This window comes from Conger conger, chromosome 7, assembly GCF_963514075.1.
Source record: "Conger conger chromosome 7, fConCon1.1, whole genome shotgun sequence".
Classification (NCBI taxonomy): domain Eukaryota; kingdom Metazoa; phylum Chordata; class Actinopteri; order Anguilliformes; family Congridae; genus Conger; species Conger conger.
In genome coordinates, this window is record NC_083766.1 from 62,721,242 (window position 1) to 62,788,741 (window position 67,500).

Below are 67,500 nucleotides of genomic sequence, written 5' to 3' on the forward strand. Positions count from 1 at the left end.
GGACCAGGCTGATGAATATACCACATGATGTTTTTTCCAGCTACGCAAAAAAAACTCAAAAAACTATTTGCATTACAATATCCTTTAAATGAACTTCATAGGAAACATCAATCTTGTCTTCCACTACTTAAGGAAATTGCAAGAGGTTCTGCAGGGGCCATTATAAGATGGATGTTTAATCAGATTTATTCAGAAAGAGGGGAGAATGCCAGGAGGAGCTTAGAGCATAAATTCAATCAGCCTGCCAAGACTGATGCCAGTGTAGGGGAAAGCTTCATATCCATGAAACTATTTAGAAAATAAATAAATCACATATGATTATAGTCTTCCAAATGGTCCCTTAAAAAGTTAAGGAATGTTTTTGGAATGCTTCAAGGGATGGTCACTGTTCTAAAATTCGATGTCAGTGTTCTAGAACTCCATTGCTTTCAATTCCTTTTGACATCAGCATTAGAATGTTCAGTTAAGAACATTCCAATCACATATTTGTGACCTCTTTAGAGCGTTAATGCACCCTCTCCGCCCCCTCAAACAAGCCCACAGTGACCAGATTAACACTTCTCAGTGGTTGCCATTGATAATTGTAAGTTTTACCATCATTTTTATTCCTGACAATGTGTTATATACTCAATAGATACACTCAGTCAAGAGAATATTTTGGATTCAGTACAAGCTTCAGACTGTATAAGTTTTCAGAGAAATAACTATCACTGGGAGATGAGCCAAACGTGAAACTCTTGACACAAATGTGACTTTTCTTGACGATCCCGTAGCATGCAGTTTTCATGAATTTAGGAACACAATCTCTCAGTCAGAAATGATAATCCTGTAATGGATTGTTTTGTTGTTAGCTAGGCTACGATAGGCTAGGCTACGACGTTAGCCATCCGGCTAGAGCCTGGCTGCATTTAGACGGCATCTAAAATGTCGGAAAGACCTTTTGAATGACGCTTATATCGGCCTGCCTTACTTGGACTTACTAACACGTTAGAATATAGAATCTAAACATTTTCTGCAATAAGAATGTATCTACTACTACCTCGTTTCAGAAGGAGAACTGGTCCTTTTCGCTATTTAGCACATTGCGGCCTAAATGTGACACGTGGAAGTAAAATTTTACATTAAAGTGAAATAGCTAAATGGGAAACACTTCCAAGACTTTGGTTTTTTCAATTTTGGTTGGCATTCATATTGCGCCTTTATCCAAAGGACGATACAATTGATGCTTCTCATTTACCCATTCATATACACACACACACCAACGGCTACTGGCTGCCATGCAAGGTGCCAACCTTGACACATAACCGAAAGAATACAGGACATGGTGAAGAATGTGTGTGTGGTACACTGGGCTGGTTACATACATGGATTTATTGAATATTCATATTTTATACAAACTAATAATGTGATAATAATGTGTATATGCCGCTGTGTGTGCAGTCATGCTGTACCTGGTTTAGGAGGCTTTCCTGGGTACTGACCCACTCCTCCTGGTCCAACTCCGCCCACTCCCCCAGGCCCGACTCCACCCACTCCTCCTGGTCTGACTCCGCCCACTCCTCCAACTCCGCCCACTCCTCCTGGTCCAGCTCCGCCCACTCCCCCAGGCCAAACTCCACCCACTCCTCCAGGTCCGACTCCACCCACTCCTCCAGGTCCGACTCCACCCACTCCTCCTGGTCTAACTCCACCCACTCCTCCTGGTCCGACTCCACCCACTCCCCCAGGCCAAACTCCGCCCACTCCTCCAGGTCCGACTCCACCCACTCCCCCAGGCCAAACTCCACCCACTCCTCCAGGTCCGACTCCACCCACTCCTCCAGGTCCGACTCCACCCACTCCTCCTGGTCTAACTCCGCCCACTCCCCCAGGTCCGACTCCACCCACTCCCCCAGGCCAGACTCCGCCCACACCTCCTGGTCTGACTCCACCCACTCCTCCAACTCCGCCCACTCCCCCTGGTCCGACTCCACCCACTCCTCCGTGACCTGAAATATACATAACACAAGACTAAGCACATTAGACTAAACAAAGTTATTTATTAAAACTTTAATGTTATTTAAAAACAATAATAAATTACTATTGATTATTAAATATTAACATGCTTCCACAGTGTAGCGCAGAGCAGCTATTTAAAGTCATACTATACCCGGTTTAGGAGGCTTTCCTGGGTACTTTAGACCTGAAAAACAATAATTACATTTTAATCAAGCAATCAAGCTCTTTTTCAAAATCAGGTGCACATACTGTGGTCCAGAGAGGTGTGTCTGCTCCTTTAAGGTTAAATGTTCTGCTATCTATTAATAGCTACCTATAAAAAAACTGCCAATCAGGCCCTCAAGAGTGCATTTCCCATTCCCTTGGACATTATGACATCATAATCATGGAAAGATTCCTTCCTTGTCATGTGATCGTCAGTCATATCAGAATTGTCCAATCACTGGAATTTACTCAGTAAACTGCATGTCATTACAGTGGAAGAGAGCAAAAACTGTAACATTTGGTTCAGTAAAGAATGACATCATTGGCAATGGCAGATCAAACTTAAAACGATGGAACTTTTTACCGTTAAACTCAACGGAACAACAAATACGGGTGTGGGGCAGCACAACAAAACATCACAGCATGGACACATAGATCAAAGAGCTATTCCAAACGCAATTCTGCTCTTCTTCTCTGTCTTGGAAGTGGCCTCTATTACAGGACACCTAGCGACATTACGTATATTAAATTTATTTTACTGAAGATACCCAACATTTCTCGACAGTCGGCGACGGTTGTTCAGAAAGCCGCCAAAAACGTCTCCTGTGTGTCAAAATGACTCATCATCTCAGCAGAGCTTTCAAACACTGCCAAAATGCTGCACAGCGTTCTCACACGTCCCCGTGCGTGAATGCAAAGTGAAATCTCTAAATGTTTTTGCAGCAGCTTGATCAGGAGGAGCAGGAACGCATCAGCCCCGCAAATGTGCAAACACTCTCAGAAATAGGTGTGTAAAATTGTACCCCTAGCCAGCAATATATAACTCAATTGTACCTTTTACTCATTTGTACCCAAACATTACGGTACTTTTAGGGTACACAAGACTGTACACACCTGAAAACCAACATCACAAACTAAAGGACCCCACCACATACACTGTTCATGAGCTCTGCTGTAATTAGCAGGATCTGCAGTAACAGACAGAAGGGGCTTGTAATTAAGATGAAATGCCAACGGTCTGGAAGTCCGCGCAGGTCGTGCCCCTGCTTAAAGGGGGTGACACCAGTGACCTAAACAATTATCGTCCCATCTCTAGACTGTGCTGCCTAGCTAAGGTTTTAGAAACCCTGGCAATTGAACAGCTGCGGGCTTTTTTAGACGCATACAATATCCTACATTCACACCAATCAGGATTCAGACCCGGTCATAGCACTGTTACTGCCACTTCCCTCGTCCTTAATGATATTGTGAATGGTCTTGATAATCGCCAACATTGTGCTGCCCTCTTTGTCGACCTGTCTAAGGCCTTCGACACTGTTGATCATGGTATTTTGTTAAGTATGTTAGCTTCCATTGGCCTGGATGACCTTTCTCTTAGTTGGTTCTCTAACTACTTGTCTGGGAGAAAGCAGTCAGTTGTTGCTGGCAATCTTAGATCCAGCTCTTTATCTGTTGTTAAGGGTGTCCCACAAGGGTCCATTACTGGTCCAATTTTATTCACTCTTTATATAAATAATATTCTTTTCCCTTCTGTACACACTAATGTCCATTATTATGCGGACGATACAATAATTTACTGCTTTGGTCCCACCCCAGCTCAGGCAGCTGCAAGCCTGCAGTCAGCCTTCGACACTTTCCAACGATCTCTGCATGATCTCAAATTAGTCTTAAACTCAAACAAAACTAAATGGATGTTTTTCTCTCGATCGTCAATTGTTAACAATAGCCTTTCTCTCCACTCTCTGCAGGGAGAACTAATTGATTTTGTCGACTCATTTAAATATCTGGGTATTTGGCTGGATACCAAGCTCTCTTTTCGCACACATATTGAACATCTTATAAAGAAGCTGAGGGTTAAAATTGGCTTTCTTTACAGGAATAAATCCTGTTTTTCTCTTCAAACCAGGAAATCCATTGTTCAGTCCCAAATTATGTCTGTTTTTGATTATGGTGATATTGTGTATATGCATGCTTCTCCAGCCATTTTGAAGCTGCTTGATGCTGTGTATCATAGTGCTCTGCGCTTTGTAACGGGTGATGGTTTTCTTACTCACCGATGTGTTTTGTACGAAAAATTGGGTTGGTCGTCCCTAACTGCACGAAGAGAGCTACATTCGCTTCTATTCATCTATAAAGCTCTAATTGGTAAACTCCCATCATATTTATCCTCGCTCCTCATTCACAACTCTATGAGTTGCCGAACACGCTCGCAGTCACACATCAGATTGCTCATTCCGCGCGTGAGGACAGAATATGGAAAGTCTGCTTTTTCTCACTATGCTCCGGACAAGTGGAATAGGCTCCAGGACACTCTAAAATGGGATCGTTTTGTTTCTCTAGACTCTTTTAGAGTGCTCCTCGTGGGTACCATGATTGAGAACTGCTCGTGTTTTACCTGATTTTTAGTGTCCTATCACTTATTATCTGTTTTTTTATAACTTATTTTTTGTCTGCTCTTATCTTGTCTGTTGCAACCTGTATCTTTTATATATGTTTTTTGTAAACAGGGCACCCTTGAAAATGAGAGCTTGCTCTCAAGGGACTTCCCTGTATAAATAAAGGTCAAATAAAAATAAAATTAAAAAAAAAAGATGGACGTATACTATACCTCCACCAGGAACTCCACCCACTCCTCCTGGACCAACACTGCCAACTCCTCCTGGTCCAACACCTCCAACTCCACCCACTCCCCCAGGCCAAACTCCGCCCACTCCTCCTGGTCCGACTCCGCCCACTCCTCCTGGTCCGACTCCGCCCACTCCCCCAGGCCAAACTCCGCCCACTCCTCCTGGTCCGACTCCGCCCACTCCTCCTGGTCTGACTCCGCCCACTCCTCCAACTCCACCTACTCCCCCAGGCCAAACTCCGCCCACTCCTCCTGGTCCGACTCCGCCCACTCCTCCTGGTCCGACTCCGCCCACTCCTCCTGGTCTGACTCCGCCCACTCCTCCAACTCCACCCACTCCCCCAGGCCAAACTCCGCCCACTCCTCCTGGTCCGACTCCGCCCACTCCTCCTGGTCTGACTCCGCCCACCCCTCCAACTCCACCCACTCCCCCAGGCCAAACTCCGCCCACTCCTCCTGGTCCGACTCCGCCCACTCCTCCTGGTCTGACACCGCCCACTCCTCCAACTCCACCCACTCCTCCATTTCCTGGCACATAACCTGGAGAAAACGGGACATGGTGAAGAATGTGTGTGAATTTATTTAATGTTCATACTGTATAAAAACTGAATGCTCAGATATAGTATGGTGTTAATATGCTGTCAGTGTAGAGCAGGGTCAGTGTCTCTTTGCAGTCATACTGTACCTGGTTTTGGAGGCTTTCCTGGATACTTTCGACCTGAAAAACAGCAGTGATTTAATTTCACTCAGACGTCAGTTATGAAGTAGGAAAAGTGCTAATATGACAAAGATGGAGGGATGGTACTATACCTCCACTGGGTAGGCCTCCAGCACCAGGGCCAGCCCCACCCACTCCACCAGGTCCAACTCCACCCACTCCTCCTGGCAAAACTCCGCCTACTCCCCCTGGTCCAACTCCGCCCACTCCCCCTGGCCAAACTCCACCCACTCCTCCAACTCCGCCCACTCCTCCTGGTCTAACTCCACCCACTCCTCCAACTCCGCCTACTCCACCTGGCCAAACTCCGCCCACTCCCCCAGGTCCAACTCCGCCCACTCCCCCTGGCCAAACTCCACCCACTCCTCCAACTCCGCCCACTCCTCCTGGTCTAACTCCACCCACTCCTCCAACTCCGCCTACTCCACCTGGCCAAACTCCGCCCACTCCCCCAGGTCCAACTCCGCCTACTCCCCCAGGCCAAACTCCGCCCACTCCTCCTGGTCCAACTCCGCCCACTCCTCCTGGTCTAACTCCACCCACTCCTCCAACTCCGCCTACTCCACCTGGCCAAACTCCGCCCACTCCCCCAGGTCCAACTCCGCCTACTCCCCCAGGCCAAACTCCGCCCACTCCCCCAGGTCCAACTCCGCCCACTCCTCCTGGTCTAACTCCACCCACTCCTCCTGGCAGAACTCCGCCCACTCCTCCTGGTCTAACTCCGCCCACTCCTCCAACTCCACCCACACCGTAACCTGAGGTAAACAGGACAGGAAGTTGAGATACAAATAATTGTACACAGCACTGTAGCATAATATTACAGTGAGGTGCATAAGTACATAATTCCCCCATTTCAGGGGCGCAAAAGTAATTGGCCAGTCTCAGATGTTTCTGATTAGTCAGGTGTATTCAATCACGTCTTGAGTCTTGGCTTTTGATTGCATTTGGAGACAGTTATTGGTATTTTGACAACATGATGACCAGAGTCGCCATAATGAGTCGCCTAATTCGTAATGAAAACCCAACCACCGGTCCAATATCTCAGAAACACTCTTCATGAGGTAGGCATGGATGTATCAGGACCAAGATTGACTTGTATCAGAGTGATGGCAAAAGTGTGGTGTATGTGTTATAGTTTGGGTATGTATGGCTACCACAGGTGCTGGCTCACATTGATAATGTAATTGCTGATATCAGCAACAGAAAGGATTCTGAAGTGTACAGAAGCATCATATCTGCTCGAGTACAATCAAATGCTTCCAAACTCATTGGACTCCAATAATAATAATCCAAACGCACCAGTGCTCTCCTTCTCCTTAAGCATGTTCCAAACGCACTGGTGCTCTCCTTCTCCTTAACCATGTTCCAAACGCACCAGTGCTCTCCTTCTCCTTAACCATGTTCCAAATGCACTGGTGCTCTCCTTCTCCTTAACCATGTTCCAAAGAGTTTGTACACCAATTGTTTGGCCTATTCTTTAACTGTTTATTTTATTTCTCAGCCACAAAAGCTTACAGCGTTCTTATACCTGCACTAAGGAAAAGACTGAATGCACCTGACTATCAGAAACAGCTGCCAACTGTCCAATAACTGTCCACAAAAATGGGGGGACTATATATAAAAGGGGACTTAATTCCAGCACTGATCAATTAATATCGATGTACATATCATGATATTGAAAGTGACAGTTTGCACTTTAACATCTATTCACTGTTTCATTTCAAATCCAGTGTGCTGGATTGCCGAACCAAAAACCGACCTTGTTCCACTGTTCAAATTCACCATATGTTAATATTTTAAACATGTTAATATTTAAACTGCTGTAGATAAACAGTATAGAGTGTTTGCTGTACCTGGTTTAGGAGGCTTTCCTGGATACTTCTGACCAACTCCTCCTGGTCCGACTCCACCCACTCCTCCAACTCCGCCCACTCCCCCTGGTCTTACTCCGCCCACTCCTCCTGGTCCAACTCCGCCAACTCCTCCTGGTCTGACTCCGCCCATTCCTCCAACTCCGCCCACTCCTCCTGGTCCAACTCCGCCCACTCCACCTGGCCAAACTCCGCCCACTCCTCCTGGTCCAACTCCGCCCACTCCTCCTGGTCCGACTCCACCAACTCCTCCTGGTCTGACTCCGCCCACTCCTCCAACTCCGCCCACTCCTCCTGGTCCAACTCCGCCCACTCCACCTGGCCAAACTCCGCCCACTCCTCCTGGTCCGACTCCGCCCACTCCTCCAGGTCCAACTCCGCCCACTCCACCTGGCCAAACTCCGCCCACTCCTCCTGGTCCGACTCCGCCCACTCCTCCTGGTCCAACTCCGCCCACTCCACCTGGCCAAACTCCGCCCACTCCCCCTGGTCCAACTCCGCCCACTCCTCCTTGTCCAACTCCGCCCACTCCTCCTGGTCTGACTCCGCCCACTCCTCCAACTCCGCCCACTCCTCCTGGTCTGACTCCGCCCACTCCTCCAACTCCGCCCACGCCGTAACCTGAGGTAAACAGGACATGAATTCGAGAGACAAATGAACAGTTGTACACAGCACTGTAGCATATTACAGAGAGGTCCATAAGTATTTGGACAGTGGTACAATTTTTGTTTTGGCTCGGTTAATTACAGTGGGATCTAAAAGTCTGAGACCACATTGACCAATCTGGGATTTGTTTTTCATGTAATCCTGGAAGTACACAGTAGAAGTTTCACTAGCGGTCTCAGATGTCTGGACCCCACTGTGCATCCCAATTTATACATGTTAGGTGGCCAAACATAATTGGTCAGTAGGTGTCTCTTCTGTTTCTGAATAGTCAGGTGTATTCAATCACTTCCTTAGTACAGGTATACGAAAGTTTTCAGTATCTAGTCATAATGCGTGGCTTTGTATTGCCTTTGGAGTCTGTTTTTGGTGTTTTGTTGACATGAGGACCAGTTGAAATACCCTCATATTATATAGGGTAGACCCTCATAAGTGACAGTCTGCACTTAAAGATCATATCCAGTGCTTCATTTCAAATCCAATGTGCTGGAGTACAGAGCCAAATGAACATAGCTGTCCAATTGCATTGTATTGTACATACACAAATTGACCTCATGTTACTTGTAAATGTAACATGTAAATAAACAGTGTAGAAGAGGGTGTGTGTTTGCAGTCATACTGTACCTGGTTTAGGAGGCTTTCCTGGATACTTTTGACCAACTCCCCCAGGCCCGACTCCGCCCACTCCTCCAACTCCGCCCACTCCTCCTGGCCAAACCCCGCCCACACCTCCAGGTCTGACTCCTCCCACTCCTCCAACTCCAGCCGCACCACCTGGTCCAACTCCGCCCACTCCTCCTGGCCAAACTCCACCAACTCCACCAGGTCCAACTCCGCCCACTCCTCCTGGCCAAACTCCACCAACTCCACCAGGTCCAACTCCACCCACTCCTCCTGGCCAAACTCCACCCACTCCTCCTGGTCCAACTCCGCCCACTCCTCCGACTCCGCCCACTCCTCCTGGTCTAACTCCGCCCACTCCGGCAGGTCCAACTCCGCCCACTCCTCCGACTCCACCCACTCCTTTTCACAGCAAAACATGAAAACAGAAATATTTCATGACTGTTTTTTGACATTTCATATGCACATATTAATATGGCGGTTAATACAGATTGAGGCTGAATGCAGATCTGGACCCGGCCATTTTCCCTCAAGGAACATGGTGGAAATGCACCTTTGAGCTTGTGAATTCATCCTTGATCATTTTAGATGTATGAAAGGACTGCATGAATGCAGTATTGGGTGTATTTTATTCACTGTCAAATCTATCATATTGTTCTTATTAAATATCCTTTAATTTCCTTGCTATTCGTTTCAGTGAGGTCACACAAATGAATCGGAGTGAATGGAAGCCTATCTATCCTATAACTATAACCATAACTGCAAGCGTAACAATGTGAGCATCCACAGTGATGAACGCTAACCTTCTGCAAATCATTTTTTAAGGCGACGCCCTGTAAATTTAGATTTAGATTGGCTGTCATTGTTTTATGAGTCATGCAGCTGGAGAAATCGCTCTGCAAGTGATGCCCAGCGATATCGTTTGATGCCCGGGACCCACCTGGAGTTTTCAGGGGCTTGGCTGCGGGTAGAGACCCCCCGGCCCCCACTGCTCCGACTGACGCCACCGCTCCAGAACCGGGCCCAGAACCGATCCCGCCGAGGCCCGTCCCGACCCCCGCCACCGCTCCAGAACCGGGCCCAGAACCGATCCCGCCGAGGCCCGTCCCAACCCCCACCCCGGCCCCGGAACCGGCTCCTCCATAGTACGGGCCTGCGGGACGGAGAGAGGTCCACATAGGACACCGTGTCTGCCACACACTACTACCACAGAGACCACAAAATACCTCGACCTCGGGCTATGACTGGGAGGCAGGAGGTTTGTAGTTGAAACCGCAGGGTAACCACAATGAGATCAGTGCAGCTGCTGGGCCCTTGAGCAAGGCCCGTAACCCCACATTGCTGCAGGGAGGGGTTGACCCCCAGCTAAGTTAAATCAACCGTAAGATATTTTAGTCTTATATTGAGACTTTTACTCTTTTGCTGAATAATATGCGACACTGCCTCTGAGGACAGAGTTGCTCCGGCCTCTTACCACCGTAGCCTGTGATTGGCAGCCCGCCTGCACCAGTAGGACCTGTGGGAGGAACGAACCAATCAGCAAACGACCACGGAATGGACCAATCAGCATGAGACTGAGAAACGGACCAATCAGCGTGGGACTGATGAATGGACCAATCTCTTATTATACACCATTATTGTATGTGAAGCAGACCCAGGAGGTAGCAATATGTTACAAATACTTCATTATTATTATTATTCTTATAATTAGTAGTAGTAGTAGTAGTAGTATTATCATTAGGGGAAATGCTAGCGCGGTCGTGGCGCTGGGTTTTGCCCACCTATTCCTGTCGGTCCGGGAGACAAGCCGCCGCCGCCGATTCCAATACCGAGCCCGACTCCACCAGTAGGCCCAACTCCAGTACCTATGCCAACACCAGCTCCAGCTCCAGAACCAGTACCAATGCCCACACCGGTCCCAGTTCCAGCACCAATGCCTACACCGACACCCAAACCCACACCTGCTGAATGAAGCAGAACCAGCCGTTAGCACCTCTTCCCCCTCTGTGTTCTGCATGGCTGATGAGGGGCTCCAGCACAGGTTAGATGTTAGAATAGAGGTGCCTTATCGTTAGAAAGTCTCACTGGTCATTCAGCAGTTAGGGAACCGTTGACTTACCTGTAGGACCTGGGGGGAGGGAGAGAGAGAGAGAGAGAGAGGGAGAGAGAGAGAGAGCGTTAGAGAGGGAGAGAGAGAGGGAGAGGGAGAGAGAGAGGGAGAGAAAATATTAAACCACTTTGTTTGTCTCTGTGCTGCTCATGTAGAATTGACATTAGTACACAGACGCTAGATAGCTCTGTTTGGAGATCAGTGACACATGAACAGCCTCCTCATGCTGAGCTCCGCGCTGGGAGATGGAGGGTCCAGGGCTGACTGGGCCCTCAGAGAGACCTGGTCCAGGGCTGACTGGGCCCTCAAAGAGACCTGGTCCAGGGCCATGGCTGACTGGGCCCTCAGAGAGACCTGGTCCAGGGCCATGGCTGACTGGGCCCTCAGAGAGACCTGGTCCAGGGCCATGGCTGACTGGGCCCTCAGAGAGACCTGGTCCAGGTCCATGGCTGACTGGGCCCTCAGAGAGACCTGGTCCAGGGCCATGGCTGACTGGGCCCTCAGAGAGACCTGGTCCAGGGCTGACTGGGCCCTCAGAGAGACCTGGTCCAGGGCTGACCGGGCCCTCAGAGAGACCTGGTCCAGGGCCATGGCTGACTGGGCCCTCAGAGAGACTTGGTCCAGGTCCAGGGCTGACTGGGCCCTCAGAGAGACCTGGTCCAGGGCCATGGCTGACTGGGCCCTCAGAGAGACCTGGTCCAGGGCCATGGCTGACTGGGCCCTCAGAGAGACCTGGTCCAGGTCCATGGCTGACTGGGCCCTCAGAGAGACCTGGTCCAGGGCCATGGCTGACTGGGCCCTCAGAGAGACCTGGTCCAGGGCTGACTGGGCCCTCAGAGAGACCTGGTCCAGGGCTGACCGGGCCCTCAGAGAGACCTGGTCCAGGGCTGACCGGGCCCTCAGAGAGACCTGGTCCAGGGCCATGGCTGACTGGGCCCTCAGAGAGACTTGGTCCAGGTCCAGGGCTGACTGGGCCCTCAGAGAGACCTGGTCCAGGGCCATGGCTGACTGGGCCCTCAGAGAGACCTGGTCCAGGGCCATGGCTGACTGGGCCCTCAGAGAGACCTGGTCCAGGTCCATGGCTGACTGGGCCCTCAGAGAGACCTGGTCCAGGGCCATGGCTGACTGGGCCCTCAGAGAGACCTGGTCCAGGGCTGACTGGGCCCTCAGAGAGACCTGGTCCAGGGCTGACCGGGCCCTCAGAGAGACTTGGTCCAGGTCCAGGGCTGACTGGGCCCTCAGAGAGACCTGGTCCAGGGCCATGGCTGACTGGGCCCTCAGAGAGACCTGGTCCAGGTCCAGGGCTGACTGGGCCCTCAGAGAGACCTGGTCCAGGGCCATGGCTGACTGGGCCCTCAGAGAGACCTGGTCCAGGGCTGACCGGGCCCTCAGAGAGACCTGGTCCAGGTCCAGGGGTGACTGGGCCCTCAGAGGGACCTGGTCCAGGGCCATGGCTGACTGAGCCCTCAGAGAGACCTGGTCCAGGTCCAGGGCTAACTGGGCCCTCAGAGAGACCTGGTCCAGGTCCAGGGCTGACTGGGCCCCCAGAGAGACCTGGTGCAGGGCTCTCAGACTCCAGTCCTGGAGGGCTGTGGCTTCCCTTCAGGTCTTGGGAACAAGGTGCATGTGGACTCTTTAATGGACAGGTGGCTTAAACGGAGCAGTCGAGCGTGGAATCAGAAACCAGCGGACACTAAGGCCCTCCAGCACCTCAGTCAGAGATCTGGGCTAAAATGTAAACTAGAAGAGCGTTTGAACACTCTGGGTTTTTCTTCTTCAGCTGCTTATCATCTGCTGCTATGGCAACCTTTCTCTTACTGCTGGGGCTCAGCTCCATCAGAAGATGGTAGGCGTGACATCATCAGTCAGCGCCAAGACCAGCTCAGAAGAACATTAGGGACAGGCAAGTGACATCATAAATCAGCACCATGATTAGCTCAGACAAACATTAGGAAAACATTGTGACATCATCAGTCAATGCTGTGACCAGCTAAGAACAGAAGGAAGAACTGTGTGACATCATCAGTCAGCGCTGTGACCAGCTAAGAACAGAAGGAACAACTATGTGACATCATCAGTCAGTGCTGTGATCAGCTAAGAAATAGAAGGAAGTACTATGTGTGACATCATCAGTCAGCGCCGTGAGCAGACCAGAGGAACAGTAGATAGGGGGATAGGGTTCAGGTTACGCTTAAATTGACACTCACCACCACTGGGCAGAGCTGGTCCGACACCAACTACAAACAGAGAACCAGTAAGACACCAGGAAACACTCATCAGCAGCGTTTAATACAAATACATACATTTATTATATTATCACAAAAAATATGGCATTGACCAATATCTGTATTGAATTACACTTTCTGTGTGTATGTGTGAGAGAGAGAGGGAGAGAGGGAGAGAGAGCGGGAGAGAGGGAGAGAGAGAGAGAGAGAGAGAGAGAGTGAGAGCACTCACTGCTGGTTGGGGCTGCCACAACTGCCCCTCCTGTAAAAAACAGGAAATAAAAGAAGATGAATGGCTTCAACACAGAACAGTGACATCATCATTCAGCGCCATGACCAACATGCCAGGATCAGGCTACTTAAGTCTGTGAAGTATTGAGGTTGCCAAACTGCATTCTCTTAACGACGGGTCTGTGCCCCAATGCTGAAAATAACGTATATGGGGGAGCAGATGAGTGGAGGAAAGGAGGATGCATTTTTTTCTCGATGCACCTGTCTTCTAAACATGCAAAACGCATCTGAAGGACTCCCTGCCAGCCTACACCCTCCTGCCACCACAGCTGATCCAGAACGCTGCGGCCCGATTCGCCTCTACCCGTCCTGAGTTCCGCTGCAGTCACTCCTCCCCTGGCTACCAGCTGGTGCAAGGATCAGATTCAAAGTCCCGACTCTGGCCTACGCTGCAGCCAACAAGACAAGCCCCTCCCTACCGACAGGACATAATTCATAACTCACGGACATAATTCAACCATAACTCAACTCGTAGTTAACTTGGCATGGTAGTTCCAGACTTGGCCTCTCCTACCCTGTGTGCTGGGCTTATGTCCAGGACCTTTCAACCAAGCCTCCATGAATTGTACCTTATCTGACCGGTTCTGTTGTTTCTTTATACGTCCTTGATATGCACGTTTTCTACGTCGCCTTGCATGAAAGAGTCTGCCAAATAAAATGTAATGTAATGTAATGTAAAGGGAAAACTAACACTGTCTATCTGCAGGTGTCCATCGAGGCTGTCTGAGAGCCTGATGAGTGTTTTTGCTGCCTGCCCTCACTTCAATGCGTAGGATTCCTCCTGTCCCTGTCCCATGTGTTTCCTTCCCATCCCTGTCCTCTCTCCTCTCCCTGTCCTCTCTCCTCTCCCTGTCCTCTCTCCTCTCCCCAGGTCCCAGTCAGGTAGGAGGCTTGCTTCCCGCCACCATGGGCAGAATATCTCAAACCTCATCTTCCCTCCCAGATCCACTGCTATTGATCTCTGTGTGGCTGGTGGCCTCTGGAACTGCCAGTCCGCCGTCCAGAAAGCAGACTTCCTATCTGCCTATGCCTCCCACCTCAACCTTGACTTTCTTGCTTTAACTGAAACGTGGCTCTCACCAGAGAACATGGCCACCCCGGCTGCCCTTTCTTCTTCTTTCTTTCTTCTCTTTTTCCCACACACCCAGAACCTCTGGCAGAGGAGGTGGCACAGGTCTCCTAATCTCATCCTCATGGAGATCTAGTGTCTTCTCCTCATCCTTCTCCTTCTCCTCTTTTGAATTTCATGCAGTTTCTGTTACTTTGCCGTGCAAACTCTTTATTATTGTTGTTCATGGCCCCCCAGGGTCCTCTGGGGAGCTTCTCGGATGAGATGGACATCCTCCTCAGCTCCTCACCAGTCAATGGCACCCCCCTGATCCTTCTGAGTGACTTCAACCTCAACTCAGAGACCACCCAGTCTACCTTTCTCTCCCTCCTTTCTTCTTTTGACCTTACCCTCACTTTTTCCCCTCCCACCCACAAAGCAGGCAACCTTCTTGACCTCATCTTCACTATGCACTTGTAAATCGCTGTGGATTAAAAGCGTCTGCCAAATGACAAAAATGCTAAATGTAAAATGTAACACTCACCCAGGCCCGTAGTAACTGTGAAAAAGAGGTAAATTGTGTATAATTAATTATAGCGGTCCAATAATTATCAATAATATCACATATCCATTGTTTTATAATATGTAGTGTTTTTGATGTGGATTATTGATCATAATATAAACCATTCCAAGTGGTGAAATTGATCTAATATTTGATTGCCAAACATAACATCATGTAAAAGAAAAGTTTCAGTCATATAAGAAAATGATAATAAATAAATAAATAAATAAATAAATAAATAAACAATATAAAACAAGCTTGTCTAAGAGTGAAAAGTACTTACGGCTGGGCTGAACAACCCCATTTCCCACTGAAAAAAAAAACAAGTATAATATCAGCATTTATAATATTAACAACACCATGGGGATAATGATAACAATGATAATTACTATCGTCATTTAAAAAACACTTAAACATACCATCAGGCAGCGGGGCCCCTGAAACCAGCGTGGGAAGAAGAGAAATAAAAGGAAATGTTAATTCTGAAAGTGATAAGGGTAGTGGAGACAGCAGGGGACAGTGTGAGGGTGGGGGCAGGCAATGGGACATTCCAGAGAGTTCCACAAACACCATACTCACCTGCGTCAGCCCTCGTACCATCTGCAGAGAGAGAGAGAGAGAGAGAGAGAGAGAGAAGGAGACAGGGGAGAGAGAAAGATAGAGATACAGAATTCAGAGAGATACAGAAAGACAGAAAGAAATAGAAAGTGACAGATAGACAGAGAGAGAGAGAGACAAGCAGAGGTCACACACATACAGATATCTGCAGAGGCGGGGTGATTGGGGGGATTGGGTTCTGCAGGGTTCTGCAGTTAACACTAAGGAGGGAAGGGTGTGGATTCTACTCTACCAGGTGTGCAGTTATTGGGTTTGTCAGGCAGGGGGGAGGCAGACGGTGAGCACAATGGTGCAGAAGGACACGGGTTCGAGGTGCAGAAGGACACGGGTTCGAGGTGCAGAAGGACACGGGTTCGAGGTGCAGAAGGACACGGGTTCGAGGTGCAGGAGGGGACAGAGGGACAGGGAGTCCACAGGACAGAGGACGCAGGGATGGGCAGCCTTTCAGAGTAAATACTGTACACAAACACACGCACTTCACCTGTAATGCAGCGCCTAATGTTAGCATTCATATTCAGGATCTGGCCACTGTTCTGCCTGGTTTGTACCTCCGCCATTTTAACTGTGGACTATAGCTACATTTACTTGGAGAGGTAGTCTTCCATTTTGTTCTGTGGAACACAGATATATTTTAGCGTGTTTTTGCCCATCCCTGTTCGGGGGTTTCTACTGCGGCAAATCCAGGGTGGCGTTGGGCCGCTTTTCACATGCAGGACCGCGTGTTAGCGGAATCGCGTGTTAGCGGAACCGCGGTACAGCAGATCTTACTGGGCTCGGGGGTGGAGATGTTTGCAGTAAAAGCCGTCGGTCCTGCCAAAAACACAACAGGTTAAAGCGCGACTGCCAGACGTGCAACGTGCAGCAATTCTGCACACACACACACACACACACACATACACACACACAAACACACACTCACATACACGCACACACACTCACACACACAGAAGGGTCACATGCTAAAGTATGAAATCAGTCATATATTCCATACAAAGCAGTCACGATTTCAAATATACGTAAACATAGACACTGCTCAAATAGACACAATAGTAAAAATAAACTGTTTTACTTCAACAGAGCAAAAGTATCACTTTATTTAACTTTGTTCATATCCTCATTGTTTTGTATGGCATAATCACAGGTATTCCAAACCCAGAACCCTGACCCCAACCCAGTAGTAGTAATTTGAACCACCCCAAACAACTACTGACTACTACTGGCCACTTATTTTGCTGTTTTCTCTCTAATTTGGAAACACCAATTATTCCTCTAGCACAGTTTCTGATTTCATGCTTCAACATGTAAACGCAGACATTAACATCAGCATCTTCACAAGAGTAGCAAAGCCTTAGAGCTGTCAGAATCGCGGCCGTTTCTCCAGTCACTGCTATGTACACTGCAAAAAAATTACAAGCATTTTAGTCTTGTACTAAAATCTTTTTTTTCCTCTCGGGTAGAAAATATTAGCTGTTTTATTAGTTTGCTTGACAAGCAAGATTTTCTTACCCCATTGGCAAATCTTGAAATGAGTCAAACTGTTTTACCTCATTGGCAATATTTCGGTCTTATTTAGCAAAAAAAGTAAAATAAATAACATTTCAGGTCTCAATGAAAAAGACTAAAATACTTGTTAAGATTGACGTATTTTTACAGTTTTGCAGGGAATGCTAACGGCGCCCTGCGGAGGTCTGAGCGAGCGGTCATCAGACGCCGTCGTTTGCCTCGCGCGACCCCGCTGTGCGAGCATTCCCCGGCGCGTTGCTTGTTTGTGTTTCGACCGCGCGCTTCTCGGACAGCAGCGCGCTCTGCCAAGTACGCTCCGCGGTTGTCAGCGGCTGCTTTGAGTCAGCAAATGAGCAGAAAGCAGCAGCAAGCTGATGAGAGAGGTCAGGACAGGAAGGGGACTAGTGATGGGGGACAGGGGGTTGGGTGCTAGCTGGGGGCTGAATGGGGGCTTATTGTCATAAGGAAGCAAGGTGGCATTAACAACCTATTGCACCAGGGTTAAGCATAATTCCATTTAGGTTCAGTGAAACCCCTCCACTCAAAAAAACGCGGTAACTCCACCTGCCCTAGGTTTCACGAACCGCCTCGCTCTCCTTTAACTGCAGCGAATGAATCCAACCGAATGCCCTCCTTCACGGACCGCGGGGGCTCGGTTGCGGTTACACTGTTTGACCACTAGAGGGTGAAAAAGCGCCCGGAATAGCCCGTTCTCGTGCTTGTCGTCATCACAGATAAATGAGATTCCCGCCTCAGTCAGGCCAATCAGCCGTCTCCATGGAAACCCCCCGATTGGACGACTCAGATTTAGAAACATGGTCCATATAAGGACTAAAGAGCATCTCAGCATCTCTTTTTGGTCCAGTGTTTTTTGGAGACAAATTTCCCACATTCCCAATTTACACAGTTCTTACCTGGGACTGTAACTCCTCCCGGAGCCAGAGTTGGCCCCTTTGCTGCAAAAGACAAAATAAAAGAATTACCCTGAGCTCTTTACTCTTAATAATACCATAAAACCAAGTCAAAATCCATGAACATAATGTGAGCTCCATAACGTTTGGGACAAAGTCATAGTTTTTCTCGATTTGGCTCTGTACACGCAACACACAATTTCCAATTTGCAGTCAAGTAATTCATATGTGGTTAAAGTACAGCTTTTATGAACAAGTATTTGTAAACATTTTGGTTCCACCTTGCACCTGCAAATGACAGCTTTTCATTCATTGCCCATTTCAGGGCACCATAACGTTTGGGTTCACAGGGCCTTTGTCCCAAACATTATCGAGCTGACTGCAATTCCCCCAAAATCGTATTTGACGATGAGAGGGAGGCGTGTTGCACCTGGTTTTCCGCTGGGGTCGATGGGCTGTCCTGTACCTGCACCTCCGGAGACAGCCCCCGTACCTGGGACCGGTGTGCCGCCAGGCCCATCTGGTACACCTGCGCAGCCAGGTAGAGCCGCAGGTGAGCCCCACAGACAGCATATCCTCACCACACAGAGGACCTAATGGCCTGACTGCCATCTCCACTTCCAACCGCACACAACCGTTTCAGATTCAAACACTTTCCTGTGTATCAATTCATCTTGCCTGGGGGGCAGTTAAGACAACCAAGAAGACCAGGAGACCAGGTTTGCACTTCTGACAAGCTCATTAAAGTGTAGAAAAATATCTCAATCCAAAACAAAACCAGTATTTGACCCAGGTCTGCCAACAACAACATACACAGAACTTAACCGAATGTGAAAAAGGTAACCACGGTGTCCTTACCTCTGGCCCCACCTGCAGGGACTGCCCCACCTTGAGTTCCTCCGGCTCCACCTGGGACTCCTACAGGGCCACACAAGAATGCAGGAATGAGAAACCTTTCAGCTAAAGTCTGTCATATTTCACTTAGCAGGTGAGAATAAGCAGGTGGGATGAAAGCGGGTGAAAGGTTGGATCCTTTTTGATGTACAGGTGGCCCAGGCAGGCTCAGTTTTGTGACAGTTGGGTTTCAGAGAACTCTCCTCAAGGACACCACAAAGAGCGAATCTTCATCATCACATCACAGTGCTCACGGCTACATATTATATTCATGATTCATGAGAGGCTCCAGCAACCACCACAACCCTGACCAGGAATAAGCGGGCTAGATAATGGATGGATGGATTTTGTTTTCACTGTATCCATGATGTAAAATTGAGTGATGCCAAAAGCAAGTGCCCAATATTAAATATCCCTACCATATTTTGGAGGTTTTGCGCCACCTCCATAACCTGCAATAAAGAAGTTTGAGGCAATGAAGATACACACTGACAGACCTCTCAAGTCCTCTCCAATACTAAAAGCACTTATTATATAACACACAAATAAACTACTGCAAGATCAAATTAGACCTTCCCAAACCTGACAATCCTGTGCAGCGCTTACACATTCTAGAACAACTGATTGACTTCAAAGCAGCTGGTTGAACCTCTGACTGAATCAATGCAGTATCCAGAAACCCTGACCCAAGCAAAACAGCTTTCAGAACTCTGGACTGAAGCAAAGCAGGTTCTAGAACCCCAGACTGAACAAAGTCTGTAAGGTAAAGTAAGGTAAAGCAGCTTCTAGAACATCTGACTGGGCAAAGAAGGTTCTAGAAACCCATACTGAAGCAAAGCAGCTTCTAGAAACCATGGCCAAAGCAAAGCAATCTATAATCCTTGACTAAACCAAAGCAGGTTCTAGGACCCCACTACTGCATGTAGAAGCCCACAATTCACCGAAACAACTGCTGCCATCACAGGAAACCGGTGTCCTTGCAATGGGTCAGCCATGTTAAGCCAGCTGATGCAATCTGCAGGGATTTCCTCTCCTAAAAAGGCCTCATCTCTGAAAGCACACAGGATGTGTCCGTCTCCAACTCACCACCACCGGCAGCACCTGGGACTCCACCAGCTCCACCCACAACTCCACCTGCACCACCCACAACTCCACCTGCACTACCCACAACTCCGCCTGCACCACCCACAACTCCACCTGCACCACCCACAACTCTGCCTGTTCCACCAGGTACTCCACCTGTTCCACCAGGTACTCCGCCTGTTCCACCAGGTACTCCGCCTGTTCCACCAGGTACTCCGCCGGGGACTTGACCAGCTCCACCTAACACTCCACCAGCACCTGAAGAGGAAAATTACATAATAATGATGTTTAACAATAATAAACTGTCATTCAGCTGAGATGTTTAGCCAAAGTTACTTATAGTTGATGAGGCTAAGCAGGGGACAGTCCTTAGACAGTGAGCAATGTGGGGTTAAGGGCCTTGCTGAATGGCCCAAAAGCTGTGCAGGTCTTATTGCAGCTACACCAGGGCTTGTCCCCTGTCATGTGACACTGTTCACACAACTACTGTCCCCTGTCATGTGACACTGTTCCCACAACTACTGTCCCCTGTCATGTGACACTATTCCCACAACTACTGTCCCCTGTCATGTGACACTGTCCCCATAACTACTGTCCTCTGTCATGTGACACTGTCCCCGTAACTACTGTCCCCTGTCATGTGACACTGTCCCCGTAACTACTGTCCCCTGTCATGTGACACTGTCCCCGTAACTACTGTTGCCTGTCATGGGGGACTGTTCCTGGCTAAAACAGGGAGTTTATTTGTGAAGAGAAGTGTTCATACCATATTTAGGTGGTTTACCCCCAGGTCCATACCCTGTAATAAAAAGAACACCACAGACGTTATCATAACATTGTTCAGCTTAGGCAGTGCAATTCAGCCCTCTTAGGGAATATGTCAGGACCCAGGCCTTGAAACGGCGAAAGCTGGAGCTGGTAACATAGCTTTACCTCCAGCCCCTCCTCCATATCCATATCCAGCACCGGGCACGCCCCAAGCCCCGCCTCCAACTCCAGCACCGGGCACGCCCCAAGCCCCGCCTCCAACTCCAGCACCGGGCACGCCCCCAGCCCCGCCTCCAACTCCAGCCACGCCCCCATATCCAGCACCGGGCACGCCCCAAGCCCCGCCTCCAACTCCAGCCCCTCCTCCATATCCATATCCAGCACCGGGCACGCCCCCAGCCCCGCCTCCAACTCCAGCCACGCCTCCAAATCCTGCACCGGGCACGCCCCCTGGCAGCCCAAATCTTCCCAGTACTCCTCCAGCCCCCCCTGGACCTACATGGAGTGCCACGGGTTGTAACACCTCAGTAAGATCTTTCAAACATCTGGTAACCGACAGATAATTACACTTTAATAATAACATATTTCCCAAGGGGCAAGTGTGCCCCTAAGTTTACATTACATTTACATTTTTGTCATTTGGCAGACGCTTTTAATCCAAAGCGACTTACAAGTGCATAGGTTCTACCACAAGTCAAAGCATCCCATCCAGAATGAGGAAAATACACATGGAATGCTGTTCTATAGTTGTCATCAGAAGTGCAATTTTTTTTTTTTTTTTTTTTTTGGGGGGGGGGGGGGGGGGGTTAGACAAGGATAGGGGTATCAGAAAGGGGGGGGGGAATCAGGAGGGAGGACTAAGGTAGAGTTTGAGTGTTTTGAGTCTGTGTCGAAATAGGGGGAGGGATTCTGCTGTCCTGACAGTGGTAGGCAAGTCATTCCACCACTGAGGAACCAGAACGGAAAACAGGCGTGAACGTGCAGCTCGACTGCCGGGTGCACGTAGAGAGGGAACCATAAGGCGACCAGAGCTGGCAGACCGGAGTGGTCTAGCTGGGGAGTAGGGAGTGATCAGGGATTGTATGTAAGGTGGGGCAGTCCCCTAAGCAGCCTGAAATGCTAACACTAGGGCCTTGAATCGGATGCGTGCGGCAATAGGAAGCCAGTGGAGGCCAATGAGAAGCGGGGTGACATGAGCCGACCTGGGCTGACTGGTGATCAGGCGGGCTGCAGCATTCTGGACCAGATGGAGGGGCTTGATGGCGCATGCTGGGAGACCAGCTAGGAGGGAGTTGCAGTAATCCAGAGAGGAGAAGGTTGAAAACAGTTTGCAGGGATTAGAGGCGGCCGCGTTAATTTTCGAGAGAAAGAAGGAAGATTTTGGGGGGGGGGGCCGAGCTAATTTGGTAGTGAGGGGACACAGAGAGTCAAAGGAAGATGAGAGGGAGGACATGAGAGTTGTAGCAGCATCATCGGGAGACAGTCGAGAGAAAGACTCCGCGGATGGTAGGGAGGAGAGGATTGTAGATGAGAGGGTGGAGGCAGACAGGTGGCGTAGGTTCCGCCGACAGGTGACAGTGGATGGTGGGAGAGATGGATGGGTGTTAGAGGAGAGTGGAAGAGAAAAAGATGAAGGAGTGGTCAGATATATGGAGGGGTGTTACAGAGAGGTTGGTTGTTGTGCAGCTCCTTGTGAAGATGAGGTCAAGAAGGTTGCCTGCTTTGTGGGTGGGAGGGGAAAGAGTGAGGGTAAGGTCAAAAGAAGAAAGGAGGGAGAGAAAGGTAGACTGGGTGGACTCCGAGTTGAGGTTGAAGTCACCCAGGAGGATCAGGGGGGTGTCATTGACTGGTGAGGAGCTAAGGAGGATGTCCATCTCATCCAAGAAGCTCCCCAGAGGACCCGGGGGGCGATAAACAACAATAATAAACAGTTTGCACGGCAAAGTAACAGAAACTGCATGAAATTCAAAAGAGGAGAAGGAGAAGGATGAGGAGAAGACACTAGATCTCCATGAGGATGAGATTAGGAGACCTGTGCCACCTCCTCTGCCAGAGGTTCTGGGTGTGTGGGAAAAAGAGAAGAAAGAAAGAAGAAGAAAGGGCAGCCGGGGTGGCCATGTTCTCTGGTGAGAGCCATGTTTCAGTTAAAGCAAGAAAGTCAAGGTTGAGGTGGGAGGCATAGGCAGATATGAAGTCTGCTTTCTGGACGGCGGACTGGCAGTTCCAGAGGCCACCAGCCACACAGAGATCAATACCAGGGGATCTGGGAGGGAAGATGAGGTTAGAGATATTCTGCCCATGTTGGCGGGAGGCGAACCTCCTACCTGACTGGGACCTGGGGAGAGGAGAGAGGACAGGGATGGGAAGGAAACACATGGAGGGAACTAGGGAGGACAAGGGGAATACTACACAGTGAAATGAGGGCAGGCAGCGAAAACAAAAACACTCATCTGGCTCTCAGACAGCCTGGATGGACACCCGTAGATAGACACCCCCGACTTTGTACACCTGCGACTTCGTACGCCGAGGCAAGTAGCCGAGGCTGCCGCACACAGCTGCCGCTGGTGCGCTACACAACTGCTTAAATAACACTGACGCTGAATACAGAAAATGCTACCAACCCACTGCAGAACACTAATGCACACTGAAGTGAGTTCAGCTGTGCCAGTAATTATACCCTGAGCAGGGTGCAAACTAAAGCTGTGGCCTGCCAGCCAGTGAAAACAATAGCCTAACTCAATAGCCTAGCTCACCTGAGAGAAACAAACACACAACCCAGTTTCACTGTAATCTAAATAAACACCACTTCTAACAAACAAACAAACAAATACACAGCAGAACACTATAATGACAACTAAACTGAATTAGAAACAGCAAACAAACAAAATGACTTAACTAATCCAGGAGAAAATGCTACCATGCACACTGTTGAATCATTTAGCACGCTAACGCATTCCAATTAGTAGATGTGCCCCAAAATGATTTGTACAGGTAGCACGTACAGATAGGAGTATTTTCAGGAACAAATGCTACTAAAATGGGAACACTGTTGAGCCCTGTTACTGGACATCCAACATGAATTTAACATGTATTAGGCCGTGCTAAACAGGCATTAAAATGTCATGAAAACAGTGTTTGGCTTACCGTATTTAAAAGGTTTCGACCCGGCTGGATAACCTGTCATGTGGAAGAGTGAATATCTGCTTATATAGAGCAGTTGGCACACAATATGTCTCCCAAAAAGCAAGAATTGTGACAAAAAGATGCAATGATATGCAATATTATGAACAACAATCAAATGTATTTGCTTATTCATTGTTTTATTTCTTCAGGTCACTGAATGTACCTCCAGCCCCCGGTACCCGTCCTGCCCCGCCCCCAAATACAGCTCCGCCTCCAGGTCCAGCACCTCCAGGCGCTACACACACACACACACACACAAACACACACAAACACACACACAAACACACAGACACAGACACACACACACGCACACAAACACACAGACACACACACAGACACACACACACACAGACACACACACACGCACACAAACACACACACACACACACACACACAGACACACACACAGACACACACACACACACAAACACACACACACAGACACACACACACACACAAACACACACACACACAGACACACAGACACAGACACACACACAAACACACACACACACACACACAGACACACACACATACAAACACACACACACACACACAGACACGCACACACAAACACACACACACAAACACACACACACACACACAAACACACACACACAAACACACACTCACACAAACACACACAGACACACACAAACACACAAATACACATACACACACACACACAAACACACATACATACATACACACACAGGCACACACACACAAACACACACACTTAAACGTGGCATACACAGACATATCTGTGTAATCCACACTGCACCACAGCTACATTAAATTCAACATTATATTACTGAAGCCAAACAGGAAGGAGATGGAACAGGGAGATATTAGCTCTAGGCCTTGAGTACCATGCAGAGGTGCAGGAAGGTCACACACTCTTACCGTATTTAGCAGGCTTAGCACCACCACCGTATCCTAAACAAAGCAGGATATGCTGTACATTACAATCCTGGGAAAAGCACTGGGGCAGTACAGATTGGCAGTACAGATTAAGTGAAAAACAAAAGAGTCATGCAATACGCAAACAAGTATGCTCTTAGTTACGCTGCACTCAGAGGGCACTGTATAGTTTACCCAGATTGACCTTTACAGTGGAACAGAAGACACAGTTATGGCCAGATGCACAGTGCAGCACTGTGTGCTCTAAACTCCACATGTTTGTGGAAACAAATACTGCATAAGTGGGTGTCCTCCTGTCTGCTTTAACTTAATACATTTTATACTGCACTTGATTCTAGGTCAAGCGATGCAGTTTAATGCAGTGTTTATGCAGTGTAGTGCAGTGGAGGGAGGGGCGCACTGCTTACTCACCCCCAGGGTACACACCTCCAGTTCCAGGGATCAGTCCACCTCCAGGAATGCCACCAGCACCCGGAACGCCACCAAAGCCGGGAACACCACCGGCACCTGGAACGCCACCGGCACCCGGAACGCCACCATAGCCAGGAACACCACCGGCACCCGGAACGCCACCAGCACCCGGAACGCCACCAAATCCAGGAACGCCACCGGCACCCGGAACGCCACCATAGCCAGGAACACCACCAGCACCAGGAACGCCACCAGCACCCGGAACGCCACCAAATCCAGGAACGCCACCGGCACCCGGAACGCCACCATAGCCAGGAACACCACCAGCACCAGGAACGCCACCAGCACCTGGAACGCCACCAAATCCAGGAACGCCACCGGCACCCGGAACGCCACCGGAACCTGGAACACCACCAAAGCCGGGAACACCACCAGCACCCGGAACGCCACCAAATCCAGGAACGCCACCAAAGCCGGGAACGCCACCGGCACCCGGAACGCCACCATAGCCAGGAACACCACCAGCACCCGGAACGCCACCGGCACCTGGAACGCCACCAAAACCGGGAACACCACCGGCACCCGGAACGCCACCGGCACCCGGAACACCACCAAAGCCGGGAATACCGCCAGCTCCAGCCACACCCGTGGCTGCACCTGAAAGCGACATCACAGCCATCAATCACAAAACATCCCTGACAATGGACACCAGGGGAAACTCAATAAGGTCACAATCCAATGAACACAATTCCCAAATCAATCGCAAAATATAGCACTTCCGGGTGATAATACCACTCTGTCAGCTGAATTACAGTAACCTGCTCCGAGCCCTGTCGGGAAGATGACCCTCAGGACTCAATATCCCAGAGGTCACAAAATGGCAGTTAAGAAGGACCACCGAACCAATTCCAAGGGCCCAGTTCTGAATATAACAGAAAACTGTGAATGTTGTGTGTCATGCATCCACAAGGGGGCGATATATCATTACCGTATTTTGCTGCTTTAGCTAGAGCCTTGGCTGCACCTCCTGGGAAGAGAGGGGAGGGAGAGAGGGGAAGCATATAAGTCTTCTTATGTCCTGAGCCTGAAAGGGTGCAGGGTTTTGTAAATCTGTTTTTATTTGTATACCTTGGGATTTGGGTGCAATGATTGGATACCCCCGGAATACACCTGGCTGACGTGGATCAAATCCCCCACGTCCACCTGCAAAGTAACACACACACATATACACACAAATATGCACACATACACATACACAAACACAGACACACACGTATTCAAGTCTTTCTAGTCAGCCTCAATCTAAAATAAAGTACTGTATATATATATATATTAGACAGATATGGAATACAGTTTGCCATACTATAGTTTTAATAATAATAGTAGCTCCTCTCACACATACTCACCGTTAGTTCCTATAGCAACCGGGCCCAGGTGACCTGTCCACCACACAAACATGGAGAGGGAGGGTCAGAGTTCATTTGTGCAAGACATTACCATAGTAACCATGTGCTCCTGTGTAACAACCACTCAGAGTAACATGCTTACACGTTAGCATATCACATTAGCATGCCTTACATTGCATGGGTTTTTTCCTTTTCCCCTGAGGTGAAAGGCCACTGTAATTTTCCTGTTTTTCTTCTCAAATTGACAATTCAAACTAAATCAGCGAGTCAATTGAACAATCAATCAATCAATCAAACCAACTAACCAATGAATACATTCAATATGATTTGTATAGAGCTGGTGACAGAGCATCAGTTCCCCTCACAGGTACAGGTATCGCAGGTGAGAGGCGGAGGTGGGTCTCCTGTTCTCAGGTAAAGACCAGAGTCTGCAGAGCTCTCACCTGACTGCTGCAGTCCGTTTCCAACGGCGACACCGGGCAGGACCCCACGACCCCCAAATCCTTTACAGGGAGAAAGAGAGGTTAAAAATCGCTTAAAAATTGCTTAAAAATCGTTTAAAAATCGTTTAAAAATGACTGAGCCGAGAGCCCTACCTTGTCCAGGTACAAGTCCACCTTGATAGAGCCCGGGCATTCCCACACCTGTATGGAGGTGGGAGAGGAACGACATGCATTCAAATCAACCTGCGCCCAAGACACTAAACACCTGTAATGCTATTTGGGTTCTTACTGTACCTATGAGACAATACTGTGTTGGGGTTCTCTGTCATAGCTATGGGAAATCACTGTGTTGGGGTTCTTCATCATAGCTATGGGGCAGAACTGTGTTGGGGTTCTCTGTCATAGCTGTGGGACAGTACTGTGTTGGGGTTCTGTGTCATATCTATGGGACAGTACTGTGTTGGGGTTATGTGTCATAGCCATGGGACAGTACTGTGTTGGGGTTCTCCGTCATAGCTATGGGACAGTACTGTGTTGGGGTTCTCTGTCATAGCTATGGGACAGCACTGTGTTGGGGTTCTCTGTCATAGCTATGGGACAGTACTGTGTTGGGGTTCTCTGTCATAGCTATGGGACAGTACTGTGTTCGGGTTCTCCGTCATAGGTATGGGACAGTACTGTGTTGGGGTTCTCTGTCATAGCTATGGGACAGTACTGTGTTCGGGTTCTCTGTCATAGCTATGGGACAGTACTGTGTTGGGGTTATCTGTCATAGCTATGGGACAGTACTGTGTTTGGGTTCTCCGTCATAGCTATGGGACAGTACTGTGTTGGGGTTCTCCGTCATAGCTACGGGACAGTGCTGTGTTGGGGTTCTCCGTCATAGCTACGGGACAGTACTGTGTTGGGGTTCTCTGTCATAGCTATGGGACAGCACTGTGTTGGGGTTCTCTGTCATAGCTATGGGACAGTACTGCGTTGGGGTTCTCTGTCATAGCTATGGGACAGTACTGTGTTCGGGTTCTCCGTCATAGGTATGGGACAGTACTGTGTTGGGGTTCTCTGTCATAGCTATGGGACAGTACTGTGTTGGGGTTCTCTGTCATAGCTATGGGACAGTACTGTGTTGGGGTTCTCTGTCATAGCCATGGGACAGTACTGTGTTGGGGTTCTCCGTCATAGCTATGGGACAGTACTGTATTGGGGTTCTCTGTCACAGCTATGGGACAGTACTGTGTTCGGGTTCTCCGTCATAGCTATGGCACAGTACTGTGTTGGGGTTCTCTGTCATAGCTATGGGACAGTACTGTGTTCGGGTTCTCCGTCATAGCTATGGGACAGTACTGTGTTGGGGTTCTCTGTCATAGCTATGGGACAGCACTGTGTTGGGGTTCTCCGTCATAGCTATGGGACAATACTGTGTTGGGGTTCTCTGTCATAGCTATGGGACAGTACTGTGTTGGGGTTCTCTGTCATAGCTATGGGACAGTACTGTGTTGGGGTTCTCTGTCATAGCTATGGGACAGTACTGTGTTGGGGTTCTCTGTCATAGCTATGGGACAGTACTGTGTTGGGTTTCTCTGTCGTACCTATGGGAAATCACTGTATGGGCACTATGGTAACAATAGGACACTGAGAACTTTGACCTGGAACTTTGGAAGCCTTTCCGCCAGTCTTCCCACCTGGGAGGCCAGTCTGAGGAAAACCAGGCCCTGGGGGGGAGAGTAAAGCTGTTGATCACTAAAATACTGCACATATGTAGCCAGCTCATTAAATCTTTAGAGATCAAACCACTGTGTGAGTCACCAATGAGTGTTAGCCATGGTTCTTGGTATTTTAATTGAAAAAAACATGAAACTTATTTGGAATTTCAGCTCCACCAGCTCCACCTCCAGGCCCACCTCCAACGCCCCCGGTCCCACCTCCAACGCCCCCGGTCCCGCCTCCAACTCCCCCGGTCCCGCCTCCAACTCCCCCGGTCCCGCCTCCAACGCCCCCGGTCCCGCCTCCTCCTAGCACAGTCCCCCTGCCTCCGGGACCTGATAGGACACACACACACACACGCACACACACAGACACATACAGACACACACACACAGGAGACAAGTGTGAGAATAATACCTGGCATCTCACTGGACGCCACAAAGTGAGGCTCCAGCTCCCCCGCCCACCTGTTTTGGAGGGTTTCAGCCCCGCCCCTCCAGCTCCTGGAAAGAAGCGGCCAGCGCCAGGTCCATACCCGCCATAGCCACCCTGACCGCCTGGAGAGAGAGAGAGAGAGTAATAGAGAGAGATACACCCTGCTGAAAAAATGGCTCAAGCTAGGTTTTGAAACAGCTAGTAATTTCAAGCTGGATCTCACACCGGGGTAGACAAACAGGAAGTCACACACTTGGCTTCACAATGAGTGGTCTTCATAAACAACAGAAAGCCATTCGATTTCAATGTGGGAAAAACTTCAAAACCATTCCCAGACCTGCCCAAAGGTGAAGATTAGATCTTTCTGAGAGGTAGCTGGGGCCAACTGACCTCTTGATGAAAACAATCTGAAAGTCTTTGGCCTCAGATAGTACGGCCTTCAGCTTTTAACGGAGCATGTTAACTCTAAGTTCGAGAAGTATAAACACATACAGAGACTAAAAATCCGTGGACCAGAAACTCCTTTAGATGATCAGAGCCTGCTTTTCTCAGAGTAAATGTTCTGATTTCCCCTGTGAAGCCAGGTGGAAATGCCCTGTGGATTATTTCCTGTCCACGGCCAGGGTAAACTTCCACCTGGATATTCAAAAACTAAGGCCTTCAAAATTGGTTTCAAATAAAAAATATTAATCATTTAGATTTAGAAGCAAGAAACAAAACCTGAAAAAAGTGACTTGGATTCTTGGGGTTGTTCCAAAATTCCTAAATCTTCTCAAGGGTTTTCTGGGTTTAAGTCCGATCACATAAGCACAGCCGTGATCGAATTGCCACCGCGGCATTTTTAGGAAATTGGATAACGGGGGGGAATTAGCGCAACGCCGCTACACTGCAATAATATTTACACTGCGGTACTGGCACTCTGGACCGACGAGGCCAGTTTCCAGAGCGGCGGTTTCCAGCTATTGTACAGCCCTGATGCGGCGATGAGCGCCAACAGCGGAGCCGAAATGGCCGCTTCACACCGCGTCAGCCATCATCTGTGCGGACAACAGGAAGTGATTCGATCCTATATCCATCCTGACATAGGCGCCAAACCTGGCCAACCACAAACCAGAAAACATTGGTGATGTGTGTGTGTGTATGTCAGGTGCACCGCTTTTATGCAACCTGCAACAGTCCAACAACTCCCTGTGAAGCCAACGCTAGGGACGAGAGGAAATTAAATTATGCACAAAATTTGTTCAAATATTGAGCAAAAGCAGGTTGTTCATACAAACGACAAGTTTGCTCAAATTATTAAGTGAAAGTGAAATTGGAACAACTCTGAACAGAGAAAACAGCCCACACAGAGTCTGCAATGGTAAGAGTCACCAGACGAGGGCAGTGTTCAGACATAAACACCGGACTGCTTTATCTACCTCTCTCTCTTTCTCTTTCTCTAAATATTTTATATTAGTGATAACCCACAAAAAATGTTTCCTACCTGGCCCAAAGCCCCCAGCTCCAGCACCTGGTCCAACTCCACCTGGTCCAACTCCACCTGGACCAACTCCACCTGGTCCATAACCGCCTGGCCGGACTCCACCAGCCCCTACACCGAGAGTACCGTACCCATATCCACCTGCAGGTGAACACAGCACACCTGAGGCTCTATGACCACAGCACAGGAGATGGTCTATGACCACATGCCCTGTACACTCATACACATGTGCTTTAACACCAGTTACCATGGTCTCCAAGCACATCACACATGCATCAGAAATCCGTTCGCCTGATACAGTCCTTCATTCAGCATGGTAAATTCTGTACGTCAGTTTTTTTTCCAAGTGAGCCCCTACTCATGCTTGTAATGCTGGCAGTCACCTGAAGGGGGCAGTGTTCAGACACCATCAGTTACCTGGCTTTGAAGGTTTTCCACCAGCTCCTGTGCAGAGAAACAATGACTGACTTGAGCTTGTATGGTGGACGTGGCCTTTAACCCATCAGTGTGCTGAGTACTGACTGTGACACTCATCTTGCTCTCTGGGCTCATTCCAATCGCTTAATTTATCCATCCTCATCTCCCTGGTCCTTGACTGACCTGGAAATCAATCGATGTCCACCATCTTTAAGGACATTCCAAGCTGTTAAATGCTCCTTGGAGGAGCGAGGAGCTAGGAGCGAGGAGCTAGGAGCAAGGAGCTAGGAGCGAGGAGGCTCCCTTGAGCAATGAAACATGAGTACATCCTATTATTTTTTTCAGAATGTATAAATTTGTGTATAACGTATAAATCTGTGTATAACGTATAAGTTGTGGAGCCACCTCTCCCCATCTGCCACGCCTGTAATTAATGTGTCTCTAAACTTTGCCTCAGACACGTTTTCCTCCATTCCTCCACCTTCGCATTCCAGTCTTGCTTCCTTTCCTTGGCTCCTCCTATAGCTGGAGCTAGGAGCACGGAAAGGAGTGAGGAACGACAGCAAGAAGGTACATATAAGTGACTGGAAAGAGCCCCCTGTCTCTCTCCCTGTTCCTGATACACCTGTCCCCTACGTGTACCTGTGCCCAGTCTGCTATCACCAAATCCACCAGGTACGGCTCCTCCTGGACCCACTCCTCCAGGTAAGACCACACCAGGTCCAAACCCGCCAGGCCCCAGACCACCCCAGCCCAGTTCAGCTGCAGTAGAATATATCACAGTTCAGCCTCTCCCTCTAAGCGGGATAGAAAACCAAGAGACATGCTCTACCAGGGTCTGTGATCTGGGGACGGAGCCCCTCGCGGTTAACCAGGTGGCCAGTTCCAGCCTGGTGTTCTGAGGAAAGGGGGGTTGGGTGTACCTTACATTACAACCACTTCACCCCACTAACCCACTTCACAAGCCCCGGTCCCATCCCACCTCCTATCAGTCCCATCCCACCACTCAAACCCCACAGTCCCTGAGACCCCATCCTATCCCACATCTCGAGCACCAGTGATCCCACCTCTCAAGCCCCCTATCATCCCACCTCAAACCCCAGTCTCATTCCACATCTCGAACCCCAGTCCCATGCCACCTCTCAAGCCCCAGTCATCCCACATTGTGTGATGCAGTTCATCCCTAGTTGATGACGGAGAGTCTAGGTTCTTATCAGTAGGGGGAGAAGTAAAACAAAGGATGAAAGACGTGTTCGCACACACCTGCAGCTTTGCCTGGTTTGTATCCTGCAACCCCACCAGCTCCTGTTGGAAAATGAAACTTTTTTACAGTAACAATAACAATAACAATATAATCTAAAATGATATACCCAATACAATATCTTAATTATTGTAATCACAAAGATTTACAATTCAGTGTCATCTCTCTCTCAGTTTTAGAGGAATTTAGGGTAGTCTGCTTTATAGAGCATATAGCTATCTTACCTGCTACAGTTGATAAGAACTTGTTCTATTCATTTTAAGAGACTGTGTCAGTGAGGCTGCCCAACGCATGCCTTACCCATGCATTACCTTCTCATTGGAGCCAACTAGATTGCACATACAATTGTTATCTCTGAATGTGACAGTGGGAGATGGAGACCACTCAGAATGCAAGGTGTACCTGGGTGTAGCCCTGTGCCAGCTGCCATACCTGGACCAACACCGACTCCAAGACCGCCAGCTCCGACACCTCCAGGTCCAGCTCCGGGTCCAAAACCTCCACCTCCGAGACCTCCAGCTCCACGGCCTCCAGCTCCTAGACCGCCGGCTCCTAGACCGCCGGCTCCTAGACCTCCAGCTCCTAGACCACCGGCTCCCAGTCCAACTCCGGGTCCAAAACCTCCACCTCCGAGTCCTCCAGCTCCACGGCCTCCAGCTCCTAGACCGCCGGCTCCTAGACCTCCAGCTCCTAGACCACCGGCTCCCAGTCCAACGCCGGTTCCAAAACCTCCACCTCCTAGACCGCCGGCTCCCGGACCAACTCCGGTTCCAAAACCTCCACCTCCTAGACCGCCGGCTCCAAGGCCAGCTACGGCTCCACCAACTCCAGCACCAGCAGGCGGAGCAACCCCTGAAACAGGACCGAAGCCAAGGTTCTTGCTCACTGCATGGACCGCACACCTATAAGTATACACCACTGCTATGTAATCTATTTCTTCTGAGTAATTACAGCTGGAATAACACTTGATCCCCCTCCCCCTACCCCCAAAAATGTTTTTTTTACCTAATAAGGGATTGTTTGGCTGGCGGACCTCATAATCATTAACAACGGATGAAAAAAGTGTGAAAGAAGGTACCATGGCTGATCTGAGGTCAGTAATTAATAGTCCTTGCTCGCTTCAGGAAGCCTTAGCTGAAGCATCAGTTACTGTGTTCCAGTTCTTGGGAAAGCGATGTTTGCAAAGCAGTCAGTGTACAGTGAAAGTGTCGTTCACACATTGTGTTTTGTTGTACAGAAAATTACAAACATATGTTAGCTGCTTGGATGTGTTAATTAGAATATGGAGACTGTAGGAATTTTACACTATACACTGCAAGTGTGTGTGTTTGTCCATATGCGCATGTGTCTGTGCGTGTGATTTTACAGGTGTATATGTGTGACTGTATGCATGTGTGTATGTATGTGCATGAATATGTGTATGTGTGTTCATGAGTGTATGTGTATGAGTGTATGCCCGTGTGTATGTGCGTATTTGTTTGCATAACAAAACGTCTGTTCTCAGTCACACAACTGGCCAAATGTTTTACAAAGTTAATTTTTCTTCAGTACCACTCGTGACAAACCCCAACCCAAGATTACACATGTTGTGCATTATGCTCTGTGGCCTGGGAATGCTTTTGGAATGAGGTATTTTGGGCAATGCTAACGTACGATTACTCATTAAGTAATCAGACCAGGCCAAAAAGCTGAGCGTTGGACACACAACAACCGCCCCTAAACCCACACCCCCCCCCCCCGCAGTCTCAGATTCTGACGTTTGACATCCTTGTACTGCACAAAACAACAGCAGCATGTCCAATTACAAGCTAAACGCGGCTCTTAACACTTTAACGTCCCCTCCGCCCGGCGGCAGGGAAACACATCTGCTTTCACCAATGCTCAGAGCAAACCTTAATACGATTCAGAGACTCGCATGCGTCTCCCTTTAAGCTAGTGACGTTCTCGGGGGTCTGCAAGAGTGTTTTCCGATTCTACCAGCGTCTAATCTAAAGAGGTTGAGCGAGAAGGATGAAAAATGGGGGCTCCCGGGCTCACGACGCAAGCCGGGGCCCGCTCTGAGCAGCAGCCTGAGCCCAGAGACCGGGTGGGCGAGAGCCACAGTCGCTGGGGACACGAGGACAACGCGACACACTGGCCAGGTCAAAGGTCAGGTCAAAGGTCAGCATATTACATTACATTACATTATTGGCATTATCCAGAGCGACGTACAACAAAGTGCATACCCATAACCAGGGGTAAGTGCGCTGAAAAGACCCTAGAGGGAAGTACAGTTTCAACTGCTACCCGTACAACAAAGATAAGGACAAGGGCCTTTTTTTTTTTCTTTTTCTTTTTTTTTTTTTATCAACAAATAAACAAACCATATCTGTACTCCCACCAGTTGGGGGAGCACGGGGAAACGGTGACCTTCTGGAAACAGAGGACAGCGGCCGTGTGGGGCCCAGAAACACAGGGCAGCCTTCGGAGAGAGTGAGCGGCGTTTTTTCTCGAACACATTTCCACATTTCGAACATCGGCCTAGTTGCCAATCTGGAGCCGTGCCGCAACCCCCCCCCCCCCCCCCCCCACGCCCCCCCCTCCCCCGCCCCCCACGCCCCCCCCTCCCCCGCCCCCCACGCCATAAAACAGGACTCCTTCAATACTAATGCTATGTGCGTTTAAATCTATTTTTTGCTACATGAATTCGACGAGCTAAAGAAGGGAGTGTTTTGGAGGGAGCGCCCGGTTCGGGGGTGAGCAGGAGTGCAGGGCTCTTCCAGTGATGGATGACCTCATCGCGTTGCGCTGACAGACCGCGAACACTGCGTTAATGGGGGCGTTTAATGTGCTCTTTGATTATTTTAAGGGGAACCGTTTTTCGGGCAGTTGGGTAGGTCCCCACAGGCCTGTATCGTTCACATTATCGCCTGCAGGACCTCCGGGCGCTCGAAACATCGCCCGGTCCCTTCTGGAAGCACTTGAAAGACGTGCCTAGCACTCAGAATAAAAAAATTATAATAAAAACAGAATTTTTGGCAGCTTTCCAACCAATCACAGAGAGGGCAGCTTTACACCTGCCAGGCAGAACTGCCACAGATAGAGATTCTGCATCTGAATATCAAGGTGAGGTTCATCTTGTCTCCGGTGGGTCCTGCCCATCATTGCTGTGGCCCTTCAGCTAGAGCACTAAGACGCTCCAGGGCTGAGCGAATTAACAAATTAATTACGATTTCATCACATTAAGATGACACTTTTATCCAAAGCAACTAACAGTTGATTAGACTAAGCATGGGCCAATCCTCCCCGGGCCAAAGCAGGGTTAAAGGCTGCAGTACCCTTACTGTGGCTACACTGGGACTTGAACCAACAACCTTCTAGGGCCCAGTCAAACACCTCAGCACTCAAACACTAGGCTAAAGGCCGCCTGCTCTTTGGTTGCCTTAATTCCCCCCCCCCCCCCCCCCCCCCCCCCACCTTGTGAAAAGACTAGACCAGGTGCACAGTGTCAGTGCAACACAGGGAGTGCTGGAAAACCCACAATGATCTGATGCAGATGGCCCAGGCAATTAAAATCAAAACAGAGCAATGAAAGGATTGTCAAACAGTACCACATAAATCAGATGACGTACCAATATGGGGGGGGGGGGGGTTTCTGCACCCCCACCAATGATAGGTGAGGGTGAACAGGGTTTTGGGGTTTGGGGAGGGGGGGTTGGGTGTGTCCCTACGACGGTGAATGCTGGCTTCATCCATCACAGTAACAGCATAACCACGTCATCGGCCAAAGCCATTAAGCCCTCAAACTAAGCATGTAATTAGCCTGAACGAGGGCCTTTGATATTTTTGGTGGTTCCACACCAGGGCCCCATTAAAGCCCCTAATTCTCCCCGTGTAATAAAACAAGCTAATATCCTGAACCCTGGACAGAGCCGGGCACTCCGCTGGCATCCGACACTCCTGTGTGTTCTTCTCTCTCGGAGGCGAGCGTGGGCGGACATTCGCTGCACTCCCAGGACACAACAGTGAGACGCTGCTTCTGCTCCAGGGAGGACACATCTGTCCTGCAGAAGGCAAACCAGTACGCACAACAAAAACAAAACAAAAAACAAACAAAAACACAGATGCCTAGCAGTGCTTGAGAGACGGGTGGGGTGTGAGATCTGCACATGGTCAGCAAGGCAAGACTGGTTCAAGTCAAAAACGAAAAACAACTCTTGAGTTTAAGTGAACAACGACCTATATGGCTAATATACACTCAGTGAGCACTTTATTCATTAGGTATTCATTATACCTATTTTTTGGACTTATTACGTCTTATGCTGCTGTAGCCTATCCACTTAGAGGTTTCACACGTCGTGTGTTCAGAGTTGCTCTTCTGCACACCACTGTTGTAATGCGTGGTTATTTGTGTTACTGTCACCTTCCTGTCGGCTTTGACCAGTCTCAATAGCAACGCGTTTCTGCCCACAGAAACCCTAAGAAGGCACATCACATTCAACAGCTAGAGCGGGGCTGCCCGACCCGGTTCCTGGAGATCCACTGTCCTGTAGGCTTTCAATTCAACCCTAATTTGGCACACCTAATTATAATAAACAGGAGCTCAGCGAGATCTATAGCTGTTGAATGAGGTGTGCTCTGTTAGAGTTGGAGTGAAAACCTACAGGACCGTAGATCTCCAGGAACAGGGTTGGGAAGCCCTGCTCTCGCTGTTGAATGTGGTGTGCTTTGTTAGGGTTGGAGTGATAACCAGCAGAAAAGTACATATCCAAGGAACAAGGTTTGGCAGCCCTGCATTAAATGAGCATGTTTTCAGTGTAAAGTTACTGTAAAGCCATGTAAACTTTACAGTGTGGAGTGCAGCCATTCAGATTGGAGCGGGGCCTTCTGTTCAGAATCTGTTACCACAGCAACGCTGAACTGGCTAAATTGTGTGACATCATAGGTGTGAAGTCTGAAAGTCTGAAAGCTCCCATGCAGAGAACCATTATGCCTGACAAAAAACCCTTGAACTCGCTTGGGTTCCCCTGTGGAATCATAGGGTTCCTTTTGGAACCATTTCTTTCTGAGAGTGTAAACAAAAGGGTGGAGTGTGGGAAATATCACAAGAGTTCAGCATGTTAATGGAGACATTTTAACTTTTTAGTACTATTCATATTGGAGCACAGTTCAACTTTTTGGCAATGCCTTTCTCTGGGAAAAAGCTGGCTTTGTAGTACTGGCCTGTCCATATATAGATGTCTCATCACCACAAACATTAATTATGTTTTACAGCTGGCCGCGCTAATGTGATTATAGGCCATATTATGTTTTAAACCAGTCCTGAGTAATGTGTCCTGGGTCTGAACTCACTCATGTGCGTCTAATTAAAGCACAGTCACTGTCTCACAAACTGCAGGCAGGGCAGAAGGTGGCAGATGTTTCAAAAGGTCCAGCAGCATGAGGACAGCTGTTTTGCCAGGCAGAACATCTTGACTGTGTCTGTACCTTGGCTATACAGTTAGAAGGTAAAAACTTGGGACACTAAATGTATCCCGAAATTAGTTTAAGAATGAATTGTTTAGAGATAAATCAACCAACAACTTGGCTTGTAAGCCAGAGCGAAGCCCACACAGGCTTCCCCAGTGCACGCAAGCACGAGGCCGCGACTCTGTTGTTGTGGTAAAGACACATGCAGCGCAACGCGATTACTACGTTACTTTGCGGATTTCGCTGTTAAAAATGAATACCAAATGTAAGCAGGTGCTAATTTATCTCAGGTCCCCAGAAAATCAGGGATTCATCTCCGGAGAACGTGTTAAAAGAAACGCATACGCAGCTGCAATCAATCAACACAGTCGTTCATACTTACAAGTTCTGTATCTGCCGTTGGCTACGCCACACGCACTGAACTGTATATTTTGGTCATTTACATTTTTCGAGGTTGAAAACTCACGGGGCTCAGACTGGGACCGAAAATGGCAGAACTTGAAGGCCGGAGTCTTGTGGGATGCGTCAGGGAAATTGACGATGACACGCAGCCGCCGGACGACCTTGGCCAAAAGCCACCTGAGCCCGCCAGCCAGATGTTCGCGTCCGCGCGGACTTTCACTCCTAGCTCGTCATTACGGGTAATTCTGCATGACGCGATATATTTTACAGTATGTGGGAGTAATTTTTGCATGACGCGATATGTTTTACAGTATGTGGGAGTCGTATTCCAGGCTGTCAATCACAAGCCGAGGTCCGTTGTGCTGCGGCGCGCGGTTACAGTTCCTCTAGGGCGCGATGATGACTTCATCTCCTGTGCAACGGCGCTCTTAAGTTCAAACAAATGTGCCGCGAACGATGAAAGATTATTTCTAAGCCGCGAACGGACAGGTGTGTTTACTTTTTCATAATTTAATCTGGACACCTGCTCCAGGACTGGTGTCTTAAAACACTGGCAGAAAAAAAAAAAGAAGAAGCTCATTGCGAACATTCCTCAGATTTATCTTATTAGAGAACGCACTTTGTGAAGAAGAATGTTTTGTTTGCGAAGTGTTATTCCTGTGAAAGGTGAAACGTTTACTTCTTTATTGAAACAGGAAAAAACGAGTAAGCATATGTAGCATTTGATCATAAAATAGGCCTACTGTATATGCTATATGTTCCAATTATATATGTGGGAATATCAGAGCCGGGAGCGCGGCGAACAGCGAACCCCGTAAGAACTAGAACAGGTTTCCTCGTATTCCATACGTTCCGTTCCTCAACATTGTTGTCGGTTCGATCAAAAATGCCCTGTGCATATCGTTAAAATGTGCAATGGTGCTTCTCTGATGCCCTTACCTACCACAAAAACAACACTGTGTGATCTGAGCTTTGTCCTGTGACGCACCTGTAGAATTTTCAGAGTCTCTGTCAAAGCTGTCGAAACGCGGCTCCGCTAGGAATCAACCTCAACCTCCCGGCCGCAGAACCAGCATTTAATAATTTCACCGCTGTAGGCTGCGTACCATGCACATTAATACCCCCTTACTGCCCCATTAGCGATCCCCCTTCCAGAACAAAACATTACTTCACCCGCACACATTCCAGCTCACCTTCAGTTTTTGATTAAGCTTTTCAGTCCATGAATTACAACTCTACGAACACACCCCACAAGCTGATTCTCTCACCTCTAATGTTGTTATTATTTTTAAGGTAACATCATGGCAAATAGCAATAGCCCAGAGCAAAGGCAATCCTTTTACACCATTGAACGAAGTTTAAAGAAGAACATGGGGGTTATTGTGAAACACCAATGATGTACCTTTATGTTTTATTTTATTTTATTTATTTTACAAGCTGTGCATGGATTTTCTGAGCAGATCCCACATCAGTCTGCAGCCATTGATGCATGACTGAAATACATAATAAAACTCTGCGTTACCATCGCAGTGTCACACGTGGGCATCGAACCAGCAACCTCATGGTTACCAGCTCAGTCTCTGGGTTACAAACCTCTCACTACCCGGGACTGACCGAATGTCAAACCTCTGCTACTCTCCATAAAAAGCATTTATTTATTGTTTCTGAACTTTCAACCTGTAAACTCATTTTTCATATCCTGAACACCACTGGATCCGTCACCAAGCAGCAAGAATTTAGCCATTCATTTTCTTATGACAAACACCCGTAAAAACGAATCATAAATTGTTGGATTCTCTAAGCCCTTATCCACAGAGCAGACATACATACTCAGGAGTTTGTAGATAATTCAGCACATCTCTCTTTTTTAAACTTGGAACACGAACAGAGATGAGAAGGCCGCCATCAGGGTTTGGAACAGACACAAACAGACCCGACTTCAACTCTAAACAGATAATCCTCAAATAAAACATCAACAGAACCACAAAGCTTTGGCAATGTTTTCTTCCCCGAGACCCTTAAAAACCATCTTGCAATACATCTTCAGTAGAAAACAAGCCGAACGCGCACTATATTTTATTCTACGCTTAGTGCACTCAATGTGAACTGTATAACTTTAATATTCATTTCAGCAGTTAAAGTGAATCTGCGGGATGCAATTATAGATGCGCACAGTGAACAGACTGAGCTATGCGCGGCAAACAACCTTCCCTTCGTCGGGACACTGTATCTGAGAGACCGAGGCGGTGGATTGTGGAGCTGCAGGGCGCAGTCCCCCGAGCACTCAGCCGGAGCTGCGGGAACACGCACGCACGGCTCACACCGCGGAAACCACCCGGGACGCTCACCAACCAGTCATACACCTGAGTGAGCCCCAGCGTGTCACTGGAACAGGTCACTGTGGAGCACACGCATGCACACACGCATGTACACACGTACACACGTACACACACACACACACACAGCAGGGCAGCCTTACCCCCTTGGAGAGATGGTCGATACAGAGCTAAGATCAGCAGTCCCTGTAGCAGGCACAGAGCCTTCCCGTTAGCCATCGTGCTCCAAAATGCCCGGTCCCCTCCCGGCCGGCCTGTTTTATCCTCCCCAGCTCAGTTACCGCTCGCCGAGATCTGCAAGTGAACAAAAAAAAACAAAAAAAAAAACATAAAAAAAGAAAAGTGAAGAAAGTTTTTAAAATGACAGAGTGGACACTGGACAGGAACGTAATTAAGAGCTTCTTGGTTCAATGGATCATTACAGGTTTTTTTTTTTTCCCCCGTTCCTCAAAGTCTGGGGTTCCTGTTTTTATTCAATCGCCCTGCCAACAGAGTACAGACAGCTGCCAAGGCGGGGGGGGGGGGGGGGGGGGGGGGGGGGGGGCAGGGGTGGAGAGAGGGATGGTAGGAAGAGATGGATGGAAGGAGAGAGAGAAAGGGGGATGGATGGAGAGAGAGAAGGTGGCACCTCCCACCCTCCCTCCCGTGTTGAGCTCAGCGTCGGTGTGCCAGACGCTGACATGGTCTCCAGGAGGGCTCGGGGGTTTCGTGCAAAAACAGAAACACACGTCTGAAGGCCAGATAAGGCAATTACATTATTGCAAGCTCTCCCTCTCCCTCTCTCTCTCTCTCACTTTCTCGCCCTCTCACTTTCTCTCCCCCTCTCTTTCTCTGTCTCTCGCTCTCTCAGCCATTGCCTTACCGTTTCAGCAAGAAAAAAAAGACAAGAAAGCTGCAGGCCCTACAGGACGAGCAGTTCTCAGACCCTGGAGAAGACTCGATGCTGGAGGTGTGTTTATCAGTGTGCCAGTCCGATTACATAGATAACACATAGCACACATACTCACACACACATACACACACACATACTCACACACACATACACACACACATACTCACACACACACACATACTCACACACACATACACACACACATACTCACACACACATACACACACACATACTCACACACACATACACACACACATACTCACACACACACACACATACTCACACACACATACACACACACATACACACACACATACTCACACACACATACACACACACATACTCACACACACATACACACACACATACTCACACACACACACACACATACTCACACACACATATACACACACACATACACACACACATACTCACACACACATACACACACACATACTCACACACACATACACACACACATACTCACACACACATACACACACACATACTCACACACACACACACACATACTCACACACACATACTCACACACACATATACACACACACATACACACACATACTGACTCACACACACACATACACACACACAGACATACATACTCACACACACATACACACACACACATACTCACACACACACACACATACTCACACACACATACATACACACATACTCACACACACATACACACACACACACATACTCACACACACATACACACACACACACATATACCTACACACATACACACACATACTGACACACACACACACATACACACACACAGACATACATACTCACACACACATACACACACACACATACTCACACACACATACACACACACACACACACACAGAGCTCTGAGCTTTCATGCACCGGGTCCGTTCTCGGTCATGTTTGACCTTGTCCTGGGGGTCTAGTCATCATTTGAACAGAAATTACCGATGGGCCTGCTTACCAAGGACACTTCCCAGGGCCCCACTTGGCAAAGCCATCAATTGCGTTAAGACCATGAGTGAGCCCCACCAGTTAAGTTTTATAAAAGATACCAAGTGGATGTGTAATGGTGCCATGGTCAAGTTTATTTATTTATAGTAAACAAACATCACCCCAAAGAGTCTCTGCACTCAATCTCCAGTTAAACTGGGCTGGGTTTGAAGATCACCCCCCCCCCCCCCCCCCCCCCCCCTTGCACATGGAGGACAGTATTGTGCTCTGCTGATCGTGCCTCTCATTCTGTGGTCTCCAGGCGGCCGGCTGTGCTGATGAATACTGGCTGATCGTTCAGCAGGTACATTCTAATAATCACCTAGGCAAACGGTAAATGGTCCGCATTTATCCAAAGCACTGCACAACACATGCCTCTCGTTCACACATTCGAAGCACCAATACCAATCAGCTCGTCAGGAGTAATTGGGGGCTTGGTGTTTTGCTCTTTGCCGGGGGACAAACCGAAAACCTGCTGAGTGTCAGACAACTGGTCTGAGCTATTGTTGCTAGGACATATTCAGCCGGGCGATGTTCTACTCTTTGCCTGTGCATGTGGATCTATTTTCTAACACCTCTCACACCCCAGTGACCTGTGTGAGCGTGTCTCCTTATCCTGCGTTTAGGGTGTTCAGTTTAAGGACCTGTCAGCTCGGCCTCCATTTTACTCACATGATGCACTGGAGGTAGGGGGGGGGGGGGGGGGGGGGGGAATCCTGCAGACACTGCGGCCCTCCAGGACTGGAGTTAAACCTGCAGACACTGCGGCCCTCCAGGACTGGAGTTAAACCTGCAGACACTGCGGCCCTCCAGGACTGGAGTTAAACCTGCAGACACTGCGGCCCTCCGGGACTGGAGTTAAACCCGCAGACACTGCGGCCCTCCAGGACTGGAGTTAAACCTGCAGACACTGCGGCCCTCCAGGACTGGAGTTAAACCTGCAGACACTGTGGCCCTCCAGGACTGGAGTTAAACCTGCAGACACTGCGGCCCTCCGGGACTGGAGTTAAACCTGCAGACACTGCGGCCCTCCAGGACTGGAGTTAAACCTGCAGACACTGCGGCCCTCCGGGACTGGAGTTAAACCTGCAGACACTGCGCCCCCTCCAGGACTGAAGCTAAACCTGCAGACACTGCGGCCCTCCAGGACTGGAGTTAAACCTGCAGACACTGTGGCCCTCCAGGACTGGAGTTAAACCTGCAGACACTGCAGCCCTCCAGGACTGGAGTTAAACCTGCAGACACTGCGGCCCTCCAGGACTGGAGTTAAACCTGCAGACACAGCGGCCCTCCAGGACTGGAGTTAAACCTGCAGACACTGCGGCCCTCCAGGACTGGAGTTAAACCTGCAGACACTGTGGCCCTCCAGGACTGGAGTTTGAGATTTGAGATCTCTGGGTTAAGTGGTTAAAGGCTGTGTCTGTAGGTGGAGAGCAGGTGAAGTGCAGGTAAAGCGCAGAGAGCAAAGGGACAGGTGGGTCTCACACTGCTGTGGGGAAACACATCCAGGTGTTCACAGTGGAGCCAGAGAAACGGTGTGAAACACTGCAGAACTCAAAATAATCAAAGGGGGTCTGTGGCTCTGATAAGAACATGTTCTCTGGCAACGCTCAGATTTACACACACAAACACACACGCACCACACACTCAGACACACACACACACCACACCACACACACACATACACACACTCAGACACACACACACACACACACACACCACACCACACACACATACACACACACACACACACCACACACACATACACACACACACACACCACACACTCAGAAACACACACACCACACACCACACCACACACACACATATACACACACACACAATCTCTCTCTCTCTCTCTGGGTCCGACACTGAGGTAAAAGCGTTTGGCGTTCGGCCCAAAAACGCAGTCCTGTTACGCAAGAAGCGTGAGGATGTCCGCTGCTTCTCATAACGGACTTCAGGGCTGTCTCTCCAATGGCTCCAGCGCTCAGGAAGCCCGTCTCGTTTCTTTCTGGGAAAACTAATTACGTTCGTTAAGATCGCCGCCGTTAACGACCCTCGTAAGTCTCTCTCTCACGGTCTTCCGCCAAACTCCGATCCAGTGTGAAACGACCCCTCCCCCCCCAGCGCAGGAAAGCATGCTGGGTAATGTAAGAACTGTTGGGGTATCATAGACCTCGGTTTCCTTTCCTTTTTTTTTTGCTGCTGGGGTCCACCCAGGTCCTCCATCTGACGCCGTTAAGCGAAAACAGCGAGAGCTAACTGAGTGCAGCTGTGCGTCCCCTTGTGCTTGAGCTTCGAGCGCGATGAGAATCAGCTGCTGAGACGGTCCTGCCACCGCCGCACCGCCAAGCCGCTCGCTGGGAAATTAACCTGTGCGTACGTGAAGGTGACCAAGGTCCAAACGCCATTGACACGCTGCTGAGCTGCTCGCTGAGTAATTAACCTGTGCGTACGTGAAGGTGACCAAGGTCCAAACGCCATTGGTTGGTGCCGACAGCAGATCATCAACTGGCCCTCGAATCAAAATCCAAATCCAGCCCTGGTTTGTCTGGTGCTACGCTTGGGGCAGACAGTCTTCAGACCAGACTCCCAGGTAAAGGGAGGGTGAACACACCTGACTCCCAGGTAAAGGGAGTGTGATCACACCTGACTCCCAGGTAAAGGGAGGGTGAACACACCTGACTCCCAGGTAGAGGGAGGGTGAACACACCTGACTCCCAGGTAGAGGGAGGGTGAACACACCTGACTCCCAGGTAGAGGGAGGGTGAACACACCTGACTCCCAGGTAAAGGGAGGGCGGAAAAGCAGCAGGTCTCAGCCCTGGAGGACTGGTGGTGCGGATCCCTGGCCTACAGTGATTGGACAGAGCTGGCACACTGACCCGTCTGATTGGACAGAGCTGGCACACTGATTGTTGGTGGCAGACAGGGTGGTTTGAGTGGTTTGAGTATTTCAGAACGGCAGTCGAAGATTAACAAATAAGTCTAATATATCTAATAAAATGCTTGGTGAGTGTATATGTGTGTGTGTATGCATGCTTGTGTGTGTGTGCTCATGTGTCTGTGTGTGTGTGCTTGTGTGTGTGTGTGTGCATGTTCATGTGTGTGTGTGCTCATGTGTCTGTGTTTGTGTGTGTGTGCATGTGTGTGTGTGTGTGCTCATGTGTCTGTGTTCGTGTGTGTGTGTGTGCATGTGTGTGTGTGCATGCTCATGTATCTGTGTGTGTGCGTGCTCGTGTGTGTGTGTGCTTGTGTGTGTGTGTGTGCTCATGTGACTGTGTATGCATGCTCGTGTGTGTGAGCTCGTGTGTGTGAGTATATGTGTGTGTGTACATGCTCGTGTGTGTGTGTGTGTCTGTGTGTGTGTGATTTAGCAGCATAGCTATGTGCTGAAGTCAGACAGATGGTGGGGATGCCTGTGTTTCTCACTCCAGGGCCCAGCTGATAGGGCCTGGGGCAGATAGGGCCCGGGGCAGATTGGGCTCTAGGGCAGATAGGGCCTGGGGCAGATATGGCTCTGGGGCAGTCAGGGCTCTGGGGCAGATAGGCTCTGGGGCAGATAGGCTCTGGGGCAGATAGGGCCCGGGGCAGATAGGGCCTGGGGCAGTCAGGGCTCTGGGGCAGTCAGGGCTCTGGGGCAGATAGGGCTCTGGGGCAGTCAGGCCTCTGGGGCAGATAGACTCTGGGGCAGATAGGGCCCGGGGCAGATAGGGCCTGGGGCAGTCAGGGCTCTGGGGCAGATAGGGCCCTGGGGCAGACAGGGCTCTGGGGCAGATAGGACTCTGGGGCAGATAGGGCCTGGGGCAGATAGGGCTGGGCTGGCTCCAGAGGGTCGACAGACACCGAGTCTGCAGCAGGCTCCTGCAGCTCCGGATTGGTTCATCCTGACACTCGGTTTGGGAGTATATTTGAGGAGTATATTTGGGGAGTATATTTGGGGATAATCGCGGGCAGTAGAGGCCGCAGTTTCAGCCATTGCTGAGAGTTTGACACCTTCCTGCTGCATCCGCAAGACCCGACTCCTGAAGGAAGACATGGAGGGCATCCTCTGCAGAGCACAGAGACCGTAACGATGGTGCAGAGAGGGCTGCAGATTGTGGTGCAGATAGGTGTGCAGATAGGGGCTCAGATAAGGGTGGAAATTGTGTTCCAGGCAAAGTGCGACTGCTCTGGTGTGAAAGAATGTATGAATGTATGATGTGCTGTGTTATGAGATTATGAGGCCTAGCATTTATAAATTTGCATTGAACACAGGTTTCCATTGTCCGCCTATTTAAGGCACTTGATTATGAAACACTCGTGAACTCCAATGTACCCCTGCTGTTCACTGGGGTCCTCTGCACAAGAATGCCTCTTCCCCCCTCCCTGGTGTCAAGTTCTCAGAAAGCCGCTTGTCAAAACTCAAGCGATGACATCAGAGTAATAACGCCGATATCAAGAGTTATGATCATTCTGATATCAGAACGTTTGGAGGAGTTTGGAGCGACAGAAAGGACGAAAAGAAAGAAAAAAGGAAACATCCACATCTATCTGCGGTATTCCCGAGGCTCTGTCGGGAAGACGGAGGCCATTCCGGATTCTCCACCGCCGGGGGAACGGGAAACGCTCATCTCCCATGCTCATCCCCAGAGGACTGATCCCAGAGGACTGATCCCCAGAGGAGGAACTTGAGGGGGGGGGGCATCCTCCAGTGGCCAGTGTGGTGTACAGGTAAAGGTAAAGGTAAAGGTAGGATGGATAAAAGACAGTAGGAAGTAAGAAGTCTATTACAGCACTCCAAATGGGCTGAACTGGTTACGGTTAAAGCAGAAAACCACCAGGAAAAGTTCAAGTTTGGAAGAAGTCCAAATGTGGGAAAGTATTCTGTGTAGCGAGTGGCTTTAGAGGGGCAGGGTGATGCCATCGGAGCTGCCGGACGTGTGTCCGTCGGGTCTGTGTGTCTGTTCACCTGCCTAAACCACACCTCACTGCATTCTGGGGCAGTACACTGGGTAAAGTGCACCTTCAGCCAGAATTTTATAGCCATACATGGGGCTGTAAAGAGAGAGAGAGAGAGAGAACCCACACATACAGTACATACACAGACACAAACACACAGACACACACAATGGATCACAGAGAAGGTCAAATTAGTCATGTTTCTGGTGCACAAGTGGCCCCGATACGCTCACCTATAAGACCACGCGTAGGGTGTAAAGTGGTCACTGTGAACGAGAGAAACGCACACGTTCAGCCGCTGGGCGCTGCAGGTGTGGGTGCGGGCCATGGAGCAGGGTTGCGTTGGCGGAGTGTAGTTGTGACTCCGTGTAAGACTTAACGGGGGTGAAAACCCCACCTCCGTGACTCACCGATTAACATGATGAAAATACATCACATTTCATTAAAGGTGGAGCCTGCCAGTACATTTCAAATCAGTTCTTTCTTGATGCACTGTTCTTTTTGCGAGGTGAACTGCCAACGCTGTACAATGCACAATACAAACAATGACGACACACAGACTGGAGCCAGCTCTGTGCGGTCACTGGGCGCCTTGAGAGGTTAACGGTCGGACACACCCGGAGGGCGAGGCCTGGGGGATGTTTGAGTGGTTCGACCTGTTGGGTCTAGTGCAGGAGCATTCCCTGTTCTGTGGTACAGAGCCCCGACTGTGTCAGAACTGAGTGACGGGGAATATCAGCAGCGCCCATTCCCATCCACCTCCAGAACAGCCCCCATCTCACCCTCCACCTCCAGAGCAAAGCTGCAGGCCATTCTGTGCTACACGTATATCTGTAGCCTCAGGGACTCCAGTCAACGTTAACTGAACATCTCTCAAGCGCTTACCAAACGTCTCCATAGCATTTACGTTGAGGTCTACAGCGTATAATAGGGCCTGAGTGGTGTTGTTCAGGACAGGATCTCTTGCAGTAGACCACCCTGCCAAAAAATTTAACAATTTAACTGGGCAGACCGGGTCCCAGTGAACTTGATGACCAATCAACAGCTAAATCGATCATCCTATGAGGAGCAGGGCCTGTGCCCCACGTCCTGTGCTCGCTCATGGCCTCGCTGCTCTCCACCTCCAGGGAGCTGGCACGTCCACTGCCCGTGCAGGCCAAATAAACGCACTTCATCCATCGAACTTTCTGCTGGCTTCCAAAATCAGAATGGAAAAAAAAAAAATGGAAATCAAAATGTTTATCCCTTATTTAGGACATAACAAAAAAAGGCTTTGTAGAATGCACTTGAGCTCCAAACATCCCTGATGTAAGTCTTGCAGGAGATTTCCTGATTAAAACTGAATCATAGGAATCCTCGCCAAACCACACTAATGGGACATGAGCTTTTACTTGTCGCTTTGCTTGCTTGCCACAATTCTCCACTTAATGACTCGATGGGCGCCTTCAGTGGGCTTGTCTTTAACTTACCATTCCTGACAGTGGAAAAAGACAGGCATTGTGGCTTTTATGAGGCAAGGTCTAAATCCTGCTCTTACCTCCAGGACATCCATCAAAATAAGAGCCCTCAGTCAACTGCACACTCCAGTGCCAGAAATGAGTTAGATAGACGTACATTAACATAGTGGACCTCAACCTGGAGTCCATGGAAGCTTGGCACAAAAAAAAGCATGTGCAAAGGAAGCACATTTGGGGCTATTATCATTCAGTTTATTTTCGTCGTTCAGCGGTAGAATATTGTCTTCCCAGTTGTAAGTTAGTGGGGAGAATCCTGATTGAAGGGCAATCGCTTCATATACGACAAATTCATCAATTCACCAGAGATGCGCAATTTAAAGACAACTACACAAAATGGCCACTTATACAGCTTACACCTGTCAGCGGTGTTATTTTTAATAAAGCTGTCAGTATTACTGATGTGTGTTTTGTTTTTTCTAGAATTCATTCTCCTTGCCATGTCCCAGACTATACACTGCGCAAGACTGAAATGCACGTAATGTACAAACCAACAATTCGTATCAAAACATAAAAACGAAATATCATCACACAGCTACCCTATCTTTACATTGCTATTCCTCACATAGTGCTGAACTAAGTGCACTCACACATTACTGAGAAAAGAGCTCACACACCTTGGGCCAAGACCTAAATCAGCCTTTGATTAACAGGAAAAAATAAGAGCCTGTAGACACATAGTTATTCTACCCTGGCCCTGGAGAGCTGCGTTTCATGGACGCTTCCATCTCCAACCTTAACCAACAAATAATTGAACAAATAATTGTCTTAAATTAACTGGTTTAGCCTCCCTCCACTTAAATGTGTGTGAGCTTTCAAGAAGAGCTTGAAACCATGAGAGACCAGAGACCAGGTTTGTTCCTGTTTGGCGGTTGTGTCGGGGGTGTAGCCCAAATCAATAATGGCCTATGCTTTGAAGCCTGGAGAAGATCCATCCATCCATCCATTATCTTAACCCGCTTATCCTGAACAGGGTCGCAGGGGGGCTGGAGCCTGTCCCAGCATACATTGGGCGAAAGGCAGGAATACACCCTGGACAGGTCGCCAGTCCATCACAGGGCACACACACCATTCACTCACACATTCATACCTATGGGCAATTTAGACTCTCCAATCCGCCTAACCTGCATGTCTTTGGACTGTGGGAGGAAACCGGAGTTCCCGGAGGAAACCCACGCAGACACGGGGAGAACATGCAAACTCCGCACAGAGAGGCCCCGGCCGACGGGGATTCGAACCCAGGACCTCCTTGCTGTGAGGCGGCAGTGCTACCCACTGCACCATCCGTGCCGCCCCCTGGAGAAGATACAGAATGTTTATCGTAAAGGATGCCACCGTTTCTGTTTAAATAAATGTTTGCTACATTATTTGTTGGGGCTGAACACAACCCAGATTTACCACCCTGTAACACGATGTCTAGCTCTTGACTGAGGTGTGCTCTGTTGGGGTCGGAGTGAAAACCTACAGGACGGTAGATCTAAATGGCAAATGGTTGGCATTTATATAGCGCCTTTACCCAAAGCGCTGTACAATTGATGCTTCTCCATTCACCCATTCATACACACACTCACACACCGACAGCAATTGGCTGCCATGCAAGGCGCCGACCAGCTCCTCAGGAGCATTTGGGGGTTAGGTGTCTTGCTCAGGGACACTTCGACACAGCCCGGGCGGGGGATCGAACCATCAACCCTCCGACTGCCAGACGACTGCTCTTACTGCCTGAGCCATGTCACCCCCTGATCTCCAGGAACAGGGTCGGGCAGCCCTGCTCTAGCTGTTAAATCAGGTGTGCTTTGTTAGGGTTGGAGTGAAAACCTCTAGGATGATAGATCTCCAGGAACAGGTTTGGCCCTGCTTTAGAGAGAGAACTACAACACAGCACACTGTCTCCATACATGGTAAAGTATGCATAATTTGAAATTATTTGTTTCATTGCATTTATCGGGCCAGTGTTCTCTGAGTCAGCTTTTTGTTGATTTTGGAGGGGCATTAGGCAACACACCCCTATGAAAACCTGTTAAATTAAATTAAATTAAAATAACCATTGAAATAAATTCATTGACATTTTATTCACAAAATATATCTGGCATTCAACAGGTGAATTTAAGTGCTCAAAATAAAATAGCATTCAGTAATCCCCTAATTATACCCACACATTATGCTTTAAAACCAGTACCATGTGTCAAACAGCTAAAGCAAATCAACTAAATTACAGGTTTAATGACGATGTTCAGATGTTGGTGGGGCAGCATTCCTGCTGTGAACCAATCAGCTGGCAGGGTGTGTGATGACTAACTGCCACAGTGAAAGCCATGGCAACAGTCTTACCATTTTACTTCTCACTTGTGATTTTCCACTTGTGGTTAAAAAAGTCATCTGCCAATCAAGCTACACCACTGCTGTACAAAGGATCAACATAAAAATAAAAATAAAAACCACCAAAAAAGTAATTTAAAAAATCCTTGTTTGTTGTTATTTTTGCCCCAAGAAACTAAAACATGCAAATAAATAATTTTTCCATTTGCCCTTTTCTGGGTGAGGGTTAAGGAGGAAAATAAGCTATCTGTTGGCACCTCAGATCCTGGTGGTACACACACACACACACACACACACACACGTACACACATACACACACACACCTTATCCAGGATCTGAGAGGGGTTGCTAATTGCTGGCCAGGGTTCCTGGCGTTGTAGCCGGCACATATCCTGTGAATAATGGCTGGGGTTGGTCCAGAAGGCCCGGGATCCAGACCCCGGATTTGTTCACAGCAGGAGCTAATGATCTCCACGGCGACAGGATTGTGCCTGAAAACCAGGCGCTGCAGGTCAGAGTCGGGCCTGCTCCATCTAGGTTTTGAAACAGCTGGTTGCTGGTTGACCAGTTCAGACCAGCTCCATGCTCAACATGGTTTGACCAGCTCAAGCTATGTTTTGAACCAGCTGGTAGCAAGATGACCAGCTGCCTGCTCAGACAGGTTACCCACGCTAGCTGGTTGACCAGCTCATACCCAGCTAGACCAGCTCATGACCAGCTCAGTCTGTGAGCTAGTGAAGCAGGCATAGCTGGATTGTACAGCAGGGTTTATTACACACAGATATGGCTGGATAACTGCTGAACCAACGCAGGAGAGGCAAGTTGCTTGAGGGCACAATGAGCAACCATCTTGGGTCCGAGCCTGGAATCTGGGAGTTACAGGCCGAGTGGCCTTTCTGTTGTGCCGTTAACTGGACGCTTGGCTCCGGGTCTCACATTCATTCGAAACCGTTTCTGACTTTCTGCAACAGTCTTTGAGTCCGTACTTGTATGTGGTGGGTGTGTTGGTTGCTGTGGTGTGCCTGGTTGCTGTGGTGTTCCTGGTTGCCATGGTGTGCCTGGTTGCTGGTGGAAGAGAGGGCAGGGTATGGACTCACCTGAACTACCATCTGGACCTCTTACAGGAAGTGCTGTTTAAGCCATGGACCTGAGTCTGTATCAAGAAGGGCCTGCGGATTGTTGTTCTGAACCAGCTCTAAAACGCCTATGTGCTGTCTTGATTTAAGAGCAGGATTGCTTAATTAGTTGAATCCGCAGAGAGCTAGCTGGGTTGGAAAGAAAGCCCGTCTCTGCGCTTACTAATTTGGGATAACGTTCCATTACATTACAGGCATTTAGCAGACGCTCTTATCCAGAGCAACGGACTGCAAAGTGTATATGCAGGTACAAGTGCACTGAGAACCTTAGAGGGAAGTACCAGAAGTGACCACGTAGGTAAAAACTTGGACGCTGTAGAGAAAAAAATAAACAAACAACAAGACCAGTAAAAACAGTTGGGACAAGATTGGATTCCCTTGCTTGAAGTTACCTGGAATGAGTTGTAGGGGGTCAATGAGTTGGGCTTTACTTGTGGAGGTTGCAGGATCAACTCCAGAATGAGGCACTGCTGAGGGTCTGGGTGTAACACTTCGGAATGTGTTTTCAAAATTCCATGTCCTAGTGTTCTGGAATTGCAGTGCTTTCAATTAGCAGCAGCGATTGTTACATCAGCATTAAAATGTTCAACTCAGAACCATTTAATGTCCTCTCCCAGAGAAAAGCAATCGCATATTTCTGATCTTACACCATGAAGGGTTATATGGCCCACGTGCGGATGACTCCTAGGAGGACAGGGTTTGTCAAGGAAACAATTACTGTACAGGGGATCTAAATACTCCTGTGAAACGGAGAATGTGTGGAATAGCAAGTACATCCCAAAAATATAAAGAGCTCTACCCCTTGATGTGAAGAAGGGGTGGGTTATATATTAGGGGTGTCTATATATTAAGATAGACACCCCCCCCCCCCCAACCCCACCCCACCCCCATCACGCAATCTTAAATCATTCCTGAAACGCACACCAAACCACTGGCAGTGAGTGCGGGATTAATGCTGTCATCACTCCCAAAGTATGCCTCATCTTCCAGCTGGACGCAATTTAACCACAATCGTCCAGAACCAGAGAACAAGAGCATCCCTCCACTCTCAATCTTGCTGACGTCATCACCGACCAATCAGACGCAAGCTCGCGTCGGTCTCTTCCTGCTGACCTCACTGCCGACCAATCAGGCGCGAGCTCGACCTTCTTTCTTCTTCACGACCCAGAACAATTAACCGGGTCGTGGACTCTGATGTCTTGCCTGATGCGATTCATGTGAATTGGATTCCACCCCCCAGTTTTCTTCTATATATGATTGTTGATAATCTATATGACACAGCCAACAGCAACCAATAAATTACATCACCTATCCCCCACTTTGTATTGGTTAAGAGTAGTTGGAGCTCAAAGATCTTCAGGGACCTTATTGCGGTTAAGTTTTTTTTTTTTACCCATTTTTGGAAGCAGAATCTTTCTGGTTTATCAAAAGCAAGTGAGGTTTGTCAGGGCTGTGGATGTAATGACGGTCTTCTAATGGTCGAAGCTGTTAGCCCGGCCTGAACTTGAGCACACCGCCAATCGAGCGACTCGTGAGGAAAAACTACTTGCATTTACACTTGTGCTGTAGAAACGGGAAACTGCCATCAGATTCAAAGCCGCCGACTGCATTCAATCAGCGCTCGCTCTACACACTGACTTATCGCGAGTATTCCTTCTTTTCACAAGCCACTGAATCGGCGTGCATTCAGTTCTAGGATTCATGCAACAGCCCGCCTTTGCCGTTGGTGACCAAAGTTGTGGATGGAAAATTGATTGAATTCAAGTGTTGAGATCGGGTTCCGGTCGGCTCTACTCCCGTATGCCTGGACCTCCCCGGCCTCTCCGGCACAGTGTTTGGAGATCGCTGACAAAGGTCCAGGTCAGAGGCCGATCGGCGCTTGAGGTCTGAACTGCTGGAAGATGCCATCCGAGAGGCTCCCCCGCCCAGGTGGAAGATGGAAGATGCCATGGAAGATGCCATCCGAGAGGCTCCCCCGCCCAGGTGGAAGATGGAAGATGCCATGGAAGATGCCATCCGAGAGGCTCCCCCGCCCAGGTGGAAGATGGAAGATGCCATGGAAGATGCCATCCGAGAGGCTCCCCCGCCCAGGTGGAAGATGGAAGATGCCATGGAAGATGCCATCCGAGAGGCTCCCCCGCCCAGGTGGAAGATGGAAGATGCCATGGAAGATGCCATCCGAGAGGCTCCCCCGCCCAGGTGGAAGATGGAAGATGCCATGGAAGATGCCATCCGAGAGGCTCCCCCGCCCAGGTGGAAGATGGAAGATGCCATGGAAGATGCCATCCGAGAGGCTCCCCCGCCCAGGTGGAAGATGGAAGATGCCATGGAAGATGCCATCCGAGAGGCTCCCCCGCCCAGGTGCCCGAGAGATACCAGGCAGGCTGAACGTCTGCACCTGTCGGGGAGTCCTCCAGTGGTGCGACTGACGTACAGCCAATCAGAGCGCAAGGCACGGGGCGAGGTTCGATCAGGGGAGCGCAGCCGGAGGTCCCTCCCATCCGAGTCTGCGTTTCTTTGGAAGGTGTTCTTCTTCTCCTGCGCTGAGCTGTGGGAGCTGGAGGACCAGGTGACGCAGGCCGTTTTGGGGCGACCCTCATGGAGGTCTGTCCAGCGTCTCGGCTCGTGACAAGCACGCACGGCTACGAGCGAGGCAGTAATGTGAAATACTGCAGGCTGCACAGTGGTGAGGTGTGCACCCTGACTTTTGCATATTGCTTTTATGCAAAGTTCTCAAATTCGATGAATTTATCAGGAAATTTGAGTGAGCTATACAAAGTATAAATGTATTGCATGTGAGTGCATGTTATTAAATAAATGATGAAATATTAAAGGAATCTCACGCTGTTTCCCTCATTTCCCGTGTCACTTCCTGGGTGCTTTGACGATAACGTTTTGGAGGCCTCCTCGTCTCCTGGTGAAAGATCTTGCGTGACCCCCTATCAGTCATGCCCTGTGCAATCCACAACAAGTTCAAGATGCCGATTACAAGACCGAGAGTTGCCTCGTGTGCACAGTGCAGCGGTGTGACTCTTTGTAGTCATGTAGTGTGTAGAGGGCATAAGAAGTATTAAACGACAGACACTTCAGTTCACCCCATAATGGGAAAATGTTTTTCCCACCAGTCCTTAAGAGTTGAAACAAGGTAAACCAACATCCATCAACTGCAGAAAGGTTGGGTTCATTGTTAGGAGGAATTTCCGTCCGATAAACCCGGGCGTTTTATTTATCTGAATTGTTCCAATAAATGGATATTACATCCTTTTACAGGTCTGGACACCTGATTGTAATCAACAAGAAATTCCACCGGGAAAAAAACAAGAAAAAAAAACCCTGACCCCCTCACCGCCTGCCCATCATAGTGCTGCACTTATCGCCCGTCGGGGGGAATTCTGAAAAGGAAATTTACATTGGGAATTTAACTGCTACCACTATAATTTAACTACAGAACCGGACTGTAGTGTGTGCGGAGCTCCGCAGGTCGTTTCCATCGCGTAGCGGTGAGCATGTAGCATGTCTTACACACAGAAGGCCGCGGGTTCGTCTTGGAATCCTTCTTTAAAAGTCAGAAGTGTCTTGCAGTTGCAGTGTGTGGAGCGAAATGCCAGCGATTGTTCCTGAAACCAAAAAGGATACAGCAGGGCTCTAACCAGCGCGGGGAAACATCACCGAAGCCCCCAACACTGTCGGGCCAACACATCTCCGCATTGCATGTGTGGCACTAGTGCAATTTAACTACACTAACTAAGAACCAAGATACTAACTCAAAACGCATGTAGACTACACCCAGGAGAAACCCAAAGGCGAGAAACCTAAGACCATAAAATATAATATACAACCATAAAAATGGCATACGCTGAGGTGGAAACTGTTCAAAAACCCCCGGGAGGCGATACTTTTCATCCTCTGAAACTAGTCCCGTGGCTGTTTTATTGCACGGGAGAAACCGTGAGTTACGCCCAGTCTGGAGGTGCCAACAGTGCTTGTGTGCAGCGTGAGCTCCAGGTTCGATAAGGAGCGAGTAGTCGTGTCGTAATGTTGTACAGTACAGGGGTGAGCGAGTACGTATCGGATAGGTATCCGTCTCCGTATCTGTTCAACCCACTTTATTTTAACAGATTTATTTGAACAATTATTCCTCTCTGTACTCGTACTCGGAAGTGGGCGTGACGTAACCCGGAAGTGGGCGTGACGTAACCCGGAAGTGGTCGTGACGTAACCCGGAAGTGGTGTCGTTTAAACAGTCCCCCTGTACTACTGTGCGATTTGCAGTGAAGTACATTGTAAAGCCAAGACTTTCACCTGACGCACAACTACTACTACGGTTTTGCACTCTGTTATGCAGGTAAATCTCTATTAAATCTTTATCTGGTTAAACTTAACATTAATTAAAAACCTACACCGTCTATATATGTGTCAAAAACTGACGCTTCTATCCAAACCAAAATACACTTGATTAAGCAGTGGATAATCCCCCCTGGAGCAATGTGGGGTTAAGGGCCTTGCTCAAGGACCCAACGGCTGGGCAGATCTTATTGTGGGGTTTGAACCACTAACCGTCTGGGTCCCAGTCATGTGCCTTAGCCACTAGTCTACAGGCTGCCCCAGTCATGTACCTTAGCCACTAGACTACAGGCTGCCCCAGTCAGGTACCTTAGCCACTAGGCTACAGGCTGCCCCAGTCATGTACCTTAGCCACTAGGCTACAGGCTGCCCCAGTCATGTGCCTTAGCCACTAGGCTACAGGCTGCCCCAGTCATGTACCTTAGCCACTAGACTACAGGCTGTCCCAGTCATGTACCTTAGCCACTAGGCTACAGGCTGCCCCAGTCATGTACCTTAGCCACTAGGCTACAGGCTGCCCCAGTCATGTACCTTAGCCACTAGGCTACAGGCTGCCCCAGTCATGTACCTTAGCCACTAGGCTACAGGCTGCCCCAGTCATGTACCTTAGCCACTAGGCTACAGGCTGCCCCAGTCATGTACCTCAGCCACTCGGCTAAATGCACACTCAGGAGACCCTAAATACCATGCACCACTCTAGATTACAGTTCATATTCAGTTTAAATACATACTGTATATATATATTTAATCACATGCCTTTACCTGGTGTGAAGACAGTCTGGCCAATCAGCAATTGTTCAGTCAATTACCCGGGAGAAATTAAAACCAGGGCCGGATTTGGATTTGAGGGCCAGATTTGATGATCCCTGCCTTAATTTGTTAATTAAGTGGGCTGTGGGTTTTTGAGCTTTTGGCCTGAAAACCAGAGGAGTTCTCCAGACACGTTCTTCTTCTCCTGCGGCGAGCCGTGGGATCTGGAGGACCGGGTGCCGCAGGCCCCGACGGAGGTCTGTCCAGCGTCTTGGCTCGCGACAAAACAGAAACAATCAGATTAGCGGGACGTTAGGAAAACACAACCGGGTCGACGGTGTGGTCATACCCTTTGGAATGGGGGTCGGATAAGAACAGAGGTGTCACGCGAGCTGGCAGGCTGGGCGTCCGTGCTGGGAGACCAGCCTGCGACGGGAGACCAGCCCGCGACGGGAGACCAGCCCGCGCCGGGAGACCAGCCCGCGACGGGAGACCAGCCCGCGACGGGAGACCAGCCCGCGACGGGAGACCAGCCCGTGACGGGAGACCAGCCCCGCGACGGGAGACCAGCCCGTGACGGGAGACCAGCCCCATGACGGGAGACCAGCCCGCGCCGGGAGACCAGCCCGTGACGGGAGACCAGCCCCGCGACGGGAGACCAGCCCGTGACGGGAGACCAGCCCTTGACGGGAGACCAGCCCGCGACGGGAGACCAGCCCGTGACGGGAGACCAGCCCGTGACGGGAGACCAGCCCCGCGATGGGAGACCAGCCCGTGACGGGAGACCAGCCCCATGACGGGAGACCAGCCCGTGACGGGAGACCAGCCCGTGACGGGAGACCTGCCCGTGACGGGAGACCAGCCCGTGACGGGAGACCAGCCCCGCGATGGGAGACCAGCCCGTGACGGGAGACCTGCCCGTGACGGGAGACCAGCCCGTGACGGGAGACCAGCCCGTGACGGGAGACCAGCCCCGCGATGGGAGACCAGCCCCACGACGGGAGACCAGCCCCATGACGGGAGACCAGCCCGCGACGGGAGACCAGCCCCATGACGGGAGACCAGCCCGCGACGGCTTTTCAGGAACAACACGCACGCAATAAAACTCCACTCACAGCATCGTTCACGTCGAGCTGTTGCCGAGAAACAGACACAGGGAGGTGTGAAGCGCTGAGAATGAGCTGTTCTTTGGCTGCGATTCTGACGAAGCTCAGTGCCATTACAACAGCGGCGCTTGGCAAGGCGATGAAGACGAAACAGGCCGATAACCAGGCATCTGATAAGAGCACTGAAACGCAGAGATTACACTCCAATCTGCTGATTAATCCCTGCTCTGTGTTCTGTCTCTTTCAATTCAGAAATGAGAACTCGCACGCACACACACACATACACACACACACACACACACACACATACACATACGCAGGCAGACACACACACACACACGCACACACACATTAATTCATGCGCACTCAAAAAAAAAAGGGACAGACCAGCTCTTCATGCATGTTCTGCTATTTATGGATTTGATGCTTTTAACCTGTGGAAGAACCTATGCACTTGTAAGCCAAATGACAAAAATGTAACTGTAACTAACACACACACACACACACACACACAACTGCTGTATTTTCTTATTCATATTAGTTGGAAAATACGATCAAAAAGAAAACAATTTGTACTATTGTCACGTTTCATGTTTCTTGTATTTTGTTTCTCCAGTTATGCTCCCCATCACCCATCTCAGTTATGACTGAGCTGTCAGAAGCTAGCGCCGGTGTGATCCTCCAATGCCCTGTCACTATGTATTGTGCCTATGACACACACTCCTACACCAGAGAGCTAGCACTGATTGGAGGAGTGGAATTAATCTGCCCGGCAACAGCGGGTTACCTATGGACACCTCGTTTGTCATTGGGAGGAAATAATGTAGCATTAGTCTCAACAAAAAAAAAAAGGAAATTGGCTTCCGGCAATCTGATTGGCTCAAGCTAGTCTTAGCTGTTATGTCATAGGTCAATGGCTCGAGTTGCCTCCAACAGGAGCCCAGCCTGCAGGAGAGTATGACTCATCAGACGTGACTGACCAGGTCTTCTTTTGTATTATTCAATCCCATTTGATTTGCATTCATGAGTCATCATTCACTTCTTTACTTAGAAATTTGGTTTCTATTATTCTGAGTGAGGGAAAACAAACGGATCATTAAAAAATAATCGCAATAAAACCTCAAATAATGCACCATTTCTATTTACTTTTAGGTGGGCTTTGGTTAAGAGGGCTCTTCTTTCCAAACTGAAAGTTTCATGGTCAGATGCATGCTTAACGCGCTGCTCGGGCGTTTAATTTTGCTAGTGCTGCTTTATCGGGAAACGCTGTTCACGCCGCAGAGAGGAAAATACCCAACGCGCTACAAACCGGCTAAAAGGAGGATAAAATTGGTGCTCTAAATCCAGGACAGACTGATTATATGAGACTCCTTACCTGGACAACTTCACTGGGACTAACCCCGAATCAGAGACAGTGGAGCTCCCTGGGCTCAGAGAAATGCACTCTGTTTAACGAACAGGCAGGACTCACTCTGTTTATGCACAGGAGAGACTCACTCTGTTTATGCACAGGAGAGACTCACTCTGCTTATGCACAGGAGAGACTCACTCTGTTTAATGCACAGAAGAGACTCACTCTGTTTATGCACAGGAGAGACTCACTCTGTTTATGCACAGGAGAGACTGACACTCTGTTTAATGCACAGGAGAGACTGACACTCTGTTTATGCACAGGAGATACTCACTCTGTTTATGCACAGGAGAGACTCACTCTGCTTATGCACAGGAGAGACTCACTCTGTTTATGCACAGGAGAGACTCACTCTGTTTATGCACAGGAGAGACTCACTCTGTTTATGCACAGGAGAGCCTCACTCTGTTTATGCACAGGAGAGACTCACTCTGTTTATGCACAGGAGAGACTCACTCTGTTTATGCACAGGAGAGACTGACACTGTTTAATGCACAGGAGAGACTCACTCTGTTTATGCACAGGAGAGACTGACACTGTTTATGCACAGGAGAGACTGACACTGTTTATGCACAGGAGAGACTGACACTGTTTATGCACAGGAGAGACTGACACTGTTTATGCACAGGGGAGACTGACACTGTTTATGCACAGGAGAGACTGACACTGTTTATGCACAGGAGAGACTGACACTGTTTATGCACAGGAGAGACTGACACTGTTTATGCACAGGAGAGACTGACACTGTTTATGCGGAGGGCTGTGAGAGTGTGCCATCAGCAGTACAGAACGCGCAAAACATCGTGTCCAAAAATAATGGGAATTTTAATAGTTAATCGTTTTTACCCTTTTTGTTTACTCTGTAATGCATCTTTGTGAAAAGCACTATACAAATAAAACATTTATTGACTTGAACATGTAAGATGAAGGGTTTTCTTGTATCCACATATGACACATTTTGCTATAGTCTAATCGGTGAATGACCTAGCATTGCTGTATGCAGGCAGTTGTGATCCTCAGCACACTGACCTACCCCTGATGTATTTCCCCACATGGGTGAGCGAGGCGTGGCGTTAGCGTGAGCGAGGCGTGGCGTTAGTGTGTTAGCATGTTCTCACAGTCGTTTACATGTGGCAGCTAAAATTAGAGCCGTGTGCCCTGCGGAGGATCGTGGGTAATTGTGCGGACGCTGAGCAGTGTGGGAAGTGCGGTTTTTGCCCTGATGGCTGCGTGTAGGCGGGGTTAATGAATGGCACAGGATGTAAAAGCTGACAGGCCGGCACTTTCGCACGACACTGGCACTCATTTCTATGGGAAACAACAACTACAATCCCACAATCCAACATGGCACCCATAATCCCACACAGCACTGGAGTCTGTACCCACAATCCAACACAGTACTGCAATCTCTCTGTACCCACAATCCAACACAGTACTGTAGTCTATCTGTACCCACAATCCAACACAGTACTGTAGTCTATCTGTACCCACAATCAAACACAGTACTGTAGTCTATCTGTACCCACAATCCAACACAGTACTGTAGTCTATCTGTACCCACAATCTAACACAGTACTGTAGTCTCTCTGTACCCACAATCCAACACAGTACTGTAGTCTATCTGTACCCACAATCCAACACAGTACTGTAGTCTATCTGTACCCACAATCCAACACAGTACTGTAGTCTATCTGTACCCACAATCTAACACAGTCCTGCAGTCCCTCTGTACCCACAATCCAACACAGTCTTGCAGTCCCTCTGTACCCACAATCCAACACAGCACCCACAATCCGACATAGTACTGGGGTCCCTGAACAAGCCCAAAGCAGAGAAACCTAAGGCCATAAAAACGCCATAACCGGAACTCCCCTAAATTCTGACAGTGCTCATAAACAGGTACTTGTTGCTATCCCACAATACCTTGCATAAGAATGTTAATTGAAACAGAAACAGTGTTGAACATCCCGTGGGTGGACTGACTGACTTACAAGTACGGTTTGCTCCTACGGCGACTGAGAAGGTGTTCTCCGGACTATAAAGCATAGGCCTGCATCGCTGTAGAATAGAGCTACACCCCCGGCACACCCACCAAACTGGAACACACATACCTCACAGCCCGTTGGCGGGAAACATGGTTCAGCACGCAAACCGTAGCAAAACGCTTTCTGAGTGAACGTGCCGCCGGTTAATTGAAATGAATCCAGTCGTGCAGCGACAGGTGTGGATGTACCAGACCCAGCCGGAGGGTGAGGGATGCCCATCGCCGCTTTTGCCAGCACTTGTCTTATTTCATCATTGCCCAATTTTCCAATTTTCATTTTTTTGAAAGGCATGAAAGTTTCCTTCTCATGTATGTTTACATTTTATAAATCTCAACCAGGCAACGAAATTGGTGGCTGAAGCTCAATGAAACCCAGCAAAATTTGAAGCCTGATCAGAACCGAGTGTTTCAGCCAAAAGGCCATAGTGAAATCATTTTCATGTTTTGAAAATGTAGTTTCAACCATGCAAGGAAATCTCAGCGTTGGGTGACTGAGACAAATTTCATTGAGGTCTGATCCTGAAACGATTTCAGACGTCCCACTCTTGCACAGATTACTGACCAGAGGGGGGGGGGGGGGGGGGGGGGGTTCCCCCTGTGCATTCTGGCACTGGATGGTTTAATCTAGAACCTTCTGCATATAGAACTCCACTGCCGCTCTCCACTCTGGTGCTGGAGATCCACACAGCAGAAAAAAACAGCTCCAGCAAGGTTTTGAAACAGTTGGTAGTTGGTAAAGCAGTTCAGACCAGCCCCATGCTTAACATGGTTTGACCTGCTCAAGCTACGCTTTGAAACAGCTGGTAGCTGGTAATTTCAAGATTGGTCGTAGCTGGATTTTTACAGCAGGGCACATTCTACTAGTTTTCTGCTTTCTATCAGATAAGCGCCGGGCCTCCAGGGAACGCAGTTCAGCGAAATGCACGGTCGGCATGACGTGTGATTAAGATTGTTCCCTCGGGCCAACATTCTAACGCCGATGTAACAACTGAAAGCAACAGAGTTCTAGAACACCGTCTCACAATTCTAAGAATGCGTTCTTAAAGAGGGGCTCAAAAGATGACTGGACCGCCGCGGCATCGCCGGAGCGCGGGTAAGCTCACTCGCGCTCCGGGTTAAAGATCCAGGCCTCGGCCGGGCCGCCTTCTCCATTACAAGCTCGGCCCTCGCGCCTGCCGCTGTCGCGTGGAGGTCGATTAAGGGGGACAGCCAGCACCGCGTGCGGGACTGCGGCGGTGTGACAGGCCACAGGAATGCGTTTAAGTGCAGATTACAGCCTGTTAAAACCCTGCACCCTGGAAGCCATTAGTCAAGGCCCCTTACGTTTTTTCGCCGAACATTGAAAGTCTCGAGGTCTGGCGCTGGCAGCCCCGGCGAAGCCTCGGGGGTTATTAATGGCCTGATCCGTCTGTCCGGAGAGACAGGCCGCGTTGCCTTTCTCAACATCTGGCCCAGTTCCCCTGGGACGCTGGCTTCCTCCAGCATGAGGTATGGGAATTCCTGGAGTCTGGTGAGGCCTGGGCCATCTGTAAGCCCCTGCCCCAACCCCCAGACCCAACCCCCAGCCCTAACCTCCAGCCCCAACCCCCAGCCCTAACCTCCAGACCCAACCCCCAGACCCAACCCCCAGCCCTAACCCCCAGACCCAACCCCCAGCCCTAACCCCCAGACCCAACCCCCAGCCCTAACCTCCAGACCCAGCCCCCAGCCCCAACCCCCAGCTCTAACCCCCAGACCCAACGCCCAGACCCAGGCCTGGGCCATCTGTAAGCCCCAGACCCAACCCCCAGCCCTAACCCCCAGACCCAGGCCTTCGTCGTGCCAGGAGACCTTTCAGCTGAAAAACAAAACACACTCCAGTTATTTATTCCTATATTTAATCGCTCATAATTTTTCTCTCTGTCTCTCCACTTGCTGCCTTTTTTGCCCACCTACCTCCAAGCCGAGCGAGAGTGTGTGGCCTTTTACGGGCAATAATTTCCCTGTGGGGGAATTTCTGTGGGTGTGAACTGTGAGGGAGGGATGAGGGGCAGAGAGGTATGAAGATGTGGTGTAAAGGTACAGGTGCTATATAAATCTGAAGGAGCAACCCCCCCCAACCCCCTCTACCCAAATGACACGGAGCCAAATGGTTCACCTTCCCATGGTTCATTTCTCTGGCTGAAGGTGCACCCGGTTCAGGGATCAGCAGCTCATGGTCCTGGATGACTAAGGACAGGTGTGAAGACAGTATGGCAGCATTAGTTACCCAGGAGAAAAGAAAACCAGGACTTGATTTTGATGATCCCTGCTTCAGACCCGAGGCCAGGATCCAGACTTGCATTGTCACAGGGATCTGAAACCCTCGGCTTCAGGGAGAGTTACCTGTATAATCATGTTTATGTTTTTTTCACAAGTTTTATGCCCAACGTGGGACTGAGGAACTCTAATCCCCCACGGATTGGGCACAGCCAGCTAGACGGATGAAGTGAGAGAGCAATAAAGAGACGGAACTGCTTCACTGCTGACTCGTGCTTAACGTGAGAGTATCACTTAAACGTAACATAACATAACATAATTTTATTATGTTATAAGAACAGGCCATTCACTGCTCATCTTTTCCCACCCCTAAGTGTATCTACTGCTCGGTTTGCCTAAAAGCTCAATAGTACCTAGCACCATATCAAGCCTGGTCTTGAAAACCCCCAGTTTTTCTGCCTAAACAACATGTCATGGTGAGCTATTCCACACAGTGTCTAATCACTGTGTTCAATAAAATACTTATATCTGTATGAAATTTCCTTTTGACCCTCTCGTTCAGCTAACCGAACTCAACCTGAAGAATTGCCTATAGTTCACTTTATTAATCCTTTTAAAGCCTCAATCAAATCCCCCTTTGGTCTCCTTTTACTAAGCTTAAAGCGATTAGGCATCTTAAGTCTATCCTCCTGTCCTGTTATATTTAATACCTGGAATCAATCTGGTTGCTCTTCTCTGAACCTTTTCCAGCGCCTCTATATCTGTCTTATAGAGCGGTCCCCAGAACTGCACACATTACTCCAAATGTGGTCTAACAAGAGTATTGTATAAGGTGAGTATAACCTTAGAGTTATATTCAATACTGGCTATGTATCCTATTATCCTGTTGGCCTTTTTTACTACTACCGCACATTGACTACAGCCTGAAAGGCTTTGGTCAACTTATACCCCCAAGTCTTTTTCAACAAGCTAATTTTTCAATTTTGTACCACCCATAAAGTAATCCTGCCTTATGTTTTTATTTCTCACATGTAGGACTTCACATTTAGTTCTATTAAATTTCATTTGCTAGGTTTCCGCCCACTTTCCATCCTGCGTTTCTTTAGTAGATTCCAACCTGTTAGCTAAACCTCCTAGTTTTGTATCATCTGCAAATTTAACTAAGGTACTATCAATGTCTTTGTCAAGGTCATTTATGTAAATGAGGAAGAACAGTGGCCCCAGCACCGATCCCTGTGGGACTCCACTTCCCACAATACCCTGCTCAGATAAGGTCCCTCCTACTACTTTGTGTTCTATTGTGTTCTATCCCATAGCTAGTTCCGAACCCACTCTGAAATGGCTCCTGTAATTCGTCCATCCTTATTTTGATAAGTTAGACTGACAGGCCTGTAGTTTCCTAGATCAGTACGGCCCCCTTTCTGATATATTGGTATTATATGACCGTTTCCTGTCATCTAGTATTTCTCCAGTTTCTAAAGACTGTCTAAAATACTTTCCGGTGGGTTAAAAATTATCTCACGTAACTCTTTGAGTACCCTGGGGAATATGCCATTAGGGCCTCCTGCCTTAATTGTCTTTAGTTTATGTAATTTATCTAGTATTTTTTAATCCCCTATCTCAATATTGGCTAAGACATTCTGGGTGTTGAGTATGCCTTCCGGCCTACTAGTAACCTCCTCCCTGGTAAAACTCTCAGGAATGTAGCCAGTTAAGGCCTCAGCAAAATCTTTATTCATATACATCAGTGGTCCTTTGTTATTCTTAATCCTCCTAAACTGTTTTTTTCCTACTACAGTATTAAAATAAATGTTTGGGATTGCATTTTGTGACTTGTGAAATTTGCCCTTCAAATAGCCTTTTGGCTAAGCTTTCTTTCTTTTTTAACCTTAGCACGCATATTACAATATTCAGCCTGATTACTCTCAGTAATAAGTTCTACGGTTCTTCTCACCATCATCCATTACAGCCAAATCAAAGGCAAACAACCTAAACAGGGTTTAGGAGCTCATATCTCAGTTACACCCAATCTTTGGTCAATTGACATAAAACGTGCTATCAGTGCTTGCAGCCACACTTTTAGCATGATCTGATTAAGTTGCCATGGTGACCCTGCCCTGCTGGACTGCTTGGCCCCCTCAACCCTGTAGGTTTAATCTTCACTTATTTCTGATGTCCATAGCAAACTTTGACAACGTGAAGGTAATCATGCTATATAAACTAATGGGTCATATACAATGGGATCATCAAATCACGGTCCTCGAGGTCTGAGAACTGCTGGTTTCCAACATACCTTTACCTGGGAGTCAGGTGGTAAGACAGTCTGGCCAATCAGTACCACTAATTGATCAGCAAATTACCGGGGATTAGAAAATCAGGGCCGGATTTGGATTCAAGCTCCAAATTTGAAGTTTGTTGGTGTATAGAATGCACATTATATGCATTTGATACATAGTATATGGGCTATGGTCCAATCTGTATGATATACTGTAGTATACCACATGTATCACATAGCACAGCCATAAGACGTAAAAGTTGTTCTCTGTGAGTCTGTACTTTGAGGAGTTTCGTTTCGCAGGAGAGCCAGAGTACGGAGTCTTAAGACTGCAGGGGAGTGGAAAAATTCCACCCATTTTTCAGTTGTTTTTGTTTTTATTTTATTTGCAGGAATGAGTAAATCAAATCAAATTAAATCAAATTTATTTATATAGTGCATTTTGCAAGCGTTTCGCAATGCGCCCGGCCCTGGGTGGGACAGATAGCAGGGAGGTTTTGGGAGGGTCCATCCTCTTCGGGCTGGCGCAGGGTGCAGGTTTTTTTTAAACGACCAACTTGGCCAATCAGTCAATGTTCACGGCAATGAGTTAGTAGAAGATAGGGGGCAGTGATGGGGCAGCTAGGGGGCAGTGATGGGGCAGCTAGAGGGCAGTCATGGGACAGCTAGGGGGCAGTGATGGGGCAGCTAGGGGGCAGTCATGGGGCAGCTAGGGGGCAGTGATGGGGCAGCTAGGGGGCAGTCATGGGGCAGCTAGGGGGCAGTCATGGGGCGGCAGTTGGGATGGTGGGTGGGGCCAGGCGGTGATGCTGGGGAGGGGCATTTAATGACGGAAGGAGGGGGGGCAGGTGCGGGAAGCTGGATAGCAGGGCGAGGGGGGGGGGGGGGGGGCAGATGACAGCACTGCTGGGATTTTGGGGCAAGTGCCTCAGCGGCGCTATACTACAGTG

General features: G+C 49.0%; 1 protein-coding gene and 2 long non-coding RNA genes across 3 annotated transcripts; all 3 read right to left on the minus strand.

Moving 5' to 3' along the window:
* Positions 1 to 9,829: 9,829 nt before the first annotated feature.
* On the minus strand, positions 9,830 to 11,097 carry LOC133132288 (uncharacterized). Its single transcript, XR_009709108.1, has 3 exons — positions 10,483 to 11,097; positions 10,176 to 10,217; positions 9,830 to 9,854 (listed from the first exon to the last, which is right to left on the minus strand). It is a non-coding gene; the product is annotated as an uncharacterized LOC133132288 (long non-coding RNA).
* A 1,892-nt stretch (positions 11,098 to 12,989) lies between these two features.
* On the minus strand, positions 12,990 to 15,377 carry LOC133132604 (uncharacterized). Its single transcript, XR_009709145.1, has 5 exons — positions 15,357 to 15,377; positions 15,221 to 15,247; positions 14,920 to 14,934; positions 13,269 to 13,298; positions 12,990 to 13,048 (listed from the first exon to the last, which is right to left on the minus strand). It is a non-coding gene; the product is annotated as an uncharacterized LOC133132604 (long non-coding RNA).
* Positions 15,378 to 15,810: 433 nt separating this feature from the next.
* On the minus strand, positions 15,811 to 40,826 carry LOC133133596 (uncharacterized PE-PGRS family protein PE_PGRS54-like). The gene is made up of 24 exons (XM_061249697.1): positions 40,708 to 40,826; positions 32,811 to 33,230; positions 32,381 to 32,422; positions 30,704 to 30,841; positions 29,253 to 29,342; positions 28,983 to 29,120; positions 28,728 to 28,793; positions 27,235 to 27,282; positions 27,082 to 27,141; positions 26,639 to 26,671; positions 26,361 to 26,435; positions 26,221 to 26,259; positions 25,233 to 25,889; positions 24,804 to 24,836; positions 24,061 to 24,132; positions 23,859 to 23,891; positions 20,713 to 20,745; positions 20,103 to 20,204; positions 19,283 to 19,315; positions 18,828 to 18,887; positions 18,400 to 18,498; positions 17,973 to 18,014; positions 16,304 to 16,365; positions 15,811 to 15,996 (listed from the first exon to the last, which is right to left on the minus strand). Exons 1-24 carry the CDS (start codon positions 40,781 to 40,783, stop codon positions 15,811 to 15,813), a joined length of 2,637 nt encoding a protein of 878 aa, XP_061105681.1. The 5' UTR covers positions 40,784 to 40,826.
* Between the last annotated feature and the right edge of the window lie 26,674 nt (positions 40,827 to 67,500).

Excerpts from the sequence above, each read along its gene's own strand:
- LOC133133596 (XM_061249697.1), bottom strand. The coding sequence starts at position 40,783 with ATGGCTAACGGGAAGGCTCTGTGCCTGCTACAGGGACTGCTGATCTTA. Across the intron at positions 24,837-25,232 it reads TGGAGGTGTGTACCCTGGGG|GATACGGTGGTGGTGCTAAG; the intron begins GTGAGTAAGCAG and ends TGCTTTGTTTAG. Across the intron at positions 15,997-16,303 it reads GTAAGATCTGCTGTACCGCG|GCTGCCCATCCCTGCGTCCT; the intron begins GTTCCGCTAACA and ends TTACTCTGAAAG.